At 41.1% G+C, this 72,089-nt stretch overlaps 1 long non-coding RNA gene across 2 annotated transcripts; it reads left to right on the top strand.

Moving 5' to 3' along the window:
* Positions 1-35,140: 35,140 nt before the first annotated feature.
* On the top strand, positions 35,141-67,449 carry LOC110150843 (uncharacterized). 2 transcript variants are annotated; one of them, XR_002317875.2, is made up of 4 exons: positions 35,141-35,327; positions 59,691-59,744; positions 65,440-65,544; positions 67,282-67,449. It is a non-coding gene; the product is annotated as an uncharacterized lncRNA (long non-coding RNA). The 2 variants fall into 2 exon arrangements; XR_002317874.2 differs by lacking the exon at positions 67,282-67,449 and having other exon boundaries at positions 65,440-65,628.
* Positions 67,450-72,089: the final 4,640 nt, after the last annotated feature.

The following is a 72,089-nucleotide window of genomic DNA, read 5'->3' as shown; positions in this document are numbered from 1 at the left end:
TCACTAAAACACATCTGTCATGAATGTGGCAGGAGTACATACTGCATTTTAGTTGCATCCCAGCTTCCTGGTGGGCTGCATGGCTTTTCCAGAATTCTTCTGTCTTTTTGTAGTTCTGTCTCAGGGATTCATGAGTCCAGATTCATACACCATCCCAGAACACAGACCAGAAAGAGAATTAGGTCCTGGATCTCTGCTAGCTGGTGTTGATGTAACCCTTAATACACATTTCATCAAGAGACGTTTTCACAAGTCCAATCTTATAATTGCTCCCATTCCGGGAACTGGCCCTTTCCTGTGGCCATGGGCTGCTCTTTTACTTGTCATAAAACAAGAAACAGATTATTGGCCAGATTCCAGACTGTATGTGTTATTTTTACAATCACATACAAACACACAACACAAATATCATTGCAAACAAAAAATTTTCTAATGATAGGTGAAAATTGTCATAATAAGATGATATAATTTAGAAGTTATGAAAATAATGAGACTGTTTAATTAAGGTTTTTTAAAAAAGACTGGAGTATGTCTAAGAAAATTTTACTGGCGTTGCTTTGGATTGTGGAGAGTGTAGGTTTTTGTTTTCTTCTTCGTACTTCTGTGTGTCTCAAGTTTTCTATCATGAGTCAGAAAAAGGAAGCCTATTATTTTCAGAATGGGGTGGGATGGGTGGGGTTGGGGAACGACAGCAAAGACAATTACAGAGTAAAGTTGATCTTGGAAGAAAAAAAAAACTCCCGTAAATGAAGACTGCCTTGTACATTACCTCCTCTGCGTAGCCCACCCACAGCAGCTGTGCCCCTGATTTAGGGTTTATCAGCCTCACTTTGCAAAAGTGAAAACTGAGACTTAGGGGAATCCTACAGGGTTCCTGCAGCCACACATCTGGAATGGAGACATGACTATTATCTGCTCTTCATTCCACTCCTGGAGGAGGTGAACAGACCCCCACTGGGCGTACCTAGTCGATGGAGAAACAACGGATGCAGGGTACTTGCAGGAAATTTCCCTAGGGTTCAATTCAGAATCACCACTTCTGTGAACCACAGGGACCTTCTTTTTTTCTTGCCCTGGAAAATGAATGGAACCTACCATGCATGTCAAAACATTCTCAAGAGGTTCACTTTTTTTTTTTTTTTTTTGCATACACAATCATAAAATCAGTTGGAGTGTGTTTTCCCTTCTTGCCTTCCCCATTGTCAGATACCCTCCCTTCACATCCAACTGGCTCTTTTCTGTTCTCCACGAGCTGGGATGTGGAGACAGGGGCAGAAAGGTCTGGGAGGGAGGAGGTAATGTGGCTTGGTTGATATTGACAGCATTAAGACATGCTTCCCCAAAGCCCTGTTTCCTTGAAGGAGGCAGAACTCACCCGGTGGCCCATTGTGGGCGGCATCCCAGTGCCCCTCAGGCAGGACTGCTGGCCGCCACATTCTGCAGACCCCAGCATCCTTTGTTCTTCCGGATAATGTTGCCCATCAGAACTCAAAAGAATCTGAAGACAAATAGGAAATCTTGTGACATGGAGAACTTATTTGGCTTTTGAGTTTAGCATTGTGCTGAGAATGAATTGCTTCTCTGGAGCTATGCCTTTCCCCTTCTTTTTGCCCTTACAGCTTCACTTAGGTGGCATAAGACGCTGGGAGCCTGTCCACCTCAAAGGCAAGGTAAAGCAAGAGTTATCCTTTATTTATGTGATTCGTGCTAACACGTTCCTTTTGACCGAAATGAGCAGGTAGTTGAGAGCAGAGGTACTTTGAGGTTTCCCATTCAATCCGTGCTTGAATTATCTAGGAAATGAGGCCATTTCCTAAGTTTGCATGAGGACAATATCTTGGATGAATCACAGGGCCTGATACTGGGAAGAAAGTGCAGGTATCTTAATTATTAATAGAACCAAGCTGACTGCTTCATCCCTAAGAGGCAACCTAAACATGGAAAACTTGAGTGAGGCTAATTCAAGGACATGTTCTGGGAATGATCTTGGACTTCTGCCAGCCTGGGAGAGGCCAGTGATAGGTAACTGAGTTTGTCAAGGAGGCAGAGACCCCATCTCAGGTGCACACATGTCTGTCCACGTTTGCTCGGACATCCAGAGGGAGGGTCTGGGTAACAATTTGAAATAGAGCCACCTGTGTCAGTGACCTGCCAGGGTGCCTAACAGTGATCACAGGTTAAGTCAGTAATTATAACGATGCTATGCAGTGGCAGGTACTACCTCCAGTATCTAGATGAAGAATATTATCCCCAAAGCCTGTTTCCCAGGAGGAGGCAGAACTTTGCCAGGCAGTTCCACTGTGCACAGCATCCCAGTGCCCCTCGGGCAGGACTGCTGGATGCCACATTCTGCAGACCCCAGCATCATTTGTCCTTCTGGAGAACATATCTCCTTGGTCTTCAAAATATGTTATAGGGGGGCTTCCCTCGTGGTCCAGTGGTTATGAATCTGCCTTTCAATGCAAGGGACTCAGGTTTGATCCCTGGACAGGAAACTAAGATCCTACATACTGCGGAGCTGAACTGCAGCTCCGTGGGAAAGCCCACGTGCTACAACCAAGACCCAGCCAAAAATTAAAAAAAAAAAAAAAAGTTATAGGAAATCTTGTGACATGAAGCACTTCAGAATGCTGCTTCATGTGGCTTTTGAGTTTAATGTGAGTGCTAAGTCCTATCAGTCCTGTCTGATGCTGTGCAACCCTACAGACGGAAGCCCACCAGGCGCCTCTGTCCATGGGATTCTCCAGGCAAGAGTACTGGAGTAGGTTGCCATTTCCTTCTCCAGGGGATCTTCCCGACCCAGGGATTGAGATGAGAATTAGTGACTTAACCTGGGCTCACTGTTAGGCACCCTGGTACCACACTGACACAACGCATCTCCTGCATTGGCAGGTGGGTTCTTTACCCCTAGCACCACCGCGAAGCCCAGGTTTAGTGTGAGAAGATGCCAAGGAACACTGGTTAGACTTGGCAGGGTTTTGCACCTACCAGAGTGGCAAAGGCTGCCTTTGGCCTCAGGACCAATTCTGTCTCAAAACTGTGATCTTTCTAAATTGTTATTGAGTTCCCTGGCTGCCATGAAAGGATCTTCCAGCCTTGTTATCTAATGAAATACTACTGTGGGATCAGGTACTTCCCACTCTTCGCTTCTGGACCAAGAGAGAAGGTAGAGAGAGGAACATTAGGTTGCAGCCTTTGCCAATGCCTCCCCCTCCTTCACTGCCTGGCCCTGCACTTGCTCCTCTGTGAGCCTTGTAGACTCTGCACACAGAGGGTGATGTGTGTGGCTGTTAGGAGTACTTGCTGACTTTGAAGTGAATATATCCATTTTTGGACACACACACGCACACACACACAGATACCTCACAGACCATTCCCGCTTCCTGTTAGGTCTTGGCTTGGACCTCTTGAACTACTGCCCTCTTGATGGGCGGAGGCGGCGTGGTCACCAGTACTTTCTGAAATATTAGCTGGAAGAGGAAGCTGAATGTGATGCAAGCACAGGGGGAAGAATACGGGAAAATGACATCTGTGACAATCATTTATTTTTGTAGCAGCTATGAGAGGACTCAGGAACTCTGCTTCCCCTGTATTTCAGTCACATGCATGCTAAGTCACTTCAGTCATGTCCAACTCTTTGCGACTCTGTGGACTGTAGCCCACCAGACTCCTCTGTCCATGAGATTCTCCAGGCAAGACTACTGGAGTAGATTGCCATGCCCTCCTCCAGGGGATCTTCCCGACCCAGGGCTCGAACCCACATCTCTTACATCTCCTGCATTAGCAGGTGGGCTTTTTATTTTTTTTACCACTAGCACCACCTGGGAAGGCCCTATTTAAGTCACAGCCCTCTCAAATAGCTGTTTTGATCTCCATAACTGTTCAAGGTCTCCATACATTTGTTCAAGTTCCGAAGCCTGAAGACTCAGTGTTTGACTGATGGGTTCCTGACTTTTGGGATTGGAAACAAACCCTTAACAACCACAGAGGCAAGCCCTTACTGTCACTCAAGTTGCAAACCTCCTCTGAGAGCCCATGGCAGGTGGTAAAGCACTTTGTGCTTGGACATGTCTTATAACAAGCCCTCCCCACCTCCTGAGTCCACCAGTTTCATCTTTGATGACTTACTCTTGCAAAAATATTCTTCCTATGTTTGAGTCGAAATCTGTCTCTCACTGCACACGTAACTTATGAAATGAGTCAGCTGGCTCAGAAGGGACTGTCCAGCTGCACAGGTTGTGCACTATACCTCTCCGAGGGCAGCGTTCAAGTGGACTCTGATGACAGAGGCTGGCAGTGGCTGGAAGTTGTGCAAAGCTGTGGCCTTGGTTTGCCAGGACAACCTTTGTCTTTCATTCTGACTCTCAACCTCGGTGTCTGCCTCCAGATGGAGATCTAGTCTGCAGAGCAGTTCAGTTAGTAATAAAGAGCTTTCAATGTCCCTTCCTGAACTGCCACTACTTTTCTCCTCAAAGCTTCCATCCCTTACTATTTATACACTATGAAACTTAATTTCATTCAAGTTCAAACATGTAAGTTACATTTTTACCCAGAAGGCAGCACATCATCTGTCTGCTGACTAGAGAAGAGATGGTGTGATGCTCTGATTAAATTTTTTCTTTGAGAATCCATTTTGTTTCAAAAAATGACTATGTTCTTTGAGAGTTTTTACACATCAATTCTGTAGCATCACTAGTAATAAAAGTGTAATTTTATTTATTTTTAAGCATTAAGGAACATTTTGAAATTAAAATAATAAATAGTAAATGCTTGTTTTCTGATCATTTTTTAACTTAATAATAAAAGTACCATTAGCTCCTAAGCCACTAATACATAGTTATATCACCTGGTCAATGAACAAAGCTTGGAAAACAAAATCAAGTATGTTTCCAGGAAATGTTCAACTTACTGAACTTCCCACCTCTTAGAAGAATCTGATATATTAAAATCAGGTGGCCATTATAAGTTCTCATTTTTCATGTGGAAGGAACTTTGTAGGAACTAAATTGGTACATACACGGTTAACATTTTTTGAAGTAAAGAATGCACTTATATAACAATCACAATGCAGCCTTTACATAAAATGCTATATAATTACCCTCGATTTAATATTGATTCCCCCCAACATGGGAAATTCAAATTATTGAAGATCTACCATAAGCTGAAAATTATGGACTCCTGAGTAAGTTGATTGATGCTAGAAGTATAATAATTTGGCTCTTTGGTGGTTGTGGTAAGCAGTTCTTTTTCTGTCTGGTTGCTTTTTTGGCATAATGTCAGTTTAAATCAAGCACTTGGGCACTGTGGTGATGGACAGATAAGCCTGGATAGAAAGATAGCTCTAGTTTGATGCTCGAGGTGAGGTCTTTTTAAATGAAGGGTCACCCCACTTCCCTTTCACATGGGCAGATTTGTACTGGGAAGTTTTCAGCATCTGATGAAATTGACACTCTCACACTTTGACGAAAGATGCGAGGGCAGGGGCAGAGGGGCTCAGAGAGCAAGGGGAAACTCCCAACTCTCCCAGCTGTGTGTCTTGCTTAAAAGCAGACTTCACCAGTGATGAGTGATGCGGTCATAGAGCCGGTGGACAAAGGCGATGGCAGGCAACAAAGATGAGCAAGTGCGCGCATGCGTGTGCATCCACATGAAATTCATTTAAATTCTCCATTCTTTCCAAACATTTAAAAACATATTTCACTCCGCTGGTAAGAAAAGATAGGCTGTGGAAGGGCTCAGCAGTTTTTATAAAGAGCAAGGCTGAAATGTTAAAACAAAAGGATTCAAGGTGATTCCCCGCTGTATTCCCCCTCCACCCCCAAGGGAGTTCGTGGGTTAATAAATTAATCAAAAACAAGTGTGGACTGCCACGGAAAACTGTAGAGAACTGGTATCTCTTTGGATCCAGCTGCACATACCGATGTCAAAACAGCAAAAGCATCCGAAAGTCATTTAGGGCTAAAATGAAACTTGGGTCCATGAATCCTAAACAAAGCCCATGAAGCAAGTGAGTTGCAACTCTGAGGCAGTGCAGGACAATAGCGCTTTAAAAAAAAAAGTTTTTTTTCTTTTTAATCAGAATATAATTGCTTTACAATGTTGTGTTCGTTTCTGTTTTACAACAACATAAATCAACTCTATGTATACATATATCCACTCCCTCTTGGGCTCCCTCCCACCATCCCTTCCAACCACCCTTCCATCCAGCCCCTCTAGATCTTCACAGAGCCCTGAGCTGAGGCCCCTGTGTAATACAGCAACTTCCCACTAACTGTTTTACACATGGTAGTGTATATATTTCAATGCTACTCTCTCAATTCATGCCACCTCTCCTTAGGAAGACAGTTCTTAAGCACCAGTGTGGGCAAATGTTGCCCACCATGAGCGATCATAATCAAGGTAGTTGCTAGCATTTTTGTCTTTGAGATGCTCTGTCCCTCCTGCTAGTTAATCCACACACATAAATGTTACCCTTACCCTTATCCACACCCCCCCCCCCCAACCCACACACACTTTTCAGCCCTCTGGAGGCCCAGTGACAAGCCACAGGACATCTATTAGCATGAATTAAAATAAAAAGCATCACTTGGAATCTCTCCTTTGTTTGGGACCAATCCAGCTTCCTTGGGAACCCCCAGATTCTGCCAAGTTTCTCTCTCTGCTGGAATTCAGACATTTAATCAATGATACTGGCTTTGCCAAGGTTGTAAAAATAAAACATCTCTCAAAGTACTAAGCCTTTATTTTGGCCTGAAAGTCACGTGCTTCAGTTGGTGATCAAAATATAGAGAACCAGATTCTAATCGAGTAGAGAATAAGTGCATGTGGGTACATGAGTAGCTAAATAGGCACCGTGAGAAAGATGTCGTATGTCCCAAAGCCAGCCACCCATCTGCTTTGGAAGGAGACTTCTTGAGACATAAGTCCCTAAATTTAAATTCCTGATTATTTTCAATGTCTTATTTTATCTAAAACTTCTGGTTCCATAAATAGGGATTTATGGATTTACTAAATAAATATTTAGCAAGAGGAGTTGACTTTTCTATACTTTGTACCTATACTAATTAAACTATGAAGATATATATGTGTATACATGCATGACAGCTTTTCTACATGGCAATTTTATTGTTTTACATCCCAACATTCACACCCTGTTTATCATAATATTCATAGCATAGACACACAAGATGTCCCCAAGAAATGAAAAAGCCATGCAGGGTCTTATATTTAAAAGTGCTCCGTCACCACAGTTTACTCTTGGTGGACAATAATTTGCCTGCATGTCCAGCTCAGTGTGATTAAGTACAAGGGGACTTTATTTATAGGACATGGAACCCATCCATCTTCATAGACTAGTTGGACGTTGTATCATCATCTTTTACTTGGTTGAATAGGCTGTTTGTTTTCTTAGAGGATGACATGGCTTTAAGAAAAACAGAAACACAGATGTAAAGCTTGGATATATGTGCTGTGTCAGCTCCAGAATGGGTTTTACCGCCCATCTAGTGATGGAAGTGTCTGTAGTGAGCCAGACCCAGAGTCTGAAGCCTTGAGCTGGACTGCTTGATAAAGGATCCTGCAGGGCACATTGCCTGTGGGTATTGTGGTCCCTCAGTCCTGTGGTCTCAGCCTTCAAAGCCAGGAGGATATCTGGACACAGTAGCTGCATGTCTATCTCCTACCGATAAAATAAAAGCAGAAGGTAGTAATACAAGGGGCTTCTTGAGTGGCTCAGCAGTTAAGAATATACCTGCACTGCAGGAGCTGCAGGAGACACAGGTTTAGTCCCCGGGTTGGGATGATCCCCCTGAAGAAGGAAAATGGCAGTCCACTCCAGTATTCTTGCCTGGTAAATCCCATGGACAGAGGCACCTGGCGGGCTACAGTCCATGGGGTCGCAAAGACTCAGACACAACTGAGCGACAGCAGCAGCAACAATGATGCAATACTCATGATTTTCTTTGTAATGGAATCCAGAGTATTTCTGAAGGCTCCATGGTTTGACAGTTGCTCTAGGCAATAATAATCATAATTTAGGAGAAGACTTGGTGCTTGGTGTGCCTGTGTGGAGCTGCCAGGCTGGATGCAAAGATTCTGTCTGAGAACAGCAGGCAGTGGCTTGTCACCAAAGAAGCTCTATTGTGACTTATTTAAAAAAAAAAAAAAGAGTGGAGGCCTATTTTTCAATTCAGGGGAAATTTTCCAGGTTAAAAAAAAAAAGGAGAAGCATAATTTAACTCTGTCTGATATAAAGGATAGGCTTCTTTTGACGTCTATGACCTAAAAAACAAAACCAACTTTTCAGTTTATCATAAGCTTAAGGGGAACCCTTTGTAACAATGAAAAACAAAACAAAACCATGAAGGGCCGAGTCTTTGAGTTTGTCTCTGTATTGAAATGCATTTCGCTTTAGCAGGGGGCTTCCCTGGTGGTTCAGACAGTGAAAAGTCTGCCCACAATGCAGGAGACCCCGGTTCCATCCCTGGGTTGGGAAGATCCTCTGGAGAAGGAAATGGCAACCCACTCCAGTGTTCTTGTCTGGAAAATCCCATGGGCGGAGAAGCCTAGTGGGCTAGTCTATGGGATCACACAGAGTTGGACACGACTGAGCGACTAACAGTTTTCAGTTGCTTTAGCAGAAGCCAGTTGCAGATCCCATCCAGGTACCCAGGTTTCTGATCCTGGGTAGACAGAGCGGTGTCAGTTGTCTTAATTGTGCAATGTCACCCATCTGCTTTGGAAGGAGCCTTCCTGAGACATAAAACCACAGTTTTGTACCCATTCCCGAAAAGAGGTGTAGCTGGAAGCTACATCCCGTTTGTTGCAGAGGGTTTTGCAATATCTCGTCTGTGGAGGGGCTCTGTGGATTCGTGGGAGGGATATAAAAGGCGTGGAGGATGTGTGGGGAGTTTGTGTTGGAAGAAGCTTGTCTAGCCCGGTAGTGATTAAAAGATTATAAATTGTGTTTTGTCTGAACGGCTCACATGGTTCTTGGTGTTATTCCCGTTTAAGGTTGGTTGCTGACAGTGGAGGTGGGAGGCAAAGAAACCAGCGCCGTTTCTAAGATTACAAGGCAAGTGGCCCCGATCTGGGTGCAGACTGGCCCTCTTCACTCACGAAGTGACACATGTTCTGTCTGGGTTTAGTTCCAGACTGCTTTAGGGAATTTCAGGAGTGGCTTCTTTGGGTGAATTTGCTATTGGTACTGGAATTTTGGTATAGATACAGATACCCTGTTCCCTGGGCAGTGATCATTAACAGACATGGGCTCAGGGTCTCTTGTTACATCTGTGTCAACCAAGATACAGTGGGAGGACTCTTCCCATTGTGTTACTGAGTCAATAGGCCAATAAATCTGAGACGACATGTTGGAACAAGGAAGGGACTTTATTTGGGAGCTGGCTGGCCAAGAAGATGGCAGGATAGCACCTAAAAATAATCATCTTGTTGGGGCCTGGTTACCAGATTCTTTTATGGATCAGAGGTTGAGGGGAAACAAAGTAAAAAGAGTATTCAATCCTTGCAAATGTCCCCTAGAATGGCAAGCCTCAGGCAAGGGAATGTGTTAGTTTCACTTCCTTAGGGTCCTGGGGGGGCTCAGGTTATCTCCTTGAGGCAGGCCATTATGTATGCCTACAATAATAAATCAGTCCTGAAGATTCATTGGAAGGACTAATGTGGAAGCTGAAACTCCAATACTTTGGCCACCTCAAGCAAAGAACCGACTCATTGGAAAAGACCCTGATGCTGGGAAAGATTGAAGGCAGGAGGAGAAGGGGATGACAGAGGATGAGATGGTTGGATGGCATCACCGACTTGATGGACACGAATTTGAGCAAACTCTGGGAAATGGTGATGGACAGGGAAGCCTGGAGCAAAGAGTAGGACACGACTGAGCAACTGAATTGAACTGAACTGAACTGACAATAACAAAAGCAGCAAAATGAGGGTTAAAGTCACAGAAGCAGATCCAGCATAAATTCATTAACTCTTCCCTGTTACAATGGGTGCTCAGTTTGTGTCCCAAAGGGCTGCACGGGTCACATAACTCTCTGGTCCTGGAGGAGTGGAATTTATCTAGAGGCATCTCTGTAGCTCAGCAGCTCCTTGCTGTGTTTTGTGACTGCCCAGCAGTGTGGGCAGATACTGCTGTTTGTGTGTGATGATTGAGACCAGCCACATGTGGTCTGTAGCACTAAAAAACAGGAAACTCTCTCTTACCAGGCGAGCTAAGCTCTCCTAAGCAGTTTCTTTCTTTCTTTCTCATCCAGCTGTCCCTCCTTCCCCTCTGAAGCTTCATTTTTGTGGCTATAACAAGACTGGCATGGGTTAGATTAACTCTCAAACATTACTATTCAAAAAGAGTCAAATGATAATAGTCATCAGAAAAATGTTTTGCAGTTTGGTTGCTTCATGTAAAGTGGAACATAGCCTGATTGTGGAATCTAGCAACTGTGTTCTTAGGTATTTACCCAAATGAGCTGAAAACCTATGTTCACACAGATATTTATAGCAGCTTTGCTCATAGTTGCCAAAACTTGAAAGCATGTCCTTCAGTAAGTGAATAAATCAGCAAATTGTGCTGTAGTCATACAATAGAACAGTATTCAGCAATACAAAGAAATGAGCTTTAAGTTGCAAAAAGATATGGTAGGTACATGCTTAGTTGCTCAGTCATGTTGGACTCTGTGACTCCATGGACTGTAGCCCACCAGGCTCCTCTGTCCATGGGATTCTCCAGGCAAGAGTACTGGAGTGGGGTGCCATTCCTTTCTCCAGGGGATCTTCCTGACTCAGGGATCAAACCCTCATCTGCTGTATTGCAGGTGGATTCTTTACCACTGAGCCATTGGTGAACCCTAAATGTGTAGTAGCAAGTGAAAGACGCCAATTTGAAAAGGCTAATACTATATGATCCCAACTCTGTGACATTCAGGAAAAGACAAAACTTCAAAAGAAAAGAAACAGTAAAAAGATCAGTGGTTGCCAGGGACTTGTGGGGATGGGGCGGGGGAAGGGTGAGTAAATGGAACACGGGATCTTTAGGGCAGTGAAGCTAATTTTGTGCGATACTGTCATGGGAGACACATGATATCATGCATTTATCAAAACCCATAGAATGTACAACACAAAGAATCAGCATGAATGTTCAGTCAGTTCAGTTCAGTCGCTCAGTTGTGTCCAACTCTTTTGACCCCATGGACTGCAGCATGCCAGGCTACCCTATGCATCACCAACTCTCGGAGTTTACTGATACTCATGTCCATTGAATTGGTGATGCCATCCAACCATCTCATCCCCTATCACCCCTTCTCCTCCTGCCTTCAGTCTTTCCCAGCATCAGGGTCTTTTCCAATGAGTCAGTTCTTCACATCAGGTGGCCAAAGTATTGGAGTTTCAGCTTCAACATCAGTCCTTCCAGTGAATATTCAGGATTGATTTCCTTTAGGATGGACAGGTTGGATCTCCTTGCAGTTCAAGGGACTCTCCAGATTCTTCTCCAACACCGCAGTTCAGAAGCATCAGGTCTTCAAGGCTCAGCTTTCTTTATAGTCCAGCTCTCACATCCATACATGACTACTGGAAAAACCAGAGCTTTGACTAGACAGACCTTTTTTTGCAAAGTAATGTCTCTGCTTTTTAACATGCTGTCTAGGTTGGTCATAACTTTTCTTCCAAGGAGCAAGCTTCTTTGAATGTTAACTACGGACTTTTCAGTTCAGTTCAGTTTAGTTCAGTTGCTCAGCTGTGTCTGACTCTTTGTGACCCCAAGAACTGCAGCACACCATGCTTCCTTGTCCATCACCAACTCCCAGAGCTTGCTCAGACTCATGTCCATTGAGTCAGTGATGCCATCCAACCATGGCCTTTAGGTAAAAATAATGTGATATTGTTTAATTACAGCCAACATGTGGTGGTGGTAATTTAATCACTAAGTCATGTCCACTGCTTGTGACTCCATGGACTGTGGCCTGCCAGGCTCCTCTGTTCATGGGATTCTCCAGGTAGGAATAGTGGTTCCCATTTCCTTCTCCACACAACCAACATACCACACTAATAAAAAAAGGATATAATGTGAGAAAGTTGAGGTGGGGGAGGGAGTCCATGGGGACTATCTGTACTTTTTGCTCAGTTTTCTTTATAAATGCAAAACTGTTGTAAAAATAGTTATTAATTAAAAAGAACATTTTGAGAGGTGGGAGGTATTCAGTACAACAACAGTTCTTTTGCTGGGTAGGATGGTGGCAAAGGGCTCTGAAACCAGAAAGACTTCCAGGAGGAGATGTCACTGAAGCTGAGGGGTGGAGTGGTGGAGTGTGGGAGGGGTGGAGTGTGTGTGGCAAGAACACGAAACCACAAGAGGGTGAAGATGAGAGGCTCTCAGTGACTCTGGAGCAGCAGGTGGGAGACCGAGCATGCAGGAGCCTGGACGTCATGGAATAAAAACCCTCAGTTTTACCCTAAAGTCGAAAGCAGGGCATCTGCAGATTGTGGATTGCGTGCTGTGCGGACCAGGCTGGGAGTGGTGGGGGTGACTGAGGATACATGATGCCAGATCTGAGTTGGAGTGGATGGATTCAAGAAGCCCAGGAAATAGAGGGAATCAAGATTCCAGAAACAGCAGGAATTTGGGCCACGAAAGAGTGTGGACTCTTGGGGAACTCACTGTGGGCAGTTTTAACACATCAGAACTTCTGTTTCCATCATCCAAAACTCAAGTGCTCTTTGCTGGACACATCCTTTAAGATGCAAAATTTGTCTGGATCATTGCTTTTTACAGCTTTCCTGATTGCTTTCTTTGTTTCTTTTTAAAACACAAAGACTTATTCCTGTTTTAAAAATTTATCTGGCTGTGCCAGGCTTTAGGTGCAGCATGTGAGACCCAGTTCCCCGACCAGGGATTGAACCCAGGCCCCCTGCATTAGCAGCATGGAGTCTCAGCCATTGCACCACCAGAGAAGTTCCCTGATTGCTTTCTAGCTTCCATATTTGGGTAGAAGCTCTTTATCTTTAGTAACTTTTTCTCCCCTCAATGCATACAGCAGAAGTCTAGAAAGAAACTTGGTGTCTACTTATAGGCACCATTTTTTTTTTAAAATTTCTTTCCAGAAATCTGTACAAAAAGCATAATTAGTGATGGCTTGTTTTTGAACGGGTCACACAGCTGAATAGTGTGTGACCACTGTGGTTGTTGAACCCAAAAAATGATGGATTCAAATTGAGATATACTACTAAGTGTTTGGGAGATATTGTACCATCAAAAGAATGCGAAATATCTGATCAATAATTTTTGTATTGATTCTGTGTTAAAAATGATATTATTTTGGGATCTATTGGGTCAAGATGTTATTAAAATCAATTCCAACTATTTCTTCTTTTTTCATATGGTACATGAGTTTGCCAGGGCCACCTTAGCAAAATACCACAACCAAACAAAATACCAACAGTGTCCATTTATTTTCTCACAGTTTTGGAGGCTGGAAGCCTGAGGGCAAGGTATCAGCGGCTCCTCCGAGGAGACCGTGAGTGGCTGCAGCTTGGCTTTCTCAAAACCAGAAGGCTGCCTCCCTCTCTGGGGCCAGTACCCTATGGCTCTGTGGTGATGGTGACAGTCCTGACAAGCTCTGAATTGTCTTTGGGATCAATCTTCCCTTTTGTGGAAGGATAACGTCAGTGGTAAAGAATCCACCTGGAATGCAGGAGCACAGTTTCAACCCCTGGGTTAGAAGGTTCCCCTAGAGAAGGAAATGGCATCCCACTCCAGTAGTCTTGCCTGGGAAGTCCCATGGACGTGGAGCCTGGAAGGCTACAGTCTGTGGGGTCACAAAAGAGTTGGACAAGACTTAGCAACTAAACAACAACAAACAACATGTGTTCACAGCTGGATAGCTCTGTCGTTCCTGTAAAATCAGAGATCTGAACATCTCCCTTTTGTGTTCTCCCATCTCTGTCCCCTTTGATCCAAGTTGGCAGAATTTCTTCTGGTAGAGCCTCATTCGCTAGCCCTGACTTCCGAGGAGATGGCTGATACGGCTGATTGCATCTGTGATGCCCTCCTGTCATTTCTTTATCAATTTATTGCCCACTCACACGTCCTTGCTATTCTCTCCAGAACATGCTTTCTCATATTTTGCAATATGAATAAGGGAGAATTTTCCAAATCTTTGAGTTCTGGATTTTTTTGGTTTTGTTTTGTGTTTTGTTTTGTTTTGCTTAACAAGTCCTTCTTCAATTTATCTCTTCTTTCACAGGCTCTTCTGTCCATGGGATTATACAGGCAAGAACACTAGAATGGGTTGCCATTTCCTTTTCCAAGGGGACTTCCCGACCCGTGGATCTAATCCTTGGCTCCTGCATTGATAGGCAGATTCTTTCCCACTTAGCCACTGGGGAAGCCCATCTATATAGTGAAGGACAGGGAAGCCTGGTGTGCTGCAGTCCATGGGAGTCGCGAAGAGTTGGACAGGACTTAACAACAATAAAGTAAGGGAAACCAAGTCACATCTTCCATACATTATTTAAAAATTTCCTAGGTTAAAAATCCAAGTTCATCACTCATAGGCCTTCCCTTTCTCACCGCACTAGAGCACAATTCAGCCCAGTTCTTTGCATTTTGTAAACAGGATTGCGTTTTCTCTAACATCTAGGAACACGTATGTCATTTCCATTGGAGGCCTCAACAGAAGCATCTTTAACGTCTTTATCAGTTTCTCCAAGGTTATCTACACTTTTCCTAACATGCACCTCTAAATTTTTTTTGTTTTGACTGTGCAGTGTAGCATGTGGAATCTTATTTCCCTGACCAATGAACCCACATCCCCTGCATTGGAAGCAGTCTTAACCACTGGATCACCAAGAAAGACCCACAACTTGAAACTCTTGTAACCTCTCCCCATTTCCCAGTCCTAAAGCCATTTTCGCTTTTTAAGTGATATGTTACAGCAGCATCCCACCTCCAAGTATCAAAATTGGTACTAGCTTGCTAGGGGCTGCCATACAAAACACCACAGATGAGGTGGCTTGAGCACCAGAAGCTTATTTTCTCACAAGGTGTGGAGGTGTTGGAAGATTTGGTTTTTCCCAGGGCCCTTCTCCTTGGCTTGCAGATGGTTGCCTTTTCTGTGTCCGCACACAGTGTTTCATCCGTGCTAATGCCTCCCTGATATGGCTGCATGCTCAGGTTTCTGCTTTCTATGAGGATGCCAGCCAAGTAGGATTAGGAATTAGTCTCATTTTTGCATGGCCACCTCTTTAAAGGCCCTCTCTCCAAATGCAGTCTTCTTCAGAGATTTTGGGGGTTAGGGCTTCAAGGTATAAATTTGGGGGAGATACAATTCATCCCATGACATACAGCTCCTACAAACTTTGAAATGGCAAATAAGGATCTGCATCTACAGGTCGTGGGATTTTTTGACCTGATGACACTTTTCAGTGTCACCGGCAAGGGAAGGTAACACAGAACTCACATCCATCCACACAAGCCATTCCAGTTAATTCATTCTGTAGCCAGAGTTCAACAATCTAGTTTCAGGCTGGTCCCCAGTTATAAATGGAACTTGCCCACAAGGGCCTAGGGGTGGGTGGACTTTGGAAGATCCAGTGGCTCTCTTTTTCCCAGATGTCATTTTTACCTGTGACCCCAGGTGTTGACTCGTTGGAAAAGACCCTGATACTGGAAAAGACTCATGGTAGAAAGAGAAGAGGGCAACAAGATGAGATGGTTGGATGGTATCACCCACTCAGTGGACATGAGTTTGAGCAAGCTCTGGGAGATGGTGAAGGACAGGGAAGCCTGGCGTGCTGCCGTCCATGAGGATGCAAAGAGTTGGACATGACTGAATGGCTGAACAATAACAGCCAGCTGTAGATGGAGCAGGATGAGGACTTGCAAGCACTTGGCCACAGGGAGTCTGTGCTGGTCTACAGGCAGCGCAGCAGGTTTCAGTCTGAAGACTGCTCTCCCCGGACCCTGGGGATGACCCGTGTTGATCATTCCGTGTAGTCATCAGCTTGCTTATCGTTCTGACACAGGCTCCCTGTGACCTCAGCGTACCCTTGCCAAGTCTGTTTTCTTCCTGGGGAACAAGCCCCTTGCCCACGCTTGCCTGTTCTTACTTCACAAGGGCAAGGGGAGGCCAGATGAAACCAGGCCTGTTGTATGCTTACCAGCTCCTGAGAGATGTGTGGCCTCAGATGGTCAGGCTAGAAGAAATCCATGATCCTACAGGCAGCCTAAAAGAAAGTGAAAGTGTTAGTTGCTCAGTCGTGTCTGACTCTTTGCATTCCCATGGACTGTAGCCCACTAGGCTCCTCTGTTCATGGAATTCTCCAGGCAAGAGTACTGCAGTGGGTTGCCATTTCCTTCTCCAGGGGATCTCCTACACTTCAGGCAGATTCTTTACCATCCAAGCCATCAGGCAGCCTCGCCAGAGCCAAATCATGCACCCAGAAAGAAAACTGCTCAGTCTTGCAGGCTGGGCTTTAGGTCCTGTCTTGAACTAGCCATAATTTAGAGGTTCCCACTGCGACCGTGTAAGTTCCCTACCAGAGACGACAGGGCAGGGCTGGACTTCCGGGATGCATTTCACTGGCAGCGCCTATGGGAAAATGAACTCTCTTGGAGATTACAGGGTAAAGGCCCACCCTAGGAACTCGTGGGCTGCCCAGGTAGAGGGCACCTTGCTGGGAGTTTCTTTTCCAGACTTCTAAGGTCAGGCAACACTGTCAGGCAGAGATGGGGAGTGATTGTGCTGTGTGGATATGTATCAGGGTCTCGGAGCTGCTGTAACATATGACTATAAACTGAGTGGCTTAGAGCAGTATAAATGCTCTAAGTTTGGAGGCTCAAAATTTGAATACAAGAAGTCAGCTGGGCTGTGTTCCCTCTGGAGGCCCTGGGGGAGTGCTCTTTCCACCTCTTCTTTGATTGCAGCTGCATCAGAACCTCTGCTTCTGTCATCACATGGCCTTTATCTTGGTCTCCTCCAGGCCTCTATTATCCAAATCTTCCTCTTCTTTCTCCTCCAGACACACCAGTCATCAGGTTTAGGGCTCATCCTCCTCAGGTATGATTTCCTCTTAACTTGATTACATCTGTAAATGTACTATTTTCAAATAAGGTCACATTTATAGGTACTGGGGAATAGAAATTCTGGGGGAACACAATCCAACCTATTACAAGATGTAAAGCAAGGATGGAAGGGGAGGTAAGAGAGAATTTAAGGATATTTTAATGTTTGCCAGTGAGCTGGGCTTTTGCTTTGTATGTAATAGATTTGGGAAGCAAGGAAGAGTCCATGCAACAGTTTGACTATTCCTTTCTTAAGATCCTAACCCTGGCAACAGAATATAAGATGCAGGTATTGAGAGGGCTCCAGGCTGCTTAGCTGTTGTGATGTTACTTCATTAGTTGAGTAGATAGGCACATGGCTTGCCAGCAGGAATGAAAATGATATGGGTGTATGTCGGTGGAATCAACCACTTGACCATCAGTGGAATGTTGGAGGGAAGATAGGGATGAAGAAGAAGAAGAGAGAGAGAAAGGCAAAGAAAAGAAACACATAGAAGTTGTTTATGCAATTCAATAACAGAGATAAGAGAGAAAAGAAAAGTTAGCAAAACTGTGACCAACCTAGACAGCATATTAAAAAGCAGAGACATTACTTTACCAACAAAGGTCCATCTAGTCAAAGCTATGGTTTTTCCAGTAGTCATGTATGGATATGAAAGTTGGATTATAAAGAAAGCTGAGCCCTGAAGAACTGATGCTTTTGAACTGTGGTGTTGGAGAAGACTCTTGAGAGTCCCTTGGACAGCAAGGAGATCCAACCAGTCCATCCTAAAGGAGATAAGTCCTGGGTGTTCATTGGAAGGACTGATGCTGAACCTGAAACTCCAAAACTTTGGCCACCTGATGTGAAGAAGCAACTCTTTGGAAAAGACCCTGATGCTGGGAAAGATTAAAGGTGGGAGGAGAAAGGGACGACAGAAGATGAGATGGTTGGATGGCATCACCGATGAGATGGACATGAGTTTGAGTAAACTCCAGGAGTTGGTGATGGACAGGGAGGCCTGGTGTGCTGCAGTCCATGGGGTCGCAAAGAGTCCATCACAACCGAGCAACTGAACTGAACTGAATATCTGGACTCAGGTATTGAAAGCTAATTGATAAAGACAGACTCAATAGAAAGTTGGATGTGTGCGTATAGAATTTGAGCAGAAAACATATATTATAAAATTGTTTATATAAAAGAAAAGGAACATTATGACTTTAGATTTACTGTTTCTATTTTGCATAGAATGGTGGAGACAAAGTAAGGCTTGAGGAGGCTTCCTATTACTTTAAAAACACTTCTATTGCTTTTAAAAGCCTAGAGATTAGAAACTGATAAGAAAAATTAGGACTAGAAAACTCCAAGCCATGAAACTCTTAGCAGCAAGAAGTCTGTTGAAATATTTCCTGAGGAATCAGTACAGTCACACAAAAGGGAGGACCTCATTCCATCCTGAGTCCATGCACTGCTGCTTCTCCTTGGTGTTAAGGGGAGTCAGCAATCCTGGTTAGCTGAACATGACCGAGTCAAATAACCTGAGAAATAAGAGAGAGAGAAAGACAGAAAGGCAGACAAACAGACAGAGATAGGCAGAGAGAGGGAGAGAGATACTTCTTCTGTATATAGTTTTTTAATTAGAAAGTTTGAGTGGAGCACCTTTCACTGGTATTGATCTACACTTTGAGACAAATGAATTCAGTGTATTTGGGGGGCACTATGGAATCATTTGGGTACTATTTCTGGAAACATTGGAAGGCCAGGGGTGAAAACATCAATATCATGGGCACTAGTGGGCCAACAAGAGGATGCAGGCTTACATGCTTCTTCCCTGTTTCCTTCCTGTCCATCTGACACATGTGGAGACCAGCTACACTTGAATTTATTGTGAACTTAATTCTGAAGGAGAGCATTTAGCATTTCTATACTGGGGACTACATAGGCTTCAACAGTACGTGAACTGAGAACTTGCAGATGTTCAAGCTGGATGTAAAAAAGGCAGAAGAACCAGAGATCAAATTGCTAACATCCACATCTACTTCTGCTTCATTGACAATGCTAAAGCCTTTGACTGTGTGGATCACAACAAACTGTGGAAAATTCTTCAAGAGTTGGGAATACCAGGCCACCTTACCTGTCCGCTGAGAAATCTGTGTGCAGGTCAAGAAGCAACCGTTAGAACTGGACATGGAACAACAAATTGATTCCAAATTGGGAAAGGAGTAGGTCAAGGCTGTATATTTTCACCCTGCTTATTTAACTTTTATGCAGAGTATATCATGTGAAATGCAGGGCTGGATGAGAACAAGCTGGAATCAAGATTGCTGGGAGAAATATAAATAACTTCAGATATGCAGATGACACCACCCTTATAGCAGAAAGTGAAGAAGAACCAAAGAGCCTTTTGATGAAAGTGAAAGAGGAGAATGAAAAAACTGGCTTAAAACTCAAGATTTAAAAAACTAAGATCATGACATCTGGTCCCATCACTTCATGGCAAATAGATAGGGAAGCAATGGAAACAATGACAGACTTTATTTTGGGGGCTCCAAAATCATTGTGGATGGTGACTTCAGCCTTGAAATTAAAAAATATTTGCTCTGTGGAAGAAAAGCTATGACCAACCTAGACAGCATATTAAAAAGCAGAGGCGTTACTTTGCTGACAAAGGTCCAATAGTCCATAGGTCCAATAGTCAATAGGTCCAAAGCTGACAATAGTCAAAGCTGTGGTTTTTCCAATGGTCTTGTATGGATGTGAGAATTGGACCACAAAGAAAGCTGAGCCTGGAAGAATTGATGTTTTTGAACTGTGGTGTTGGAGAAGACTCTTGAGAGTCCCTTGGGCTGCAAGGATATCCAACCAGTCCATCCTAAAGGAAATCAGTCCTGAATATTCACTGGAAGGACTGATGCTGAAGCTGAAACTCCAATACTTTGGCCACTTGATGAGAAGAACTGACTCATTGGAAAAGATACCAATTCTGGGAAAGATTGAAGGCAGGAAGAGAAGGGGATGACAGAGAATGAGATGGTTTGATGGCATCACTGACTCAATGGACAGGAGTTTGAACAAGCTCCAGGAGTTGGTGATGGACAGGGAAGCCTGGTGTGCTGCAGTCCATGGGGTCGCAAAGAGTCTGACACGACTGAGTGACTGAACTGAACTGATAGTGGGTACAATAATTATGATGATAAACTTTGAGGAAAAATACATTTGAATTTAGAACCACTTCCAAAATATTCTATTTGTGTTCATGATTAGGCTTATTACTTATTCTTCATTATCTTAAAGGCTGAACTCTGTTGTAAATTTCTAAACTTTTATAAAAATGTTAATGGAGGTTCTACATTCATTTTTCAAACACTTTTGCACTCATATGGAGTAGAAGGTGAGTTCTCTCTTTGAACATATTGTTTATTCTAAATGTTAACATTTGAAAAAAAATTGTGTTTCTTCCAGTGCTTCGCCTTTGTGCTGAGAATGGTACTCAACTTTCTATGTAATCAAAATTAATGTTTATAAATGAAAATTTATAAACATAAATGAGACACAGTCTCCTTTTTCAAGAGTTCAAAATTAAAAAAGAAAAAAAGCAGGAGTCTGGCTTATTTACAAATAATTACAGTCAGGGCTAATATCTGTGTCTATTGTTTCTCCTGTAACAAAATACCACAGATTGGGTAGAAATACATTTCTAATAGTTCTGGGGGCTGAAATTCTGAGATGAGGATACCAGTCTGGCCAAATGACTTGATCTCTTCCGGGTGGCAGGCCCCAAACACTCCACCTCCTCATACCATCACACTGGTCATTAAGATTTCAACGGATGAATTTTGAGGGAACATCAAAATTCAGACCATAGCAAATGGCTACATAATTTGCAGGACCCTGGGCAAAATGAAAATGTTGGGCCTCTTGTTCAAAAATTACATATTTCAATATGGTGACCACATAGCATTAAGCCAAGTGGGGAACCATCCTGAATAGGGGGCCCCTATGTGACTTCTAAGGTCACATCCATGAAGCTGGCCCTAATTACGATATGAGCTAGATAGTGAAGTGGAAGATGGAATGGGGCTCTACAGTTTAATACTTCTACAGTCTAATATATAGCTATTGCTTCTCTTCATCACTGACTTTCTGTACATTTAAGATACAAAGCATGACAACTTAGGGCTTTTATTCTTACTGTTTCCTCTGCCTGGAACATGTTCAGCTGGATCTTTGCCTTTCTCACACTCTTGCAACATAAGCCTTTGCTCAGATATCATTTCTTCAGAAAAACCTTTTCTGACAACCCTATCTAAATAGCCACTTCTTATCTCAGGCTTCTTATCCTGTTTTATTTGTCTTAATAACTTTCTGCCTAGTTGACCAGATGTCTATGTGATTAGGCTTCCCTAGTAGCTTAGCTGGTAAAGAATCCGTCTGTAGTGCGGGAGACCTGGGCCCGATGCCTGGGTTGGGAAGATCCCCTGGAGAAGGGAACGACTACCCACTCCAGTGTTCTGGCCTGGAGAGTTCCATGAACTGTATAGTCCATGGGGTTGCAAAGAGCTGGACACGACTGAATGACTTTCACTTCACGACGTGATTAGCATTTCTTGATGGACTTTCCCAGACAGAACGGAAACTATGTGTGGGCAGGGGTTTTGTTTTGTTTACCACTGTATCCTTAATATCTAGAACAAGGTTTGGCACAAATAAGGAACTCAAGAAATAATTAGGTTAATGAAAAAAATGAGTGGATGAATGAATAAATGAAGATATATTGCTGCAGGATTCAATATTTCTACCTTGGGGAACTAAACAGTTGCCAGGTGGTTTCAGTTTTTGGTGGAAGAGTTGGCCTGGGATGGAAGATGGTGTATGAAAGGCATTTCACAGTTACAAAAGGGCAGACGAGATGATCCTGTTATGGATACACATGTTCCTGTACATTCTGGTCTCCTAGGATCAGAATCTGGTAAATCCTTATTGTATTTTTTGTAGGTATTTTGTGAGCACTATTCAGTTCACATACATATGCTGACAAATTCATTTTCGTTTGTACCTTGTGGCATATTTTGGACTGTATGCTCTGCTTACAGAACTGTTTTCTGAGGACTTCTATCCATTATCTGTGTTGAAGGAGTGGGCTTGGCTCCCTTATGTTACCATATTTAACATAGGTGACTGAAACAGAAGTGGATACCTGACCCAAATGCCAATCAATTAGCTTACTGGTCAGTGATCAATAAGCTTCTTGCTCAAAAATTTGAACAGAAATGCAGACTCTAGCCAACTGTATCCCTCCTAATAGACTCAGGACTGGTTTTTACATTGTGAAGAAACAATGAGGGCAGAGAGAAATAAAGACTAGAGACAGTGAGAAACAGAGAGAAAAGGAAGACCATGAGGCTGCTGAGAAGTGAGAGACTTTTTTTCTTAGAGTTTTCCAGTTTATGGACCAGCTATATTTTTTGTTCCTCTCTCTCTCTCTGAGATCACTTTCATATCCTTATAATAACCCATTTGTACACCCAACACCTTCACCCTCTAAAATCGAGCCAGAAATTAACCAGAGAAACATAAATACTGGGAAATGCATCTTTCTGGTTACTCAAACACTCATTTCAACAATACTTAATGTAATATAATATATACCTATGCATGATCATAGACATTGTTGGGGATAAAAAGTAGTAAATAATACATTTGTCCTCTTGAGAGAGGATATAAATTTTGTTGGTGAGCAGATGATAATACACATATGATGAAGTATGGATAAGTTCCCAGGGAGCAGAGAGATTCATATATCAGTGTTGGGTGAAGGCTTTGCACCTAAGTGGGGTTCGAGCCAGTCCTAGAAAGACAGGTGAGATTCAAGAGTTTCTTTAAGGTAAGATGAATTGGATGAAGGCATAAAGAAAGTGTTCTTGGGGGAGTGAGACAGTCCTGTTTAGAGTACAGAGTTCATGTGTATAAATAAGATAGCTTAGGTCATTTGGGTAAAAATTCATCTGGAATGATATTTTGGTTAAGGAATTTGGGCTTCAGTAGGAGACAGCACAGAGAGACTGAAGGCTTTCGAGGAAAGTAGTCACGCTGAAAACTGTTAGACTGACAGGATTAACCTGGTGTATCAGTAGATCAGAGTAGGGAACGAAGCTGCTGGTGCCCTGCCCCATGCCCAGAGGTGGTCCACCTCTGAGTCAAAGCATATCAGTGTGGGAGCCTCGATCTGAACCCCACCCACTCTGATTTTATCCACAGCAGCCACCTTTCTTCACAAGGTGCTTCCATCCTGGAATGAACTCAAGTTCTAAATTAATTATTCTTTCAAGAGCCATGGGGGTGGGGGCGGGGTTAGGAGAGAAAGGATCAGACCCATGGAATTTCATATTCTTGCTAGAAATTTATCTCCAAATATGAGAAGGAGAACAAAAGAGAAAAGTTAACCCCCAGGTCAGAGAGAGGTCGGAAAGCTGACACCTCTGCTCTGCGGTCCAGGGCATCATGAATTGAGACACATAAGTGAGAAGGCAGCCTGCTCCCAGCCAGGGACTGGTATGAATCACTTCAGAGAGAAACAGAAGCAGTTATAACACACTGGGATCAAAATCCACCCTCAGGTTCACAGCTCCATTCAGCAGAGACTTCATATGTCTTATGGCAACACTGCCAGGGTTCTGAACACTTGCCTTGATCTGAGTTCCTTCCTCCTCTCTCCTGGACCTCCTGGAGATACCAAAGGACAGTCACATCTAGGGACGTCCCCTCTCCAAGCCTGGCTCACAGACGAGCTCTGTTTCCACCCCACTTCCTAGTAGGATCAAATACACAATTTTTAAGGGCTCTGTTAATCATCTTGGGATGCTATAATCAAGTACTATAGCCTGGATGACTTAACAGAAATTTATTTCTAACAGTTCTGGAGGTTAAAAGTCAAAGCTCAACGTGTTGGGTGATTTAGTTCCTGGTGAGAGATCTCTTCCTGGTTTACAGACAGGGGCTTCTCACTATGTCCTCTTACGTCAGAGAGACAGAGAAAGAGAGCTAGAGAGAGAGACAGAGAGACAGAGAAATAAACAGAAATAGAGAGCCCACTAGTCTTCCTTTTCATAAGGACACGCATTCCATTGGAGCAAGGCCCCAGTCTTAGGACCTTATTTAATCTTAATTACTTCTTTACTCATACATACTTGTGATTAGGGCTTTAATGTATGAATTTGAGGGGAACACATACATTCAGTCCACGATTGGGGCCGTGTGAAAAATAAAAAGGTCCATTTAGTCAAACCTCTGGTTTTTCCAGTAGTCATGTGTGGATGTGAGAGTTGGACCATAAAGAAGGCTGAGCACTGAGGAATTGATGCTTTTGAACTGCAAAGCTGTAGAAGACTCTTGAGAGTCCCTCAGACTGCAAGGAGATACAACCAGTCCATCCTAAAGGAAATCAACCCCGAACATTCACAAGAAGGACTGATGCTAAAGCTCCAATACTTTGGCCACATGATTCGAAGAGCTGACTCACTGGAAAAGACCCTGATTCTGGGAAAGATTGAAAAGGCAGGAGGAGAAGGGGAAAACAGAGGATGAGATGGTTGGACAGAATCACTGACTTAATGGATGTGAGTTTGAGCAAACTCCAGGAGATGGTGAAGGACAGGGAAGCCTGATGTACTGCAGTCCATGGGTCGCAAAGAGCTGGACACGACTGAGCAGATGAGCGGCAACGACAAAGCATTACAAGACAGACTGCATAGCATTAAACCCAGCACTGGACTCTTGGGCATGCAGTCCAGTAAGTTCTTTGGTTGGCACACCTGCTTTTGGGTTCCCTGTTCTGATATAAAGGGATTCGGACTCTCCCGGGATGAAATCTTGGTTCTATGTCTTACTGGCTGTGTGCCCCTGGATGTGTTTCTTCACCTTTCTGAGCTTCAGTTGTTTCTCTACAAAAATGGTTATAGTAGTAATAACAAGGGTGTTGCCAAGGCTGAATTAAATGAAATGACTTGTGAAGCGCCCACCCAGTGCCCACATTTGAAGTCAGCACATGTTTACTGCAAGGCTGTTGGAATCCCTCCTCCCAGGTTATTCTACCTGGGTTACTGCTAAGTAACCCACCAAGCAAAGCATCCTCTCGCCTCTAATGCACAGCTTGATGCACATCCCTGGCAACAGGTCTGTGGGATGCGGTAGTGGCTCAACTCGGAGTGTGTTGGGAGAAGAATCCATTAAAGAGGGGAAAAATCAATAGCACAATTAGGAACCACTTCATCCTATAATGACGCCAGCTGCTGCAAAGGCCACCGCTATAGAGTGTTGCCTCTAATGGGGTGGGCTGTCTGCTGCTACAATCAGTCTCCCCATCTTCCCAGGATGCGACGTCCTCTTAGGACACCAAGGCTATTGAAAGTGCAGCAGATACAAGGCATATATATCCTGTCTTAATCAACAATGCAACATCATGTATTAAGAAACTAAAAACATCCTTCGTCAATCAGCTAAACTCCATTGATGTACTTTGACTTCCATGCATCTCTTCCCTTTGGTTTTCTTCTTCTCTTTTCTCATAGAAAGAAGTGAAAGTACCAGGACAGCTGATTTTGTCATTATCAAGGAAGCCAGAAAAACTGCATGAACATTCCTTGGGCAATTTTGCATGAGGAGTGACTAGCATGCAACGTCCAGCATTTTCACGCCTTGAAAAAGGGTCAGTTTACCACCTTCATCCTTGATAATCATTGTTCTTCATGACCATTCTTTGATGGATTTTTTCCTAGAAATATGCATTTGAGTATGTGTGGGGTGCTGTTAAGTTCAATAAAAACAAAGATTATTGACATTCCCCCAAATGAAAGGTTAGTCTCAAGTTCAACCATAAGCACCCTTTTTAAAAGTCACTTGAAACTTAAGAAGTCATTTTACTGTGTTTGGAGGTAAAATAATTAAAACTAAAATATAATTTAAGCTTTTGGGAGTAGAAATATTCTCTACTAGTTTTAGTGTAATTAAAATGTGTATTTTATTGTTAAAAAAGAAAAAAAAAATGCAACAGAATAAAGTGGAGGTGGAAAAGCAATCGAGAATCCTGGTTTGATTCTTTAATTAACTGTCCCTGAAGCCTCCCTCCCACGTTTGGGAAATTCCCCTACACAGGTCTGGTTTGGGGTTGACTGTTCAGTTTGCCCTTTAGCCTTTATTCTTGTTTCCCTAAGTCACTCAGATACCCAGGGACAAACAATCACTTTTTTAAGTGGCTCTTGGAAGCTCACCAACCAGCCCCTGCCCTCAACACAAGTACACTTCCCTCTTTCTCTGCACCTCACATCCTCAGGGGGGAAAAAATCACTTAAAAGTCGACCTATTAGAGGTTCAATCCACATGCCTCTTGCTTGTTTTCTAACGGTCAAGAGGAACAAGAAACACTTGCATAAAGTATGATGTTGGCGCTCCCTACCCCTTTATCCTTTGAGGCTCTTGGACAGTGGGGATCCTGCTCCCCCAGCTAACAGATAAGGACCACAGGTGGCCACCTGTCCACTGCGGCCTGGCCACTTCCTTTTTCCTGATTTTCATAGAGGAAGTCAAGCAGCGGGGTTTATTTTGAAAGGAAGGGCTACCCTGCCATTTATCACCATGGCAACAGCAGGGCATCAGCCATCAGGGGTGGTATTCAGTAGGAGGCATCTCTAGCTGGGGCTTTGAATTGCCTTTTTCCAATGGCTGGTCATCTGTGGTCTTTGGCTGTATGTTGAGAAGGGGCTATCACTGCCAGGAAGCCTGGACCAGTAAATAAATAAGGGTAATTAAATCTAATGCTTGACAAATGACACATGCTCATCACTGAGGTCAGAAAAGCATATCAGTTCTCACATCAGAATTACATTATTGCAAGTGGTATGGTTTGGGTTTTCCCCCCTCATAGTTTTCATGCATTAACCATCACTAGAAACAGGATACAGGATGCAGTGATTATCCATTACTGTGCAGGTCCTTGAATTGCATTCAGTCTAATAGTTTTGCTTGCATTTTTATAGCTACTTACTCAACTTGTTGCTTTAGATTAAGCTTTTTTTTCCCAAAGAGATTTTGAAAGAAGAGGAGCACATGTCTTTTGTTCAGTGTCAGGGAGAGATCACAAAATGTGATTCCCAGGCCACTTGCCAGTTAATTTATTTTTGTGTCAAAGGGGACTGCAATTCTTTGATAAAAGCTGCCTCTCACTTCAGGATTTTTAAATGTCTCAAATTTCAAAATTAGTATAATTTGTAAGTGTATAGCAAGTGATTCTAATGCTTTCAAGTCTTTTTATTTTTAAACTCAAGTTCTAATAATCAATTTGATCTGATAACTGATATTAATAAATGTTTTATAAAAGTATAACCTTACTTCCCCCCCACCCCCCCACCCCATTCCCCTCTTACCCTGTCTTTGTGAAGTCAATGGAAGCTCAAAGAATTCTCATTTTCTGGACAAATGCTTCAAATGCTTCTGGTGTGGTTAAATCCACTGTCATGGTGCTTGGGGTGCTTTCTATTAAAAGCCTTGCTGTCCGCCTGAAACTACCCCAGTATTGTTAGGGTATACTGCAATATAAAATAAAAAAAATTTAAAAATGAATGTTAACAAGAAAGACATAAAAGTTGCCTCTACAGATGAAAAACCAAAAAAGCATTGCTGCGTTTTTGATGGCTCCACCCAGGATAACAGTAACTCTCTCCTTCACCAAAATCCAGAATCCTGGTTGGGACACAAAACATCATAACTTTTTGAACTGAAGTGCTGAAGTGCTTCTTCACATGACTTTTGTCTGAACATCTCTTGGATTGGGTTCAGTTCAGTTCAGTTTAGTTGCTCAGTCGTGTCCGACTCTTTGTGACCCCATGAATCACAGCACGCCAGGCCTTGCTGTCTATCACCAACTGCTGGAGTTTACTCAAACTCATGTCCATCCAGTTGGTGATGCCATCCAGCCATCTCATCCTCTGTCATCCCCTTCTCCTCCTGCCCCCAATCCCTCTCAGTATCAGGGTCTTTTCCAATGAGTCAATTCTTCACATGAGGTGACCAAAGTACTGGAGTTTCAGCTTCAGCATCAGTCCTTCCAATGAACACCCAGGACTGATCTTTAGGATGGACTGGTTGGATCTCCTTGCAGTCCAAGGGACTCTCAAGCGTCTTCTCCAACACCACCATTCAAAAGCATCAATTCTTTGGCACTCAGCTTTCTTTATGGTCCAACTCACATCCATACATGACTACTGGAAAAACCATAGCCTTGACTAGACGGACCTTTGTTGGCAAAGGAATGTCTCTGCTTTTTAATATGCTCTCTAGGTTGGTCATAACTTTCCTTCCAAGGAGTAAGCGTCTTTTAATTCCATGGCTGCAAACACCATCTGCAGTGATTTTGGAGCCCCCCAAAATAAAGTCCCATGAAATGATGGGACCAGATGCCATGATCTTAGTTTTCATCCTAAATATTTTTTTTGCCCTCAATCCAAATGAAGAACAATTAACCTTGAAGAAGGAAGAAGTTACTTTTTTTTTTTCTTCCAGAAAGATGAGCTGTTCTTTTCAAAAAAGTGTTTTACGTTTATGTTCAGACAGTGCTTGAAAAGACAAGGGAAAATGATAGAGATATGAGTAGGCAATAATAGGTATTTCTGAATTCCAAAAACATGTGTGTCCAAAGTATTGAACAGAAGATTTTTTTTTTTAAATTAGAGAAAAAGGAATATCACTTGAAGCCAGATAATGGCTCATCAATGCTTTTGTTTCCACCTTTAAAAAAATTTTGTTAAAAAAGATTTATTTATTTGTGATTTGGTTGTAGTGGATCTTTGTTGCTGCTCGCAGGCTTTCTCTAGCTGTGGCAAGCAAATGCCACTCTTCATTGCAGTGAATAGGCTTCTCATTGCAGAGGCTTCTCTTACTGTGGAGCATGGGCTATGTGGTGCGCAGGCTTTAGTCCAAGGCATGTGGGATCTTCCTGGACCAAGGATAGAAAAAGTGTCCCTTGTACTGCAAGCCAAATTCTTAACCACTGGACCGCCAGTGAAGCCTTACTTCCTTCTATATTCACATATATTCACACATGTACAAATTCTAGTCACATGTGTATGTTCTTCCAGAAGAGGAGTTTACTGTGCAAATGCTTTTTTGTCCCTGTGTTTTGTATTTTACAGTAAATTGTGAATATTTTCTCCTGAAGCAAGTATAACAGCTGCCTTATGTATCTTCTTATGGATGTATCATCATTTGCTCCACCAGTGTCTTCCTGTGGGAAATTATTTCCCTTCATTAGGCATTATGTACATTTCTACCCCATGATAATCTTTGCAGTGGACATCAAATGATTTCTTGAAGATAAATTTCCAGAAATGAAACTGCAGAGGCAAATGTTATGCATGTTCTTTCAAGCTGTTAATATCTATTGCTTAGTTGCCCAGAGAAAATGGTACTATTTCACTCACATAAACAAGTACCTATTTCTATCCTCTCATGATAAATATTAATAGAACAATGCTAAAAGTGCCAAACACTATGTTAAGGGTTTAAAATACATTTTTCCTACTTGGTTCTCATTTTATCCTCTGAGGTAGCACAGCTGTTATTCCGCCCCTCCCACCCCATCCCCTGCCCCCAATATGTAGGATGAAGCTTAGAGAGCTAAAGTTAATTTAACCAGCATTCCATGACTTTGGCTTTGAGTTCAAAGCCTGACTCTCAGCCATTACATACATGGACATATGATGCATTGACATTTATTAAGCACCTACTAAGTTCAGGGCACTGTGTTGGAGCACTGTGAGGGTGCCTGTAAAAGTAAATACAAAATGATCTCTAAGCCAGGAGGGGAAGAAAAGAGATAGAGTTGTGAGTATAGTATAAAATCTACGCCATGCCATGTGGGGCCACCCAAGATGGAGAGTTTTAGAAAAGGCAGAGGAACCAGAGATCAAATTGCCAACATCCGCTGGATCATCAAAAAAGCAAGAGAGTTCCAGAAAAACATCTATTTCTGATTTATTGACTATGCCAAAGCCTTTGACTGTGTGGATCACAATAAACTGTGGAAAATTCTGAAAGAGATGGGAATACCAGACCACTTGACCTGCCTCTTGAGAAACCTGTATGCAGGTCAGGAAGCAACAGTTAGAACTGGACATGGACCAACAGACTGGTTCCAAATAGGAAAGGGAGTACGTCAAGGCTGTATATTGTGACCATGCTTATTTAACTTATATGCAGAGTACATCATGAGAAACGCTGGGCTGGAAGAAGTGTAAGCTGGAATCAAGGTTGCCAGGAGAAATATCAATAACCTCAGATATGCAGATGACACCACCCTTATGACAGAAAGTAAAGAAGAACTAAAGTGAAAGAGGAGAGTGAAAAAGTTGGCTTAAAGCTCAACATTCAGAAAACTAAGATCATGGCATCCAGTCCCATCACTTCATGGCAAATAGATGGGGAAACAGAGGAAACAGTGTCAGACTTTATTTTTGGGGGCTCCAAAATCACTGCAGATGGTGATTGCAGCCATGAAATTAAAAGATGCTTACTCCTTGGAAGGAAAGTTATGACCAACCTAGATAGCATATTAAAAAGCAGAGACATTACTTTCTCAACAAAGGTCCATCTAGTCAAGGCTATGGTTTTTCCAGTAGTCATACATGGATGTGAGAGTTGAGCTATAAAGAAAGCTGAGCGCCGAAGAATTGATGCTTTTGAACTGTGGTGTTGGAGAAGACGCTTGAGAGTCCCTTGGACAGCAAGGAGATCCATCCAGTCCATCTTAAAGGAGATAAGTCCTGGGTGTTCAATGGAAGGACTGATGCTGAAGCTGATACTCCAATACTTTGACCACCTGATGTGAAGAGCTGACTCATTGGAAAAGACCCTGATGCCGAGAAAGATTAAGGGCAGGAGAAGAAGGGGATGACAGAGGATGAGATGGTTGGATGGCATCACTGACTCAATGGACACGGGTTTGGACGGGGAGGCCTGGCGTGCTGCACCTCATGGGGTCCCAAAGATTCGGACATGACTGAGCGACTGAACTGAACTGATAATATAAAATGTAGCTGGGCCAAGTTATGTAATAATGGCAGCAGGAAAGTAAAATGGAATGCAAAGGAAAAGGGATTACAACCAGCTGGGAAGAATATACCAGAACTTTTGAAGGGAAAAGGGATTATTTGAGCTGAACTTTAAAGACACAGAGGATTATCCATGTGAAGATAGAGTGAAAATTCCAATATAAGGACTATTTTAAAATCATGGAAATGGGGGGGAAAGCAAGGTGGTCCATAAGAAACATCTTGATGGTCGTGAAGCAAGTGATGGGTAATAGATGGAGAAATATAGTTGGAAGGTCTTTGCAGGATTCAGGAGATTTGATTTGATCCTATCAACAATGGGAGTGCTGTGGGACAGTTTTAGTAAAGAGATATGATTCATATGCCAAAGATTAGTTTGTATACCAAAGATTAGTTTGAGAGTTATTTGAAATGTGATTAAACAAGAAAAAAAAAAAACTAGAGATGGAAACAGGTAAATGTCAAAAGTGTCAAAAAGAGGATGCATAATGTTTAGGTAGAATCAAGATTTGATATATATTTTTTCTTTTCATGTACATCTCTATTAATCATCATCAGACACAAACATTCTGTGAGGATAGGTTGTTTTTGTTAAGTTTATATTAATTTACATTGCTCTGATAATTTTAAGAGAGTAGAACATCTAATATATTGTATTATTATTTCCTTCTTTTCTTTCTCTTGAGGAGCATTCCTGTTATATTCCAGCCTAGGGTGTAATCTGACCATCCAGCAGATAGTGACATAGTTCTTTTTTAAAATGTTTTAAAAGTAATTAATTTATTTTAATTGGAGGCTAATTACTTTGCAATATTGTGGTGGTTCTGCCATACAGTGACATGAATCAGCCATGGGTGTACATGTGTCCCTCATCCTGAATCCCCCTCCCACCTCCATCCCCATCCCAACCCTCAGGGTCATCCCAGTGCACCGGCCCTGTATTTTAATTGCACAGAAGGACTGAAAATGAGGAATAAGAGGTTTTACCAGGTTTTGCACTTGAGTGAAGTGGAGGCAAGGATGCCTTTATCAAAAGTAGGATGGACATTAGGAACAGAAGCTGGTAATGGAGAGGATAAAATGAAGCTTGGAATTGATAGAGCCTGAAGTGCTAGTGAATGCTGGAGATCTGCCCTTGACCTTGAGGGAGAGTTCAATACTCTAGAAGTAAATGTGAGACCTATATGTAGGGAGGCAATATTGTTGTTTAGTTGATAAGTCATGCCTGGCTCTTTTGTAACCCCGTGGACTACATAGCTCACCAGCCTCCTCTGTCCATTGAATTTCCCAGTCAAGAATACTATAGTGAGTGTCATTATCTTCTCTAGGGCTTCTTCCTCACCCAGGGGTCAAACCCGCATCTCTTGCATTGGCAGGCAGATTCTTTTACCACTGAGCCACCTGGGAAGCCCTAGCTGAAGTAAAAAACTTGTGTATCACATCTGAGGGAAAAAGAGAAGAGAGGAAGCCATATGAGGCCCTTGAACACTTTGAAAATGAAAACAAGAAGATAAATGAGCCAAAGAAAGTGAAGAGCAGTGGTCAGACAGATAGTGAAACCATGTAACTCAGATTGGGACATGAACATTAGATCACACACCTGGTCTCAGGACTTAATGAAGCTCAGGTTCTTGATGTCCCATGGCAGAAAGAATTCAGTGAGAGACAAAGGGATAGATAAGAAGTGGATTTATTTAGAGAGAAACATGCTCTACAAAGTGTGGGCCATCTCAGAAGGAGAGGGAAGCACCAGTGTATGGAGTTGTTATTTTTTGTAGGGGTGGGTAACTTCATAGGTTCATAAGTGGGAAGAGTTGTTCCATCTATTTTGGGGGAGGCGTGGGGATTTCCAGGAATTGGGTCACTGCTCACTTCTTGATCTTTATGGTTGACCTTGGAATGGTCATGGTGCTGGTTGGCATGCCATCTAGCTTGCTGATGTGTTACAATGAGAGTGTGCATTTGAGGCTCAAGGTTTAGTGGAAGTTGACTCATTCTCAATCTTGGACCTATTTGGTTCTAATCAGTTTATGTCATATCCTTGGGTTACATCATTCTTGTAAAGGTTGTGCCCTACCCTTTCCCTCTTGTTTCACTAAGAGGACAGGATAGAGTGTTTTGGGCCTTGGAGAGCAAAGAAAAACTTTTCAAGAGCAGGAATTGATGAATAATGGGAAGGCAATGGCTTTGCAACATGAGTTAGAAAATATCCCAGAGGAATCGGGCCCCAGGCAAATGATGACTGAAAACGGACCTTGGGACTTGGCAAGAGTCATGTTTCAGATGGTTCTTTAGAAAATCCCCTTGATAGAATGCTATGAAAGGGAGGTCAACATTGGAAAGGATTTGGATCTTGTTGAAAAATGTGTAAGCAATAAGAGAAGATAAGTTGAGGGTATGAATATATACACACACACAAATACAAACATACACACAATAACACATCTAAAACATATACATAAGGTACTCCACATTTTTTTATATTTCAGCTCAGTTCAGTTCAATCACTCAATCATGTCCAACTCTTTATGATTCCCATGGACTGCCGCATGCCAGGCTTCCCTGTCCATCACCAACTCCGCAATTGTGCTGGGAAGCTGAAGATAAGGAACCAGTAGTACATCAGGCATAGAATGGAGACACAAGGTAGGAGACAGTAATTGCTGGGAAAAGGCCCAAATGAGATGGGAGAGGTAGAATCAAGGGTCCGGAAGAAAAGGTTATCGGCTAAAATGATATGTCTTCTGGAGGAAGAGAAGGGAAGGAAGGGTGATTAAGATCAGTTAAAGGTGGAGGGACAAGCCCTTGAAAAGGAGGTAATTACCCTTGCTGTCTTCCAGTTTTTGGTAAAGAGGAAGCTGAGGTCATCTGAGGAGCTTGGGGGCCAGGGAGAGGGTGGATGAGGGTTGGAGGGTGGTATTGTGGGGCAGCTGTCTGAATGAATGAATCATACCATGCCTTTAGATTAGTCCTGGCAAATCCAGCCATGAGAAACACTCTTTCCCTAAGCATCCTAGCTTGACTTTTCTAGAAAGAACTTTCTGCTGCAGAGGGTTAAAAAGGCAGAGGAGAAAGGAATAAAGGACAGGACACAGTCGTTTTCACACAATTCAGCAAATTGTGTTTACAACAGATTGAGGGTCTTCCTTACCTCAATTCCTTCATAATAATAAAGTATAATAAAATGTCACTTTGCTCTGTAAAATGGTATGTGATGAGGATGTGTAAAAGTTTTTGTGTATTTTGTATTCCAAGCCTACTACGTAAGTTAGATTTGCATATGGATTGAAACTGAAAGAAAGCATGCACAGTTAACAGCAATTATATGGGAATAATAATTATTTAAATAATTATTGCATTTACAAAGCATATATTAATATAATGCCATTGGCTTGATAATTTTTTAAACATAGAGATAGCTTAAAATTGCTCTGCTAATGGTAACATTTACTGTCTCTTTTTTAACATTTGAGATTTAATTTTGACTTATGCTCAGAGATACTTGTGAATCTTCTGGTACCAGAGTGACCCTCTTCTATCTGAACTGAGCTAATTCTACAGAAGCTTTTGACTCAACTACTCACGACCCATTCCAGGAAATGCATTAGGAAGGAGCCAGCAGATAACAAATCTCTAACTTAGGAAGAATTGCTTCTGGAAACTGCAGAGCACCAGATAAGGTTTATTCCATGGGAGCTGACTTTATCCAACCCCACACTCGAGTGATATAGTGGGCTCTGAGTAAGCTGTGTACACAGAACTGATAAACTCTGCACTAAATTAATTAAGAATTCTATTGCTTTAATAGCTTGTCTTCAAAGACCAATGACTAATACCAGGATTTATTATGTGAACAATGAAACATTGGCTATGTAAATTTTATAATGGGAGTTCTAGGGTCATATTAAATCATCTCCAGTTTTGTTGATTTTTTTGTTGATATTTCTGGTATCCAAGCTACACTCTATAGAATTAACTGGCTCACAGAGATTCAAGGATTCTTTCAGAAGTAGAACGGCAAATCTTGCCACTGAGCTTAGAGTCTGTATGTGTTTTAACAAAACTTGTGAAATTTGAGTCTCACAACATCCATGAAAAGAGACAGATCTAGTCCCAATTTACAGATACTGGTTCATTAAGATTTTGCTTCCTGTCCAAGGACACCCAATTCAAGACTGTAAGTCCAGTTCTCTTCTGCTATGCCCCAAGGCACTGAGAGATTGTTTGATGTTTTTTTTCCAATTTCTTTTCTTTATTTCTCTCTTGTTCTTTCTCTCTTCCTTTCCTTCCTTCTTTCTTTCTCTTTCTGAAAGGAAACTGAGACTCAGAGGAGCTAAGTGACTGTACTGCCAGTTACTGATGGAATCAGAACTAAATTGGGAGCCATGACTCTGTCCTGTCACCTTATGCCCTTTGAAGTAGAGTATAGGTTTAAGGGTTGGACATTCCAACTGCCAGTCCATGGTGGTTTATCTGTCCTTGACCTCCTGGTATCTCTAAATTGTCTTAGGGCTTTGCAATATGTGGAAAAGGATTTTGAGAAGACTTGATAACCAACCATTCAGTTTGAGAGTAACTAAGTAGAGATCTCATTCTACTTTAGCATTTTCAGTGCTGTGCATCCTGGCAATAGGCGTTTATAAACCATTAAATTGATAAACACATTAATAAAGCAAAAACTGGACTCCATCTGGGATTTCTCAGAGTGATTCAGAAAATATAGCAAAAATAAACACTAGTCCAACATCTAAGCCAGATGTCTTCTAGTGTTTATGTACTGGCATTTTTCCATGTTATGTACCTAGAAGTGGAGCAGATCAGTTGACTAGTATCGACATCTGCAAGTTAACAAGAGAACTGACAAATGGTTCTCTAAATCTTGGTTATAACAATATAATAGAACTGCCCAAGACATCTGGTTTTCCACCGTTGTTGTCTTCATTACTGTCATCATAAATACTCACTGCTTCCTCTCGTGGGCACTATTCTAAGCGTGTTACATGTGCTAACTCACTCAATTCTCATAATCCTAGGTAAAAAATCTCATTTTGCAGTGAGGAGATTGAGGCAGAGTTTAGATTATTTGCCCAAGGCCATATGGTTTATGAATAGAGTTGGAATTAAAGGCCTAGTAGTCTGGCTCCTGAGCCTGCCCTCTTAGCCATTATTATAGGCTATTTCTCTCAACATCTAATATTGAATGTTCTTTAAACACTTGACAAAGGATAAGTGTAAATATTCTTTCATTGTTGTTTTCATTTGTATACATCAGATTTCTGGCATATATAAATGAAGGCGAACATCTTTTTGTATATTTATTGTCTACCCAGGTTTCTTCTTCCATGCATTGCTCATTCATAATCTTTGCCAATTTTCCTATTGGGTTGCCTTTTTCTTTTTGATTCTGGATAGCGTGTCAGAAAGTATGCCATTTTGAATCACCCAAACCTTGATCTCTTAAAATGGCACACAGTGGCAAAGATTATGAATGAGCAATGCATGGAAGAAGAAACCTGGGTAGACAATAAATATACAAAAAGATGTTCACCTTTGGGTGGAGACGGAGGTGGGAGGGGGGACCAGGATGGGGAATACATGTAAATCCATGGCTAATTCATTTCAATGTATGACAAAAAACACTGCAATGATGTAAAGTAATTAGCCTCCAACTAATAAAAATAAATGGAAAAAAAAAAAAAAAAAAAAAACGGCACACAGTGGCAGGTTCAAAGAACAATAGCCTTGTTTCCAGTCTACTCAAATGGTGAAGGCAAACACAAAGTGTCACCAAGGTTCAAAGGTACGGGTCACAAGCTCTGCCAAGCTATGTGATAAGAGTCAGTGTCACTGTAAATAAGATGTTTGAGATGGGATATATCATAGCTGCTATCTTTGGAAAACTTTCTCATCCACAGAGAGCAATAACAATTCTACCAAGCCTTTGCTTGCTTTTTCATGTTTTTAATAGTATCTTTTGAAGTAGATTTAAATATAGTAGAGACAATTTTCTCAATCTTTTCCCTTTAGGTTTGTAATTTTTTGTTTCTTTTCTAGGACATCATTATTTGACCCCATATATTAAATATGAGAAGAATATACAGTATGTATGTATATATGTATATATATATATACATATATGTATGTATATATATATACATACATATATTCTAATAGTTAAGAATTTATAGGAGACCTATTTCCCTACATAGTGTAAGATAGGGTCTATTTTTTTCTTTCCATATGGATAGTTAGTTGTTGGAACTTGTAGTATTTACTATACTTCTTATTTCTTTAAAAATAAATATTTATTTTGTCTACTTTTTTTTGGACTGGGCTGAGTTTAAAAGAATTTCCTGACATCCTTCCTTCACCCATTTACTCCATTTCCTGCTTAGGAAAATGTGTGTTTTATTTTCATTTTTAGTGGTCACATTTATAATTTTAGCAAGTAAACTTAACAAAATCTAAATTTTATCTGCTTCTCTACCCTTATTTCCCCAAATATAAGGACCTTAGAAAGTTTTAGCTGCAATAACCCTCAGTAGCCTGTGTTGCTATTATGTAATATTTTATTTTTTCTTGTTTTTATATAGATAAAAGTTAGTGACTATTGTTACTATATCAGTAGCCTGTGTTTATTAGAGATATCTATATGCTTGCATATATCTTTGTTTGCCACATTTTTTATCTCACCACATCCTTCTGGGTTCAATTTCCTTCTTTATGCAGAACATGTTTTAATAGTTGTTTCAGTGAAGATCTAGGTGTAAAAACTCAATATTCTTGTTTGAAAATAGCTCTCTTCTTTGAAGACATCATTCCATTCTCTTATTTTTAAACCAATTGCAATATAGTTGATGTACAATATTGCATTAGCTTATGATGCACAGTATTCCATTCTCCATCCTGATTAGAGTCCTTCACAATCTAACTGCTGTTAGTTTGTAGGCACTTTGTTTTTTGTTTAAGAATATTCTCTTTGTACTTGATTTTCTCCAGTTTTACTCTGTTTAGTCTAGATGTAGATATCCTTTTCCTTTGACTTGAAATCACTTACTCTAACAACTCATCAATTCTGAAAAATTCTTCACCATTTTTCTTCACATATTTTGTCTTCCTTATTTCATTCCCTTCTTCTTGAATTCCTATTAGATTCATGCTAGCTGTTCTCATTTTATTTACCATAGCTCTTAACTTATCCATTTTCCATGCCTTTATCTTTCTGTGATTCATTCTGTGTAATTTCCTCCACACTGACTTCCAGTTCACTAATTCTTTCTTCAGCTTTGTCAAATTTGTTGATTAATTCATTAATTGAGCTCTAATTTTTATATCTTTTTCTATCAGGCATTTAATTTTTAGAAGTTTGATTTGGTTATTATTACAATTTCCTTATTTATCTATGAAACCTTTTATTTATTGAGTTTTATTCTTTCATATCTTTAATTTATTTTTAAAATTGATTTATTTTAGAATCTTGAATTCAGACTTTTTTCTGATGTTTTTAAGTGTTCAGTATTTCCACTGGAGTCTTCTACATTGTTTAGTGGAGAAATGGTGTGCATTCATTTTCAGTGAGAATAATATCACTTGTGTCTTGGATTAAGGATTTTCCTCTGGAGTTTATGTTTATGGTGGGTACCCCAGCATCTCACCAGACTGGGAAAACTTTATTTCAAAATTTCATTTTGAGGATTTGTAACCCACAGAGGTAGTGGAATGTGGTCTCTCAACTTACATATCATGCTGTAGGCTTTCAGTTTTTCATGGGGATTATCTTTCCCCTCAAAAGTCTCTGAGTATAGATAATCTTTCTTAAAATTTTCACTAACCAGGTACAGGAGATTAGGGTGGAGTCATTTGAGAATTCTGATTTTATGTTAAGTATCTCAGTGTCACCATTCCATCTTCAGTTCAGTTCAGCTCAGTTGTTCAGTCGTGTCTGACTCTTTGCAACCCCGTGGACTGGAGCACGCCAGGCCTCCCTGTCCTCATCACCAACTCCCGGAGTTCACTCAAACTCATGTCCATTGAGTTGGTGATGCCATCCAACTGTCTCATCCTCTGTCATCCAACTGTCTCATCCTCTGTCATCCCCTTCTCCTCCTGCCTTCAATCTTTCCCAGTATCAGGGTCTTTTCAAATGAGTCAGTTCTTCGCATCAGGTGGCCAAAGTTTTGGAGTTTCATTTTCAGCATCAGTCCTTCCAATGAATATTCAAGATTGATTCCTTTAGGATGGACTGGTTGGATCTCCTTGCAGTCGCAGGGACTCTCAAGAGTCTTCTCCAACACCACAGTTCAAAAGCATCAATTCTTTGGTACTCCCACCTTGGGTGGGCCAAAAACCTGGTTCCCAAGCTCTGGGGGGCACAATCACTAAATAATTAGAATCTCCCTCCTCTAAAACCCTTTTCTCTCTTTATGTCACCAGGCCAGATATAGTTTCAGTTCCAGTACTCACAGACATTGCTTTCAGTTCCCTCTTCATTTCTGGAAATTTTGATTTTTCTCTCATTTGTTCTTCCTTTCTTTCTTTCATGTGCAGTTATATATTTGTACAGTTATAAATTTAGCTCATCATTATTATTGACTTACAGTTTCTATTGATTTATAGTTTAGCTTGCTCTACTCTGCTTTTAGAACTCTAAGTATCTGGAAGGATTGACTACATCTTGGGTGAAGCTTAGGAGTGGCGTTTTCCAATGTTCTTGGGAGTTAACCCAGTCAACTAAAAGATTATTTTCTAGATTCAATTCACAGGATCATTTATAGGTGATAAAACATCTTCTCATAAAATCAGTTTTAGATGGTTTCCAAGAGGGTTCTGACTTTCCTTGACATTCTTTAGGAGAGTGTTCCCTAGGAATGTGTTTGCAGGAAATTCAGTTCAGTTCAGTTGCTCAGTTGTGTCCGACTCTTTGCGACCCAATGAATCTCAGCACGCCAGGCCTCCCTGTTCATCACCAACTCCCAGAGTTTACTCAAACTCATGCCCATTGAGTCGGTGATGCCATCCAGCCATCTAATCCTCCGTCGTCCCCTTCTCCTCCTGCCCCCAATCCCTCCCAGCATCAGGGTCTTTTCAAATGAGTCAACTCTTTGCATGAAGTGGCCAAAGTTTTGGAGTTTCAGCTTCAGCATCAGTCCTTCCAATGAACACCTAGGACTGATCTCCTTTAGGATGGACTGGTTGGATCTCCTTGCAGTCCAAGGGACTCTCAAGAGTCTTCTCCAACACCACAGTTCAAAAGCATCAATTTTTCAGTGCTCAACTTTCTTTACAGTCCAACTCTTGCATCCATACATGACTGCTGGAAAAACCATAGCCTTGACATGACCTTTGTTGGCAAAGTAATGTCTCTGCTTTTTAATATGCTATCTAGGTTGGTCATAACTTTCCTTCCAAGGAGTAAGCATCTTTTAATTTCACAGCAGCAATCACCATCCACAGTGATTTTGGAGCCCCCAAAAATAAAGTCAGCCACTGTTTCAACTGTTTCCCCATCTATTTCCCAGGAAGTGATGGGACCAGATGCCATGACCTTAGTTTTCTGAATGTTGAGCTTTAAGCCAACTTTTTCACTCTCTTCTTTCACTTTCATCAAGAGTCTTTTTAGTTCTTCTTCACTCTCTGTCATAAGGGTGGTGTCATCTGCATATCTGAGGTTATTGATATTTCTCCCAGCAATCTTGATTCCAGCTTGTGCTTCTTCCAGACCAGCATTTCTCATGATGTACTCTGCATAAAAGTTAAATAAGCAGGGTGACAATATACAGCCTTGACATACTTCTTTTCCTATTTGGAACCAGTCTGTTGTTCGCAGGATATTAATAGTGCTTAAAAAAAATTTACGTTTACATAAGTTTGGGAAATGATGGGTTAAACCTATTTAAACCAAGTTTCTATGTTGTGGCATTTCTCAGAAAAGAAAAGGGAAGCAGCTTCCCTTAGCATAATTCCCGAATATAAAAACAAGTAGGAAAAGATCATGTCTGAACATGAGCAGTGGATTAGGATATGGGACGAGAGTCAGAAGGTCAGAGCATCTCTGAGTCCATCTCCAGAAAGGAGAAGAGATTGACTGTTTAGGGCTGCCTCTTTGGTTTCGTTTCAAGCATGCACCTGTCCATTTTGCAGGAACTCTGTTTAGTTTAGTTGTGATGCACAGAAAACACTCCTATGATCTACATGATAGTGACTTATTGACATAGTCAATCCACCTTTTAAATTTTGAATTTATCTCAGGCCACATGTCCTATAAGAGGGTAAAATAAACGTTTTCTATTGTGATTGTTGTGACTCTCTTTTATAATTATAGCTAATGTATATTGAACACTGACTGCCTTCCAGAAGCAGTGTCTAGCATTCTATAGGGCATGTAAGCCTCATAACAGGACTGTGAAGCTGGTTCTGTAGTTGGTTCCATTTTACAGATGAGAAAACTGAGACACCACAGAAACCACATGCCATCTCCTTCTCTACTGATTTATTTCAGTTGAATTTTCATTATAGTAACCAAGTTTTGATAAGATAAATGCTAACTTCAAGGCTCCGAATTTAAGACATTTTTGGCATCTGCCTTAATTAGGAAGCAAGATGGAAGGTGTCATCTAACCAGGGTCAGTTAGTAGGATACCCACCCTTATGAAGTTTAGACATCTTAAATCTAGACTTCTGGCTGCCACATGAAAGTGGGCAAAACTTCACCTTCTTAGATCCATTTTCCTCTGTTAAAAAGGATTTATTGGAACTCTGCTCAATGTTATGTGGCAACCTGGATGGGAGGGGAGTTTGGGGGAGAATGATTCCATGTATGTGTATGGATGGCTGAATCCCCTCGCTGCTCACCTGAAACTATTACAACACCGTCAATTGGCTAAAACCCAATACAGCATAAAAAGGTTTTTTCAAAAAAGGATTTATAATATTGGGGACATCTACCTTGTAGGGTTGTCAGAGTGATTAAGTAAAATACATACAGTAGTTCTTTGTAAAATGCTATGCAACATATAAGCCACTATCATTGTTAATGAGGTACAGTTTTGCTTTCTTTTTACTTCTGATGTGAATCCAGGTGAAGGTCGTGATCCTGGCAAAAGACTGGGTATCCTAGTGAGTCTGGTTTAAAGACCTGCTGACTCTCAGTTGCTCCAGCGGGGTCAGTGATAGTAAAAGAACTTTCCATCCCCGTTTTGGTCTGAAGACCAGAATTGGGAGCTTTCTGCAGCCTAAATCCAGCTCTAGCTTGGATTTGCTGGTCATACTTTTAAAGTAAATGCTAACTTCTTTTACTCCAAAATGTTTTGATGAGAATGTGTGTGTCCTTTGTCAATGGAAAGGTTAATTTTCAAGGAATGTTACGTATTTTTTAAATTTTTCTCCCCACCAAACAATCTCAAGATTTTTTACGATTAAAAACAGAAATTTTAAAGAAGTATGTTGTACTTAATTCTATTTATAAAAGCAGACCCAAACAAGTCCTAAATCTGCCCAACAACTCGGGTAATAAATATTTCTGTATTTGTTTTCGGAGTCCATCTGAGTGGTCAGACATGTTTGATTTAGGCTTAGTTCCCTTGGAACAAATGCGTTTCCTTTTCCTCTTATCACTATCATGTTTTTGCAAGAACACTGGCTCCCTCTCTGAAGGTCCCTCAGACCCCAGTATTAACTTGTCCACTTTGCTGGGAAGTATTATGTCCCATGTTAACAAACTATGTGGGAAAATCTGGAATTATGAGAAAAGACAAATACTGCCCTGAATAGTAGTTGTCTATTCATTCATTCGACTCAGTGATCCAACCATTCAACAAATACATATTCAGTACTCAACTATTGGTCTACTGTGAAGGAGACAGGCAGGGTTTCTGTTTTTCTTGACCTTTCATTCCAGTGAAAAGGAAGAGTGAAACAGACAATTACTTGCATCACTTATTCCTTTATTAGGGAAATTTCTTAAGCCAATCGCAGTATCAGATACTTGTAACTCTTTGATAAGAAATGAAGAATGTAACTGAGTATTTGCTGGAGGTCTTATTAAGGGAGTTAGTGTGCAAAACAAAGGATCCTTTACTATTTGGAGTGTTCTTCTATTGCTGGAGGCTGAAAGAGTTGTAGCTATTTCATGGGGAGAAGAGTAAGCAAGTGAAATTATGTTTGAGTTTAGGGAAGAGAATTGAAAGTGTCAAGAATCTGTATTTTCCTCTTGAGTGTCGGATGAGAAATACTTAAGTTTAAATTTCAGAGAGGATTGGGCTTAGACCTGGGGAAAGAATATCTAGAAACAATGAGAAATTTTGGCCCTCATCCAAGGAGGGGTGAGCACAATTCTGCAAAGATGAGTGACTGAAACACAGCAGGACCCCTATGGTCCTTGCCCCCCTAGTCCTCCACCGGCCTTTTGTCTGTGGAAAAACTTTAGCCAAAGAATAAGTTTAATCAGAGAAGTGAGAAAATGCAGAAACAAAAACAAAGAAAACCAAGCAATAATGATTAGTGATTAGGCATACTCAAGAACCTTTATGTCCTTCTCAAGGGCTGTAGATAATATTCTGAGCCATGTCCTGTGAGCTGTCTTAAAGAGACCCCCACCAGGTGGAGAATTAACTGCATGATGACCACATGGTAACTATGACATAAGCTGCCACACTTCCCAGAATTGGCCTCAAGGAAATGGGAACATACTGACCTTGGAACTGAAAACTGTACCTAAAACAATCAAGATGATGCTGATCAGAGCACTGATGACCAGTTTCAGTGACCCTAAGGGCTGACCAACCTAGACAGCATATTAAAAAGTAGAGACATTACTTTCCCAACAAAGGTCCGCCTAGTCAAGGCCATGGTTTTTCCAATGGTCATGTATGGATGTGAGAGTTGGACTATAAAGAAAGATGAGTGCCAAAGAATTGATGCTTTTGAACTGCAGTGTTGGAGAGGACTCTTGAGTCCCTTGGACTGCAAGGAGATGCAACCAGTCCATCCTAAAGGAGATTAGTCCTGGGTGTTCATTGGAAGGACTGATGCTGAAGCTGAAACTCCAGAACTTTGGCCACCTGATGTGAAGAGCTGACTCATTTGAAAAGACCCTGATGCTGGGAAAGATTGAGGGCAGGAGAAGAAGGGGATGACAGAGGATGAGATGGTTGGATGGCATCACCAACACAATGGACATGGGTTTGGGTGAACTCTGGGAGTTGGTGTTGGACAGGGAGGCCTGGCGTGCTGCAGTTCATGGGGTTGCAAAGAGTCGGACACGACTGAGAGACTGAACTGAACTGAAGGACAGACTGTATTGTTTCTGCTCGTAGTCCCCTCCCTCTGCCTTTAGAAGCTCTTGCCCACTGGGTTGGGTTGGAAGACAGTCAGCCTTTGGAAAGGCATCTCCCTTCTCCCCCTCACCCCCAGTTTCTGGCATCCAAAATAAAACAAGCTTTCCTTTCCACCCACCTGGCCTCTTTATTGGCTTTTGAGCAGTGAGCGGCTGAACCCCACTTTTGGTTACACGATGGGATTTGAAGATGAGGTGTTGCTAAGCGTAAGGACTGGTCTCCCAAGCCGTGAGTTCTTTGACTCTCTTAGGCTACTGTTCTTAGTTTCCAATGTTCCACTACTAGACCATGTTGAAGGATGTATCTTGAGCTTCATTTAATTGTAACACTCATTTCCTTTAACATTCACCACAACAGAATCTTGCATTTTTTTTCCTCTCTTCGAAGTATTTGATTTTTTTCACAACATTCTCCATTTTTATCTATGATGATCTGTCGCTTCCTGTCATAGCCCAAACTATAATACCAGGATTTAGCAACTCTCCAGTCTTTTTCTCTTGAGTAAATTCTGAAACAGAAGAACCCAAACCTGTCTGTGATTTCTGCAACATTTTTTCACTTTCTCCAAATGTCACTTCCTGATTTTGTAGAGAAAATATAATCCATTTACTCTTAAAATGAAAGAATTTATCTAAAATCTTCTTGGCATTGCACAAATTCCTCTTGGTCTTTATGGGGTCATAAACCATTTACAGATCACATGACACTTCCAGCTTTAATGTCTGACTAATTAGTTTGGTATTCTTTAATTGTTAATTTGGGGGGAGGGTACAGTTGCCGGTTCTCTTTATTCTATAATTCTGCTGATTCTAGTAACATTGATTTCCTGTTTAAAGTAGAAAAGAAAATGAAAGAGTAATGCAGTTAGATTTTATTTTTAAGAGCCTGAAAAGTATAATAATAAATCATCTGAATAGTGGGAAATCAAGCCAAAGAAACATGTTTACTGAAGCTATGGATGATCCATAACAGAAGCACCTCTGCCACATTGAAAGAAGAAAAACCTGCCCCCAACACTTCCTTTTCAGAAAGCAACACACAAGATCAGTGCTTTGGAAAGTATGCATTTGGACAGTACGGCTATTGTCACATCCCCGATGCTAATGTGATGACTAAGATGGGGAACTCATCACATGTCACTTAAATCATTGAGCAGCCCAACTTCCTCAGAGAGCTTGGGAAATGTTTTTCATTTCAGAAATGAAAAACAACTGAAAATCAGCCCTGCCTGGATTTGAAGTCCAACTCATTGCATCCTCACTGACCCCCTAGTGTCTCTAAATTATTAATATCTTGTGTGCATGAGTGTTTAGTCACTTCAGTTGTGTCTGACTCTTTGCAATCCCGTGAACTGTAACCTGCCAGGCTCCTCTGTCCATGAGATTCTCCAGGTAAAAATACTGGAGTGGGTTGCCATGCTCTCCTCCAGGTCATCTTTCCGATCCAGGGATTGGACCCAGATCTCTTGTGTGTCCTGCATTGCAGGATTCTTACCCACTGGGCCACCTGGGACGCCCCTAAATTATCTGAGGGCTTTGAAATATGTAGAGCAGGATTTTGAGAAGACTTTTGATAACCAGCCATTCAAATTGAGAGTAACTAAGTGAAGCAGAGTTCTCATTCTACTTCAGCATTTTCAGTGCAGTGTATCCTGGCAATGGAAATTAGTAAGTCATTAAATTAATAAATGCATTAATAGAGTTATTATATTTCTGTAAGTTTCTAACAGGAAGCTGTTTTAGGAAAACCATAGAAAAATAAACTTTATGTTGCATTTTATTTCTTCCAGTTATGTGCTTCATTTTTAACTCAGATTTTTACTAAAATAAATATGTTGTGTCAAGCTTTCCTTGTGCATCATTCTTTATGGTTGTTAGCATTCAGAGGAAACAGATCCTAATTTGCACTGGATAGCTAACTTGATAGATGGTGGAGGACAGAGGAGCCTGGAGTGCAACAACTAACTTGAATTTGTAGATATGAATACAGCTGTGCTTTCCCAGGAAAACCATTGTATTTGGGTGGTTGCTTTCTACAGTCCTAGTTGTAGTAAAGTAAAAAAAAAAAAAAAAAAAATTATGTATGCTGAGATTCTTGCATCAGAGTCATGGAATACAACATTGGAAACTACAAAGTACTGTGGTTAATTTCTTCTGTATGAACTTAAAATTCCAAGGTTCCTTTTTTCTGTCATTCTAGGAATTAACATTGTAAAACAACAGCTTTTAAAGCCATTTTGATGGCTAAACAAAGATTATCCTGAATTCTGAGATCTTTTAAATTTTCAGAGTGCCTGGCTATCATGTAATTCTCATGGGAAAACAGGGTGTGACCTGCTGGGGCCATTAACTATCCTGACCTAGAAAAGCAGGCCCAGCTCCTCTTGTGAATCCAGAGGCCAGAGATATTGAAGAAACAAAAAGTCCGTTTTAAACACCTGCACATCCTCAGAAGTTGTGAAACGCTAGAACCTATAAAAACTGACTTCCTATCCTGATTTCTAGGAAATGTTTTTTGTCTCATCAAAATAAGACTTTGTGACTTCAGCCCATCTCTTTTCTACTTTCTCTTTTGCCAACTGCCTTCTTCCCCTAAAAGGCGCCGCAAGGTCCTAATGCTGCATAACTCTGCTCACAAGGTCTTTAAATGACTTGACCATTGTTGAGTGGATGTTAAATGTTATCATCACACACACACACAAAAGGTACTCGTGAGAAACGATGGTGGTGTTAACTAAGCTTATTGTGGTTAACACTTTGCAATATACACATATATCACATATCAATAATACCTCAATAAAGCTGGAAAAAATTAATAATTTCTTCTGTGTCATTTCCCTTTATTCCATCATGCAGTTATAATGTTTCTTAGATGTCCGATGCTTGCAGATGCAGCCCCAGTGAGAGGATTTGGGACTTTAGGCTTTCCTCTTGTGTCCTCAAAGGGTACCAAAGTGAAGGAGCTATGCCCCAGGGTGATTTTTAGTTCATCTTACTGAACCTTGACCCAAAGTATTTAATAACAATTGAAATGCAAAGTACACATGGCTTCGATGTGGGCAAATCTATTGTGTCCTTTATTTCCCAGGACACTCAGTGTCTTTACATAGTTAGGGGAGAGAAAGAGGAAGGGAGAAAAAAGAGAATGTCAAAGACTGGCTGTTGTAAGCACATTTCTAATCATTTAATTTACCAGGGTTGTATAATTTCTCAATTCTGTTCACATGAGTGATTGGAGAAACCATGAGAAATAAAACGAAAATGTTTATATTAGGAAGCTAGGTACTTAGGCATTTCTCCTTGATACTATACTTTTGTTTTAGGATGATGGTGGTGATGAGGATGATGATGTGTGTGTGAGAGAGAAAGAGATACAGGCAGGCAGACAGATGGAGAGGGTCAGAGAAGGGGGGAGAGTGAGAAAGAAGACAGAAGGTGGTCTCTTCAGAGGGGAAGACAGAGAAAGAAAATATATATATATACTTGTTTCATTTCATGAGGAAAAAATACCGCTTTCAAAGTTGCAGCAAAAACTATGACTGATTAATAGACATATTTTAAAAGTGTAAGACAAACAGGGTGATAGTTCAGACACTGCATATATGCTCATGTTCTAGGCAGAAGGGGGCTGGAAGTCACTCAGGCTGGTGGGTGGATGGATGGAACTAGCAATTGCCAGGAGCCTTTTCCTATTTAGTGGGATGCAAGAAGACGGTTAAGACAGTCCATGGAACTGATGGGGAGCATCGCTATACTGTGGATATTCTCTTCTTCTGATGGTGATGACGATGAATAATTATGGAGCACCTCATATATACCTGATAGTAAGCACTTGATGGGGCTTTCCACAGGGCACTCGTGGTGAAGAACCTGCCTGCCAATGTAGGAGACATAAGAGATGTGGTTTCGATCCCTGGGTCGGGAAGATCCCCTGGAGGAGGGCACGGCAATCCACTCCAGTTTTCTTGCCTGGAGAATCCCATGAACAGAGGATCCTGGTGGGCTATGGTCCATAGCATTGCAGAGAATCAGATACGACTAAGTAACTTAACAGACAAGCTCACAAACACTTAATATCAATTGACTCAGTTAACCCTCATAGTATCCCTCGCAGTTTTCTTCTGATTCCTCCCTTATTCTTGTACTGGAATCTTTGATTTAAAGATGAAGAAGCAGAAACCCAACAATAGTCAGCTAGTGGGGCTGAACTGGGATTCAAACTCAAGGAGTCAGGCTCCCAGACTGAGCTCCTGTCCCAGGCAAGTTGTGCTTGCCTGGAGCTCTCATTTCTAATCTCTTTTATTGTCCTTGGCAGCAGGTTTTTATTTGCATTGTAACGGTGACCTGTGTCTTAGAAGAAGTCATATTGGGAGGACTCCGCATAACACATCAAGACATCGTGGCTGTTTAAAGATAGAAGCAGCCCATGTCTTTAGTGAGTAACAAATGGAAAATTGCATTTGCTATTTTAGGTCACTTCTCTTAAGTCAGAAGAGATGAGGAGTAAAAAAAACTGTTGTGGGAGGTGTCTGAGATGGAAAGACTGTTTGAAAGTGAAGGAGGACTGTGTAGTATTAAATGGTGTTCCAGAGTCTACTCTGGAGAAGGGGACGACAGAGGATGAGATGGTTGGACGGCATCACAGACTCAATGGACATGAATTTGAGTAAGCTCTAGGAGATGGTGAAGGACAGGGAAGCCTGGTGTGCTGCAGTCCATGGGGTTGCAAGGAGTCAGAGATGATTGAGCAACTGAACAACAGTCTCCATCTGGCAAATTGGGGCTACAGGGTCAGGTGTGGGAACCCTCAAGGTCCCCAGGTCCTCCCCCTGTGCCCTCCTCCAGGCAGCCTTTCTGAAAGGTTCTGCATTCAATTCTCTAGCTGGATCTTTCCCCATTTAATACCAAGCCCAGGAATTGGAGAGAAATGAGAAGGAACTCCTGAAAACTTGCTGTACCTGAGTCATCCTTCTGATGTCTGATTTAGTTTCACTTTCTTGCAAACCCTGAATAGAAGTTCTCTTGAGATCTGAGACCTGGAAGTCTTCTCTGACATTGTCCCTGCAGTTTTGTTCACATGTTTATAGATCAGTGAGGAGTTTACAAAGAGGAGAACACTGTTCTGTAGAGTGTATGAAATGTGTCCATTGCAACAGCGGCCATTGGGGAAGATAGGTTAGTGGTTAAAAGGCAGGACCTTGGGCCCTTGCCCCACTCACTGAATCAGCACTGAGGAGGAAGATGCTGGGAGGGTGTCTGCTCTAAATGATGCATCTCAGAGGATTTTCATACAAGGTAGCTTGCAGATCATCCCTTGATGGGCTTGCTGGTTCATAGAGAAAGACTTCTTCACAGACAATCACTATCTTTTTTAAATTGGAGTATAATTGCTTTACAATGCTGTATTGGTCTCTGCTGTACAACGGGAATCAGTCACAAATATATATATATGTATCCCCTCCCTCTAGATCCTTCCCCCCTTTCCATTAAGCTCTCTAGGTTGTCACAGAGTGCCAGGGTGGCCTTCCTGTGTGATTTGGCAGCTTCCCAGTGGCTATCTATTTCACACACTGTAATGGACATATGTCAAAGCTACTTTCTCAATTTTTCCTAACCTCTATAAATCTGTTCTCTACATCTGCATCTCCATTCCTTCCCTGTAAATAGGTTCATCAGTACTATTTTTCTAGATTCCATATACATGCATTAATACATAATATTCATTTTTCTCTGAGTTCCTTCACTCTGCACAACAAGCTCTAGGTTTATCCACCTCAATACAACTGACTCAAATTCATTCTTTTTTTATGGCTGAGTACTGGAATATTACCCAGCTAATAATTATTAAATGAGTTTCTGTTTCAGGACTTCTGTAAAGGTTCATTTAATACCAGAGCTGCGTGGATTGATGATTAACTTACTCCCGCCATGAATGGGGTCTAAGTTCATCAAATAAAATTCATGTAGGCCTGAAATGAAGAGGTGAATGAGGCTCAAAATCAGGGCAGATTCTCTCATCAGCTTTTTCTAACTGTATCCTGCCATCATTGGAGACCGGAATTTGAACTAGTGTTTCCCTATTCGAATAAGTCATTCTTTTCCCCTTTCACAGAATTTGACTCATGGAAACTTACTTTAAATCTTTCGAAACATTCTTTAATACAAATCTGGGGTTTCCAAGCTTTTAAAAAAAATCACAGTGGTTACAAAACCTTAAATATTTGTAAATCTTTGCAGACCATATGGGTGACTTTTGATAGCACACCCTAAAACACCACTGAAACTGTGGGAAATTTCCACCAAGATTAATAGTTCTCTCTGATGGAGATGGACTTATTAAAAGCATAAATGGAAGTGTTGCTTATTTTATTTATTTAGAATAAAAAAAACTTACAATCTCTCTAAATGTCTGGTAATTCGATGGAAAGAACATGTATTCTGAGAATTAAAAAAGAAAAAAAATCTAACTAAAAACTTATGTTTAGGGCTTCCCTGGTGCCCAGGGGTTAAGACTGCTTCCACTGCAGGGATGCAGGTTGGTTCGATCCCTGGTCGGGACACTAAAATCTTGAGTGCTGTGAGGTGTAGCATCATGTTTGAGTTGTTTCACATGTGCAGAGCAAGAGATTTTCATGGTCACTTCAGGGTAAATTAAGACTAGCAATAGCAGTGCTCTTTGGATTTCCCAATAGGGCTCATGAATCTTTCTTTGAACTAGTGATTGTTTCTACAATATCCAGGGACCAGTGGTTTCAGACACAGTCACATGTATGATGGCTAAACTGGAAATGGGGTGTAGAGAAATCAGTATTGCTCACAGCAAGGATTAACAAATACTGCCTGAAACAAACTTACAGGAAGAATATATTCACTGTTTATCCCAATTCAAACTGAACTAGCCATACTTTTTAGTTTTGTTTGTTTACTTGTTCAATCTGTTTTAACTCTAATCACTGGAAAGAAAAAAAAATAGAAGCATTTTTAAGAAAACCAAGATATTGAGAACTTTTGTTTCTCATTATCACTGGCAGAGTCACCTTCAGTGTTTCATGAAGTACCCTAGGTAGCCACCCTTGCCCATCAGAGGCTACTTCCCACTCCCACACCCCACCCCTGCCAGTTGATGCTGGGAGTGTGGAATTTTTTAGGCTTTCCAGCTTGTTAGTGAATGGGGATTGGTCTTTTGGGGCGGATTCAGGGTTGTGGCACTTGCAGGGGAGCCTGTATCTCCAGGGTCAAGTCAGCTCAGGATTCCCTCCTCTTTAAACCTTAAGAGCCTCTCCACACAGAGGCTCACAGGCTCACCCAAGGTCTATGTGTACTTACACACACCTGAAGATGCACGCACACTCCTCTCTGCCTCTTTTCATAGGTAGTGTATTATGATTTACTGATTCCACACAGGGGTAATTCACTTTTTAAAAATTGAAGTGTAGTTGATCACAATATTATGTGAGTTTCAGGTATACAGCAAAGTGATTCAGTCATGCAAATATATATGTGTATATTCAATTATATCTTATTATGTGCAAACTAATATGCACAATTGCACTCATCTCACTCGCTAGTAAAGTAATGCTCAAAATTCTCCAAGCCAGGCTTTAGCAATACGTGAACCACGAGCTTCCAGATGTTCAAGCTGGTTTTAGAAAAGGCAGAGGAACCAGAGATCAAATTGCCAACATCCGCTGGATAATCGAAAAAGCAAGAGAGTTCCAGAAAAGCATCTATTTCTGCTTTATTGACTATGTCAAAACCTTTGACTGTGTGGATCACAGTAAACTGTGGAAAATTCTGAAGGAGATGGGAATACCAGACCACCTCACCTGCCTCTTGAGAAATCTGTATGCAGGTCAGGAAGCAATAGTTAGAACCAGACATGGAACAACAGACTGGTTCCAAATAGGAAAAGGAGTACATCAAAGTTGTATATTGTCACCCTGCTTATTTAACTTTTATGCAGAGTACATCATGAGAAACGCTGGACTGGAGAAAGCACAAGCTGGAATCAAGTCTGAAGGGAGAAGTATCAATAACCTCAGATATGCAGATGACACCACCCTTATGGCAGAAAGTGAAGAAGAACTAAAGGGCCTCTTGATGAAAGTGAAAGAGGAGAGTGGAAAAGTTGGCTTAAAACTCAGCGTTCAGAAAACTAAGATCATGGCATCTGGTCCCATCACTTCATGGCAAATAGATGGGGAAACAGTGGAAACAGTGGCTGACTTTATTTTTCTGGGCTCCAAAATCACTGCAGATGGTGATTGCAGCCATGAAATTAAAAGATGCTTACTCCTTGGAAGGAAAGTTATGACCAACCCAGACAGCATATTAAAAAGCAGGGACATTACATTGTCAACAAAGGTCTGTCTAGTCAAGGCTATGGTTTTTCCAGTGGTCATGTATGGATGTGAGGGTTTGACTATAAAGAAAACTGAGTGCAGAAGAATTGATGCTTTTGAACTGTGGTGTTGGAGAAGACTCTTGAGAGTCCCTTGGACTTCAAGGAGATCCAACCAGTCCATCCTAAAGGAGATCAGTCCTGGGTGTTCATTGGAAGGACTGATGTTGAAGCTAAAGCTCCAATATTTTGGCGACCTGATGTGGAGAGCTGACTCATTTGAAAAGACCCTGATGTTGGGAAAGATTGAGGGCAGGAGGAGAAGGGGACAACAGAGGATGAGATGGTTAGATGGCATCACTGACTCAATGGACATGAATTTGGGTAAACTCCGGGAGTTGGTAATGGACAGAGACCCTGATGTTGGGAAAGATTGAGAGCAGGAGAAGGGGACGACAAAGGATGAGGTGGTTGGATGGCATCACCGACTCAATGGACATGGGTTTGGGTAGACTCCGGGAGTTGGTGATGGACAGGGAGGCCTGGCGTGCTGTGGTTCATGGGGTTGCAAAGAGTCCGACACGACTGAGTGACTGAACTGAACTGATAGTTTATTACAAGATTAGTTCTCTATGCTATAATGAATCTTTGTAGCTTATCTATTTTATATCTAGTAGGGCATATCTGTTAATCCCTTACTCCCAATTTATTCCATCCCTCCACTTTGGTAACCATAAGTTTGCTCTCTATGTAGGTGAATCTGTTTCTATTTTGTAAATAAGTTCATTTGTACTAGTTTTCAGATTCCACAGATAAATTATCTCATATAAGATTTGTCTTTCTTTGTCTCACCTAGTATGATATTTATTTCACCTAGTATGATAACTTTTAGGTCCATCCACGTTGCTGCAATTGGCATTGTTTCATTCTGTTTTGAAGTTGAGTAATATTCCATTGTGTATGTGTGTGTGTATATATATGCATACATCTTTTTTATATGTTCATCTGTTGAAGGACATTTAGATTGTTTCCATGTCTCGGCTATCGTGAATAGTGCTGCTACATTACTTTTCATGAATGTGAAAGTAAAATTTGCTCAGTCGTGTCTGACTCTTTGTGACCCCATGGACAATACAGTCAATGGAATTCTCCAGGTCAGAATACTGGAATGGGTAGCCTGTCTCTTCTCCAGGGGATCTTCCCAACCAAGGGATCAAACCCAGGTTTCCCACATTGCAGGTGGATTCTTTACCAGCTGAGCCACAAGGGAAACCCTGGAATACTGGAGTGGGTAGCCCATCCCTTCGCCGGTGGATCTTCCCCACCCAGGAATCGAACCAGGGCCTCCTGCATTACAAGTGGGTTCTTTACCAACTGAGCTATCAGGGAAGCACTTTTCATATATTACCTCATTTAATCCTGCATTAGTCTTACGAGGACAATAGTATTTTCTCTATGTATTTTGAATCAGACAGTCAAGACTTAGAATGATTAAGTAATCTGTCCATAGTTCATAAAAATTCACATGAAACACCTCTTCCAAAGTCCAAGCTCTTACCATTTCTTTGTATACCATCACTTTCTTCCATTCTTCCTACATGCCCTCTCTAGTCTATATCTCACATAAATCAAAAAGGGATCATAAGAACTTAATACAAAATGAAGAGATGCCCTGGGTTTTGGGTCAGGCTGTCTTGGTGAACTTTCCTATTTGGGGCAAGTTGTTGAATCTCTCTGAGACTCAGTTTTCCTGTTCTTTAAAACTGGAATCCAAACACTGCCTGCATAAGTTTACTGGGATGATGAAATGAAGAAAGAGCCGAAGAGAGAACAGAAAAATCCCAGGAGAACATGAAATGGGGGGGGAAGAAGGGTGATTGTGCCAGGGATCTGGGATGAGAATGTGTTAAACCCACGCCTGACTTTTCAGTGTGAGGATTTTGAAAGCTTTGCATAAGAAGTAGTGATGGCTTTGAGGGGGACAAGCATGACCCTCAGATTCGTATGTAGAATTTGTGTGTACAGCAGCCTCCATGGCTTTTAATTCACCATGGGAAGAGGAAGGTCAAGGCTCAGAATTCCTGAGAATTCCTGAAAAATCTCTTGTTCATGACTAAGAAATATTTATGTTCTTCATAGAATATACAGTTGCTTTTCTGGGCTTCCCTTGAGGGAAAAAGCAGCCCCCATTTACTACTTTTATTTATTTTCTAAAAAGCAAAGCAAAACAAAAAAATCTGAGACAATACTTACAGCAAATATTTCTGGACTTGAACAAAATGTTATTACAATTCTCTGAGTAATCTAGGCTGGGCTGGGCCAACTCTCTGGGCCTTTCTAGCTCATCTGAATAGGAAACAGATTAATTTAAGGAATTTCGTGGACCTGTGTGGAGCATCTGGTTCTCGCCTTGCCCTGTGCTGGGCACCCATCCATGGATAGATAGCCAAGGCCTCCCCATCCCAAGTGGGGATAGAGGGGTGAGTGTGGGAACATCAGTTAACCTGATACACATGGGTGGTTGCCATGAAGAAATAATGCCAGGTAGCAGAAGAGAACATGAAGGGGACAGCCAGGAAGGAGGACCTGACATATCATAGAAGGCTTCTCTGAGGAGGTGACATTTGCACGTCATTTGCATTTGCATATGATTAAGAAACCTGGCACAAAGCATGTTACAAGTGGCTCTTTTGGAAGTTCCCTTCACAGAATGCTAGGGAAGGAAGTCAAGGCAGCAAGGAATTTGGATTTTGTTGGGAAATGTGAAGGTGTAAGAAGATGCCTTTACTGGGATCTTGTCTTCAACTTACATACAATTTCTATATCCTCCACATTGTGTGTGTGTGTGTGCGTGCGCGCACTGTATTCTTTTATGAATAATCATTCAGATATGGCCACAAGATGAGATCAAGGAGCAGGCTCAGGGAAAAAAACAAAACAAAGTTTATTATATTATGGCGACTTGAGGCAGGACCTTACGGGAAAGACCCCAGAGTGGAGGCAGAAGATGGGGGTGGAGGGGCAGCCTTGAGGCCTTGGTCTTTACTGAGTTTCCCCAGGAAAGGAAAGGCTCCCCTGTGGGTCAGATGGTAAAGAATCTGCCTGCGATACAGGAGACGCAGGTTCGATCCTTGGGTCAGGAATATCCTGTGGGGCAGAGAACGGCAACCCACTCCATTATTCTTGCCTGGAAAATTCCAGGAACAGAGGGGCCTGGTGGGCTACAGTCCATGGGGTTGCAGAGTCAGGCATGAGTGGGCGGCTAACACATACACACACAGGGAAGACAAAGCGGGGTGGATGCACAGCTTAGGAAAGGCTAGTTGGAATGATTCCCACGGGCTTTGGGCTCTGGAGTTGGTCCTAGTGCTGAAGGGAAAGGGTTGTCTCCCCCAGGGCTTAAGGGCCACGGAGAAGAGTTGTGGTTTTGGACTGGCTACTTCATCTGTTAAAGACACACTCCTGACTAGGCCCTCGGCTACCCCTAAGGATGGCAGCCAGAAAGGTTTGTTTTAGATTATGTAACCAGGAAGGAGTAATATTTTTTTTCTTTTTTATGGTTAATTTTAAGTTTACCCTGGATCTGGTTCTGTGACTTAAACCCTTTTTTGTTATTATAAACGTCCATAATGGCCTGCCTCAGGAAGATAACCTGATCAGCCCCCCGTGCAGGACTGTAGGGAAGTGAAACCTACACATCCCTCTGCCTGAGGCTTGCCATTCGAGGGGACATTTGCAGGGGTTGAATAGTCTTTTTACTTTATTTCCTCGCCTCCTCTGCCCCGCCGGCCTGGCAACCAGGCCCTGACAAGATGGCTATTTTGAGGCACTAGCCTGCCATCTCGTTGGTCAGCTGGCTCCATCATTCAGGTCTCCTCCTTGCCTCAACCCCGTCTCTCGCAATCACAGGCCTGTCGTGTGCGGCAGGCAGAGGGAGCTTGGACTCAGTAACGACTCCATACAGAAAAATTGAAGAAAAAAACCAAAAAACCCTACAGTTCAGTATGTCTCCACATTCTTTTAAAAAATATTTATGTATTTATTTGGGTCTAGTTGTGTCAGGGGAGTGTAATCTGCTCGGTTCTGTCTCGTCACAACAAAGATTTGAAGCGACAGGACGTTAAAGCCCTTGGCGCGTCACAGCTCTGGGACAGTCTGTGTTATAGTTCTTGGACAGGTCAGTTTTATTTAGAAAATTAAGGAAAATACATCCTCGAGGCGTGAGGGCATGCCTACCCAAAAGACGCGAAGGAAAGAGAGAGAGAGAGAGAACTAGCACACGCTCACGTGTGCGCCTGTGTGGGGGAGAGACCCCTGGCCCTAGGCTCCTCTTTTTATATGTTTCTTTTTTTTTTTTCCTCCCCTGGGCCTGCCCTATGTAAACTGGGCTAGCCAAGAGTGCTGTTTGTTGCTACCTGAGGTCCTCACTCCGGGTCCTCAGATCTTCCTTTGTTCTATTTTCGAGGGTTTTCCCCTTCTTTGTGTTTTAGCCACCGCCATTCTGGACTCCTTTTTCCTCTTCTAACTACCTAACAGTTGCTTTACTACATTGCACTAGTTTCTGCCCTACAATGAAGTGAATCAGCCTCCTCTCTTGCTTCACCCCATCCCACCCACTCTAGGGTTATCACAGAGCCCCAAGCCAAGCTCCTGGTGCGGTACAGTGGGTTCTCACTAGCTATCTGTTTTACACATGGTCGTGTATATATGTCAACCCCCAATCCCAATTCATCCCCCCGCCCGCCTTCCTCCTCCGTGTCTATACACATGCTCTATGTCTACGTCTCTGTTGTCACCCTGCAAATAGGTTCATCTGTACCATTTTTTCTAGATTCCACATGTACGTTGTTGATATGTGGTAGCCACGCGTTCTGGGAAACAAACTCATTCAGAAGGACAATGCAGATAGTGGAGTGCAGCTTATTATACCGGCGGGCCCAAGGCAGAGTCTCCTTTCAGCCAAAGACCCCGACCAACTTTTGTGAAAACCTTATATACCTTAAGTGTACTGCTCAAGCCCACCTCCCCAAATTCCTTAAACCTAGCCTGGAAAGTGTTAAAGGGAGATACAGTCAGGTCACAGCCATGATTCATAATCAGAAGGGTCAGCTGACTATACAAAGTAGCCTACACCAATGGGTGCCATACAGATTACAAAGGTGATCAACTACACAAGGGGATCATTCTTTTTGGCGATGGGAAATCTTGGTATGGAATCTGGTGTTTTTCAGTCTGGAAGGCCAGTTCAGCTGTAGGTATGTGATCCCCATGGCTATAGTGCAAGATGGAGTTAACTTCTTTTTCAAGATGGAGTTAGCTTGGTCTGTTCCTTTCCTCCCTCAGATATACATACATCCACATTCTTAGCTACACATCAGGAATAGGGAGCAGACACAAGTGCCCCAGGGTTTCCCCCACGGTAAGTCCCTAGGACTAGTGTTGGGGGGATAAACAGATGCCCTAGGACTCCTGCACTGACGCCAGCCCTTCAGACCAACCCACGGATGGCATCAAAGGGGAGGCGTATCCTGCTGGCTCTGCGGTCCAGTGCTCCAGGCTCACTTGGATGCTCCTGAAATCTGTGTTTTGTAGCATGGACAAGAAAGTTAAAATGGACTTCACACATCAAAACAGAGTGGGTGTCAAAGGAGTCAAGTGAAGCCTAGTCAGAGTAGGGGCAATTTTCATGGGCTCTTAGGAAACAAGCAGTACATGGGTATGGGCACGGATGTTGAGTGTGAGAGAACTGGGGATAGCGTTGGCTCAGCAGTAAAGAATCTGCCTGCAATGCAAGAGCCGCCGCAGATTTGGGTTCAGTTCCTGGGTCTGGAAGATCCCCTGGAGGAGGGCATGGCAACCCACTCCAGTGTTCTTGTCCTGGAGAATCCCATAGACAGAGGAGCCTGGTGGGCTACAGTCCGTAGAGTCACAAAGAGTCAGACAACGACTGAAACGACTCAGCGCATACACAGGCATGTGGAAGCAGCACTTAGCGCCCAGAGAGGAGCAGTGGAAACAAAGCAGAGCTCTGCTGATGAAAGACTTCAGAGAAGGAGCAGTGTGAAATGGAATCTAGGATGAGAGAGTCTGGGAAGAGTTAGTAACAGCATTACCAAAAATGGTTTTTCAGATGGATACTGATCCTCAGCATGATCCACTGTGTGTACACAGTGACCTGGCACGTGACATGTGGCAGGAATGGGTTCTTTCCCTGATATTTGCAGTACCTGCTGCAGCAGCCTAATTTCAAGGTGTATTCTGGGCCCTCCCCTGCTGGGGCAGTAACCTGGGGGCAGAAGGGCTTCCGTCAGAGAGGGGCTTACCCAGAGGACATCACCGTGTTTGCCAGAATCTGCGCAGAATACCTGAAGATCAATAGTTCATTTTAGACTGATGTGTGCTAAGTTGGTTCACTTATGTCTGACTCTTTGCAACCCTATGTACTGTAGCCTGCCAGGTTCCTCTGTCCATGGAATTCTTCAGGCAAGAATACTGGAGTGGATAGCCATTCCCTTCTTCAGGGGATCTTCCCAACCCAGGGATTGAACCCAGGTCTCTAGCACTGTAGGCAGATGCTTTGCAGTCTGAGCCCCCAGGGAAGCCCTGGAGGGTAGAGTGTAAGGAAAATACCAAACTACTGACATAAAGGGTGGGAGAGGATGGAGTTAATTCAAATTAATTGAGACCAACAAGATTACTGATGAGAATCCAAGTATTACTGCACTGTGATTTGTCAAGACCAGACTGATGAAGTTAGCATTTTTCCTAGCCTCGATGACCTTAAGTTGAGTTTTTCTTCTAAACTGAATTTATTTTATATTTTTTCATTACATTATTTAATTCATTCCACTTTTTTCTCCCTTTAGAGAGTGGTCTGGTGAAAGGAAAACACTCTGAATTCAAGACCATGCTGTCTAAAGGTAAGGAGATTAGAAGTTGTTTTTTGGTGAACTTGATGGTTCAGCCATCTGACATTAGAGATGGAGAGGTATTTCTGATGGGTGCTGTGGTGTAAGCAAATATTATCTTATATAAGTTGATACTGCTGAGTGCTTCCTTGTATTAGTTAGTGCATCAGGGGGAAGTGTAAAATTTAAAGTATTTCTCACCTCTTTTTAGGTCTACTTTAGAATATAGACAAAACCTGCATCTATGTTGCTTCTTGGTTACAATGCATCACTAGTGAGGTACTGGCAGCTGTTGGGATAAGTTCCTGGTCTGAGCTCTAGAGGTCCAAGTCTCTGCTGAACTTTGGGCTTTTGCTTGAAGCCTCTTGATATCATAGGAAGCTCTTGCCCTGTCAGTTGTGCTTTTGTGATGTACTTGGGCTTCTTGGATGCTTCCTTTCTTTTAGATTTAGATTATTGCTCTTAATAAGTAAGATTCTCTTTATGTCACTCCATGGTTTGTTATATGCCAACCTGCAAGGGAGTAATTGTATTTGTTGTATTTTTGTATTATCTCTGCTGTGACATTTAAGAAGTTTTAGTTTAAAATGTTATGTCACAAAATTATGAAATATTTTTGGGAAAGGACCCTTCTAAAACTATTGCCTAGCTATTTAGAAATGGCAACTATTATTATTTTGCTACCAATTCATATGCTTTTTTTCATATGACACAAACTGTTGAAATCGTGAGCAATATTTAAGAAAAAAACATTGAAAGTGAGTGAATGAAATATATACATCTCTTCTTCCCTCCTTTGCCCCATGACAACTAATTCCCTTTCAAGGAGACATCTGATATCATCTCTGGTTTTCTAATTTACTGGACCTTTCAGATTATTTTTACTGTTTATAATTTTTCTCTATTAAGCAATATTTGATGAATACTTTAATGAACGTCCTTACACACATGTTGTTTCTCATATGTGTATTTGGTTTGAAAGTAAAGGCCACCACTCAGTACCTACAGCAAAAACTGACTCTTTTTCTTGCTATACAAGGGAAAAGAGTAGCTGTGGGATATAGTTGTATCAAAATAATGCAAAAGCTGATCTTATATAGGGTTTGGGAAGCATTGAGTCCAGGGATTGACAGAATTCCAGAAGCAAGAGTGTTAAAAGACTGGTTGACCTTCAGTTGCAGAACCTTGGCGATGGCATGTGGCTTTAAGAAGTGCAGTTAGTAAATCTCATTTTCACTGATTGACTGGAATGACTTTGAAAAAAAGTTATAGTGAATTGTTTATGCCTTGGGACTATGGCCAAAGAACAGTCATCTTTTCCTTTCTTGAATTTAGAGTATAGAAACTTTAAAATGTCATCTTCACGAGAAATTCATGGGAATGGAATTGTTAGGTCAAACAGTATGTGCTTTATGTATTTTGACTGACTTCCAAGAGGTTTACCAACTTATACACCAACTAGCAATGAATGACCGTGTTCATTATCCCATAATGTGGTGTGTCTCAAGTTTTTGGTCTTTGTTAACCTGACAGATAAAATACAGTACCGTCTTGAAGTTTTAGCTTCTCTGTTTCTTAGTATAAATGAACTTGAGAAAATTTGTCCATGATTAAAACCCATCATATTTATTTTCTATAAATTTTTGCTAACATCTGCCCATTTTCAGTGGGGTTTTTAATGTTGATTTTAAAGAACTCTTTATATATTAAATAGACCTTTACATTAAGAGTTGTAAATATTTTCTCTATATATTGTCTTTTAACTTTGTTTATGATGTTTATTCAGGGGAGAGGAGCATATAATAGCCTGCTTTTGCACAGTTGGGTTGATCAATTTTTTATTGTCTTTCTGGTTTAATGGTATAGTTGGAAAGACTTTTTAATTTTAAGAATATAATATTTTTCTATGCTTTGTCCTAGTGCTTTTATGCTATAACATTCTATCATTCTTCTGGGCTTTTATATTGGTATACATGTTAAGGAGGATTACACTTTTTCAGGTAGCAACTTAGTTGTCTCAACACTATTAGAAAAGACCTGTTTCTTTATTAATCAAAAATGTCATCTTTGCCTCAAACTATTTTTCCATAAATGTGGAAATTTATTTCAAATTTTTCTCTTCTGATCTATTGATTTATCTGTTGACTTTTTCATTTAACGTGATACTATGAGCATCTTTGTAATTGGTAACCAGGCTTCTTGCTTATCACTGTGGTATTTCTATCAAGCGAACATTCTATAATTTATTCAACAATCTCCTTCTTCTTGCCCAATATTTAACATTGGTGGGATTTTGGTTACAAACCAACAAATTTATTTCCAAAACTTTACCTCTATTTATGCCATAAATAACCAGTTGTGAAGGCTACTCTCTTAACCTGCTTTATCTGACTACTACTTACATCTGCAGATCACAGGTGCAGATTTTCTCATTGAAGCATGAATTAGATCTCTAAGGGTGTTGGTAAAAAAAGAAAAAGGCTGAAAAAAAATCCTTCAGCAACCAAATATCTGTCATAAAATGGAAAAGAAAAATCTATTGGATCTTTAAACTTTTTTTTGAATTAGAACATCTAGAACTTAAAGAGAAATGTTATACTCAGTTCCAAGTGCTAGTTGAAAATAGCTGGCTATATGACTTCATTTTCTTATGAATACACTTGTACCAATATCAAATTTTTTGGTGGATGATTCAGAAACATTGGTTGAACCATCATGGTGCCAAATTTGCAAGTGTGTAGATGTGTGTAAAAATATGTGGGGTGTGAGTATGTGTGCTGTGTTCCCCAGAGAATAACACCAACATATGTGTGCTTCCTAGAGCTATTCTAATTTTTACTCACTATACAAGAGATTCTACTGATTTATTCTAAGGGAGAAAAGAGTGTTATTAGCTCTTCCTTTCCAAGTCCACTGAAATGAAGTTCAAACTCAGAGACAAATTCCTTTTTCCTGGACTTTGGTTTGTCTCACTGGTTAGGGTTGGATCCATCTGAAGTCAGGCAGTTTGATAACTTCATCTTTATCTGTACATATCTCAGACAAAACCTTCCTCTATAAGCATTGAATGGTGTCTCAATTTTAAAACACAGCGGTCATCACTTTTATCAGAGATTATTTGTTACTTAGGTGAAATGTGTGTTCCTTTCATGAGCCTCCAAATCCTCACTGTCATTAATCTCCTTACACTGGGGTAGATAGGAGCTCCTGGCCACAGATAGTCAAAGTTACTCACCCAAGATCATATGGCAAGTCACCGGTGAGCAAAAGAAGTGATGGGTCAGTAAGATAATGTCACCATTCTAATGAAAAGTCTTGGGCTGGTGAGCTAATGGTTATGAATTATAGCATGAATTCAGTGGACTGCAGAGAATACAATTGTATATGGCTGCTTAAATTACTTCTCAATTTTTAGAGAAGTAATTACTTCTCAATTACTTCTAAATTTTTAGAAAGAGGAGAATAAAGAATAATGAATGACTGGTTAGATGGAGGTCTCTCATTTTTTTTCTGGGTAAATTCAGAAAAAAAAAATGCATTGCCTTCTTTACTCCTGTGAATATTTATATTCTTCTTCCAAAACAAGGGTTGATAGATGAAGGAGAGTAATAGAGAAATGTGGAGAGCCAGCAAATACTTGTAGACTATGTGGGAGTTTTCTAGTTATCTCAGCATCTTTGTGATATTAGACTGTCATTTCTTGGATCGTCAGTGATATCTCAAACTGAAGAACCTCATTAAACTTCATGAAATGTGATGTCAGTAAAAGTTGTCAGATAAGGCTTCTTAGGGAAAGAGGAGGGTACCAAGCAGATGGTAAAGAGAGCTGCCTAAGAAACCTACCATTTTGTTCCATCATAAAGTAGATCCCAGCTTGCCTGAGCTCTTGTAAGTTCCAACTTCTGAGGGTGGGATGCCAAGTCAGGTTGCCTTTTCCAGCTGCCACCTGGAACTATGTTAACAAAATCTGTTTGGGAGCTCGTCCTCTTTAAGCACTCTCCAGGATAAACATTAGATTCTCATAGTAGAGTCAGAAATAGAGGCATCATTCAGAAAACGGGCTGAACCACTTCTCCACCACAATGCTTTCTCAATGTTTTTGAAGAATGCCAGTTCTGAGCCTCATCTCTTGAGTCTGACTCAATAATTCTGGGGTGAGGTTTGCTAATGTCTGTTTTAGCAAGGGTTTCAGTTGATTCCAGGTAAGGCTGAAGTTCTGGTGTTCTTTAACATTAAGTGTGATCACACTACAGTAACATGACCTGGTTAGTGACAGTAAGTGATTCATTTTCAGGTGATGATTTGAATGTTGCCTTGTGGCTCAGACAGTAAAGAACCCACCTGCTAATGCAGGAGATACAAAAGACACAGGTTCAATCCCTGGGTTGGGAAGAACCCCTGGAGAAGGAAATGGCAACCCACCCCAATATTCTTGCCTGGGGAATCCTATGAATAGAATAGCCTGGTGGGCTACAGGCCATGGGTTAACAAAGGGTTGGACATGACTGAGTGACTAAGAACATGCACACAACTTCACTTGTTACAAATTTATACATCTACTTACTTCTATGTGCATATAAATACAAGCAAACAGACAGCAAATGCATAATGCTATTTGGGGGGAGGATTTTTTAGTATGTTGTATTTAGGGGGAAAACCAGATTTTGAAGATTTGATGAGAGTCCATTTAAAATTCCTAGTTTTCCTAGAAACATTGGAGGGGGTTACTGAATGGTCCACCTCAAGACCAGAAAGGGTAAAAGTACAGGATGAAGGCCAAGCAATGATTTCATTATACAAATGAAATGGGAAAACGCAGTGAAATTCTATCCATCCCTCAGGACTGACTCCATTTAGAGGTTAGAAGAGCAGCCTGGAGTGATCTTACACTTATGGGCTCTATAACTATCAATCTCAAGCAACTGTAGAAGGGTTATGACTAAGGATGAAAGAACCATCACGTAAGTTTTGAACTTTAACTGCCATTCTGCTGGGTGCATAAGAAATAAAATAGATGATCAATCCAAATCAGCCATCCCCTGGTGAATCGTGAACAAGGAGTAGCTAAGAAGGTAAATGCAATCATCAGGAAAAACCAAATAAAAGTGTCCGTATTGAGTTTCAGTTCAGTTTTAGGGACCAACTGTTAAGTACATCAGGTGATGTCACTCATGTTCTATGTTAAAGAAGACGTCAGAAGGAACTGACTCGGGCAAGTCCCAAATGCTCTAAGGAAGGTTTCCTTCCGTGTTCTTCATGGTCCATTGCAGTTTAAAGGATTTTCCACATTGAAACAGGTATGATGTTATCCAGATTACAGATGAGGAAACTGAGTCTCATAGAGATGAAATGGCATCCAGCTTTTTACTGTCAGAGCCTGTCATTCAGCACCAACTCAGCATCTCACTTACACACTTAGGCTCAGCTCCTGTTGATGGAGGACCAACCCTAAGTTAGTCACAGTGCTGTGTTTCAAGGCAAGTGAATGACCTCTGACCGTAAAAATGGTTGTAGGAATCTCTTATCATTCCTTGATTGTTCTTTAGTCTTCAGCAAGCCTGTGAAGAATTCAGTGGAAAGACTTTGAAAATTGCTTAACATTTTAATTATTAATATTGTCACAGCATTAAATTAGACGGATACCTGTGAAAATGAAAAAAAAAAAATTAAAGCAGGGAACTCCCCATTTTGTTGATTCATTTTACAGGATGGCACCTGCAACTGACAGGAGAGAATTCTGCCTGCAAACCATTGTTCAGTGCACAACAGACTGCTAATTACTCAGAGAGACACAGTTTTTCAACAAAGAATGGTACATTTTAATTGCTTTTAAGTAACAAGCTTTGTCTCCCCCAGCCCCTGGCACCACCTACATTCCATCAGCACTTATCCCAGAGCCGGCTTGAGTTTTAATAGATTCGTAATAGAAATGTCTATGTATTAATAATAATAAAGATAAATTCTGTTTGCAAGTGGCTTCCTCGACATTTCAGCTCCATAACAACTCAGGGGCATATGCAGGGCAAGTATTATTATCTCTGCGTTAATGATGAGCAAACCAAGTCATGGTGAAGTTGGGGGGTTTTCCAAAGTTTCAGGGGTCGATCAGGACTCAAGCTCAGGTTTTGCTTATTTGACAATATCCTATTCTGCACTTAAGAAATTCAAGCTGTGCTATAACACAGAACAGTAAGTGCTGGGCATGAAGACTCAGCCACTTGTGTTGTCCCCGTTAGCTGTGTATTCTGAACTTCTGTTACTCAGCTTGTTGTCTAGTTGATCAGTTGAGTCTGACTCTTTCTGACTCCATGGACTGTAGCCCACCAGGCTCCTCTGTCCATAGGATTTTCCAGGTAAGAATACTGGAATGGATTACCATTTCCTTCTCCAGGGGATCTTCCCAAACCCAGGGATTAAACTTGTATCTCCTGAACTGCAGACAGATTCATTACTGTGGAGCCACCTGGGAAGCCCTGTTACTCAATTTATTCATCTTCAAAATGGCCAAAGTAGCATCTGTAATATTATGAAGTTTTGGTGAGGATCTATAGTGGCAGAAAGCAAAGAGGAACTAAAGAGCCTCTTCATGAGGGTGAAGGAGGAGAGTGAAAAAGCTGGCTTAAAACTCAATATTAAAAAAAAAAAAACTAAGATAATGGTATCTGGTCCATGACTTCATAGCAAATTGAAGGGGTAAATGTGGAAGCAGTGACAGATTTCTTCCTCTTTGGCTCTATAATCACTGCGATGGTGACTGCAGTCATGAAAATTAGAAGACACTTTCTTCTTGGCTGGAAAACTATGGCAAACCTAGACAGTTTGTTAAAAAGCAAAGACAAAACTTTGCCAGCAAAGATCCATATAGTCAAGGCTATGGTCTTTCCAGTAGTCATGTACAGATGTGAGAGCTGGACAGTAAAGAGGGCTGAGAGCCCAAGAATTGATGCTTTCGAACTGTGGTGCTGGAAAAGATTCTTGACCTTCCCTTGAAAGGCAACAAGATAAAATCAGTCAATCTTAAAGGAAATCAACAATGAATACTCCTTGGAAGGACTGATACTGACGCTGAAGCTCCAATACTTTTGACCACCTGATGTGAACAGCTGACTCACTGGAAAATACCCTGATGCTGGGAAAGATTAAAGGCAGAAGGAGAAGAGGGTGACAGAGGATGAGATGGTTGGTTGCATCACCGATTCAATAGACATGAACTTGGGCAAACTACAAGAGATGGTGAGGGACATGCTATAGTCCATGGGGTTGGAAAGAGTTGGACATGACTTGTCCACTGAACAACAGCAAATGGAGACAATGCATGAGAAACTGGTTTGAAATTTGTACACAGTTTGTTCTTTGCCTAGGGTCTTTGAATATAAGACCTTTAACTTTATGCAAAAGTTGGTGTTTATTTGTATATAATGCAGTTTGGAGGGTGAGTACTGAAAATATAAGATTTTCAGAGATTTCTGTGATTTAAAAAAGAATAAGTATTTCCACAAAACATTATGCAAAGTGATATGGGTATATTGTGTCTTTTCTGATTTTATAGTGTATTCCTTCCAGAAAATGTTGGAAAATGAAGCATGAAGAAGAAAATAACATTTACATATATATGTACGACCAGGTCTCTTTGCTGTCCACCTGAAACTGTCAGAACATTGTTGATCAACTATACTCCATTATAAAATAAAAAGTTTAAAATTATAAATAAATTAAAAGAAAGAGGAAAGAAAAGCATGTCATCTAGAGAGAATGCTTATGCCCATGTTACAATTTTCGTAGACATTATCTTTCAGTTTTTTCTTTAATGGATGTTTAAAAATTTGGGGGGCAGCATAAAAATATATATAGTTTATCTGTACATGTTTGGAGTATATGTTTACAGGTTTGAGATCATTCTAAATATGAGAATGTGATCTGGTGGCATAGTATTTTTTTTATATGCTATTCAATGCCTGACTTGAAGTCTCTTTATGACTTTATAATTTCTATACCTAATACTCTATACTTTCAGATTGTTTTTATTTCTGTCATTTTTACTATTTTATAGTATATTTGTGCTTCTGCATGTGATTATACTATATATTCATGAAGTTCATGTATCTCCTAACATCAGTCTTATGTTTCTTATTATTCAATGAGGTGTTCAATTATGAAATATTTAATTCTCCCAGTGTACTTTAACTTTTCACTGCCATGTTTTCAAAAATCCTACTGGAATTTAAAAAATTAATTATATCTACTAATTATTGGGGACAGGGGAAGGTGAGTTTTCCTCTTTATGCTTTTAGCCCAGAATATGGCTTGTCCCTTCTTTTATTCAGTTCTTTTTATATTTTTCAGTTAAATTCCGTTATTTTCTTTACTGCTACTTCTAATAACTTGCTTTTTCCTTTACAATCTTTATGGGTTGTCATTTGTCTTTTAAAGACTTTTTGCAAGACTAGAACTTTCAGAACAATTTTGAAAAACCAGTGGCAGTAGTAGGTGTCACATCTTTTCCAAACATTAATGTGGGTATCTCAGCATTAATGATGGCTGGCTTAAAGTGTGGACCAGTGGTCCTTATCATGGTAAGAAATATTGGTATCTAATTCTGGTTTATTAAAAGACTGATAAAATCAATATTAGATGTTGAATGTTATCAAATATGGCTTCTCAGGTTGCTCCGTGGTAAAGAACCTGCCTGTAGTACAGAAGACACGGGTTTGATCCCTGGGTCGGGAAGATCTCCTGGAGAAGGAAATGCTATCCACTCCAGTATTCATGCCCAGAAATTCCCATGGACAGAGGAGGCTGGCAGGCTACAGTCTATGGGGTGACAAAAAAGTTGGACATGGCTAAGCAACTAAACAACAACAGATTACCAAATACACTTTGAATTTTAAAGAGTTAATACTCTGTGACTTCTCTTTTGATCAAATGCAGTGAGCCGTTTGGGATTTCTGAAGTAAATCATTCTTGCATACTTAGAATAAATTCTTCTTGATCACAGTGTAATATTTTTAGAATACATTTCCAAATTAAACTGCTAATATTTCATTTAGAATTTGTCATAGATAATCATAAGGGAGATTAGTCTGTAGGCTTATTTTTCTGTTTTTTTTTTTTTTTTCACCGTTTCAATATCAATATAAGAACTAGGAGAAGAAAAGGAAAAGTCTTCCATCCTTCTTCTAAGGAAATTGCAGACAACTAGGAAAATTTTTTCCCTAGTTATTCATTCATTCAGCTTTTCCATATCTTTCACATTTTATTGAAAAATCATCTCAATTACTCAGTTTTCACATTTATCAGAATAAGATACAGGGGAGAAATTCAAAGTACTTTTGCGTATACATGACAGAATTTTTATTAAATATTCTGAATTCTGATCAAACTCTTTTTCTACCCTGATTTTTTTACAGTATTGGTCTTTTTTATTGATTTTTGCCTGAAATGTACATGTTTTGCCAGCCCAGGCCATGCTGAAGATTGGCCCACTCTGTGGAATTAAGAGCAGTAATTCTAGGGGCCTTTATGAAGGCAGAAAGGGATAAAGAGAAACCAGTTCACTGGGAGCAGGACATCAGAATCCAATTCCAGCCCCAGGTGTTAATCTGTGAAATGGGAGTGCTGTAGACATTCCCCAAGTCCCAGAGCTGATGAAGGCATTCAATGCAAACAGGTAAACTCATTTGCTGTTTAAGCAATGACATCCCTTTAAAATTGAGCATTCTCTATTTTGAATAAAAAATAAAAGCCTTATGGCAGAAAAGTTGTAGAAATACTTAAAGTCCCTGTAAGTTTGTGGCAGGTAGAGTAATGGCTTCCCCAAAGGTGTCCACATCATATCCCCAGAACCTGTGCGTGTGTTACCTGATGTGGCAATGGAAGATGAAAGCTACAGGTGGAATTCAAGTTGATGATCAGCTGAACTTAATGGGAAGATTATCCTGGGTTATCCTGGAGGGTCCAATGTAATCAGAAGAGGCCTTAAAAGTAGAAGAAAGAGACAGAAGAGGTTAGACTGATGTGACACGTGAGCGATGAGAACAGTAAACTAAATGAACTCTAATGACTCATTTGCTGCAGATAAAGAAATACATTTGTGATATGATTGTAAAGAAACAATGGATATTAGACACCTAAATGATAAAGCATTGACAGCCATTAGTACTAGTGATGATGATAATAACTAACATTTCCCAAGCATTTAACATGTGCCAGGTTCACTAGACCCTTGAATTCTCACAGCCATACGGTGGTGATGGTCATAATTTCTCTGTCTTACAGATGAGGAGACTAAGACTTGAGAGGCAGGTCTTTATTCAAGTCTTATAATGAGTTTATGGCAGAGCCTGTTTCACACTGTAGCTTTTAGGACCAGGCATCAGCATGTTCCATTCCTCTTCTTTGCTGTCTTCAGTGAATATGAGCAATTCAGGCTGGAGGGCATGGATGACTAGGTTCCTAGGATAGAAATCAACAGTAGACATGAGCATGTTTAAAAGCAAACCAGGATGAATCCTCAAAGAAAGAAGGCCCTGAATTATAGGGGGAGTCTAAGTTAAAGGACAATTTAGGGTGGGGTGGGACTGGAGAGAGAGAAGGACAGATGTCCCTGCTGACATTTTTCATCAACGTGGCACCAGGTCCCTGTTATCTGCATACCGATTTACATGCATTATTTGAGCTTGAACAAAATTTGGATTTTTACCAGGGTTTTCACAATGGCCATACTACAGAGAATGAATTGTATGCAAATGTTTCATTGGGATTTGGTACTTTTTATGTGTCTATGATAGAAGATGGATAATAATCACTTATACTCCCATCCTCAGAGTGCCCACCACAGGCAACTAGAATGGATGTTATAGGCTGAGTCAGAATCTCCTTCATAATTTCAAAGGCTGTTAAGTTCTCTACGAACTTAAATTAAACCTTAAATTAAATGTTAAATTCTCTGTCCTTTATTATGGAAAAAAAGGAATTCACAGGAAAGGCAAGAGAGGAAAAATATTCTCCCTTGTAGAGGCATATAGTTCCCTTCAACTCTCCTCCATTCATGCTTTAGTTTAGAATTTTCTTTTGTAAAAATTCTTGTCTCTCAGCTCTAAGACACTCTGGTGGGTTCATCCAGTTATTAAATAGGGAACATTTATATGCATTCTTCATTTTAAAATACAGTGATAAGATTGAGTGTCATCAGCACTGTCTTTAAATAGCCTCCTTAATTAGGTTAATCAAACCAAGGAAGCTCTAACCTTTCGTCGCTATATATACTTTTAAATTTTTTTATTGAAGGGTAGTTGCTTTATAGTGGCTGGTTTCTGCCACACATTAACATGAATTATTTTAGAAGCACAATTTTCCAAGTGGTGGTCAGGAGGGCAGAATGATGAAGGGAAACATTCTGTTACTTTTTGGTCCCATGGTCATAGCATTTGCCCCTTTTATTTGATATTTTCACATTTATATGTTCACTACATTTTTGACATGGACACTGGGACTTATATTTAAATCATGAGGACGTTAGGTTAAAGACAATTTAAAAAATACCATTTTTTTGCATATTTAATGTTATAAACTTGTGGATGAAAATTAGAGAAAGAAGCCTTCACTGACCTTGGCATTCGTAGGATGACCAATGCCAGGATATGTCATGTTGGATTTACATAATGTTGTCATAATTTACACTAGATTCAATTTGACCTCTAGATTATCCATCTCATGATACAGTGAATTATTCTACCATGTATGTGAAAGACAAAGCACTGCTTTACTACAAGAGTTCAGTCAGGTCAGGTTTCACCCCCAGTTTTTGGTGAATTTCCATAGGAAGAACAGTGGCTCGGCCACAACCCACACCCTTGTTCCAGAATGAGAGACGTCTGTTTTGAATGGGCTGGGATCTCGTTTTTTTCCATACGGCCTGGGTCTCACCTTTGCCCTGTGCCCTGGAGAAGGTTCATTCTCTAGGTGGTCAAAGGAAGGAATTGTATTCCTTTTTGGCACGTAAGCCCCTCAGTTCTAGGGTAGTTAAGGCACTATTAAAAAGAACTTAGAATATTCAAGTGGGCACACAGCATTTTCAGCTCAAAGTAGGATAACGGGTGGTGAACCTGTGGGTGTGCAAACACATGGCTAGTGTTATAGACTGCACTGTTCTCTCCCCTCCCCCCACAAAGGACACTGAAGTCCTAATCCTTGGTTTCTAGGACTTACTAGATGTGCTGTGACCTTACTTGGCCACAGGGTCCTTGCAGATGATCAAGTTAGGATGAGGTCATTAGGGCAGCCCCCGATTCAATACAACTGGTGAACTTTTTAAAAAAGATAGACAGTTGGACACACAGAAGACCCAGAGAGAGGACA

Source organism: Odocoileus virginianus, chromosome 4 (genome assembly GCF_023699985.2).
Source record: "Odocoileus virginianus isolate 20LAN1187 ecotype Illinois chromosome 4, Ovbor_1.2, whole genome shotgun sequence".
NCBI classification, from domain to species: Eukaryota; Metazoa; Chordata; class Mammalia; order Artiodactyla; family Cervidae; genus Odocoileus; species Odocoileus virginianus.
The sequence above is the reverse complement of the archived record's forward strand: the minus strand, read 5'-3'. Positions and strand labels throughout refer to the sequence as shown.